This window comes from Podarcis vaucheri (assembly GCF_965113315.1).
Source record: "Podarcis vaucheri genome assembly, chromosome: 7".
Taxonomy (NCBI): domain Eukaryota; kingdom Metazoa; phylum Chordata; class Lepidosauria; order Squamata; family Lacertidae; genus Podarcis; species Podarcis vaucheri.
In genome coordinates this window covers 14,781,848-14,853,936 of record NC_138765.1, presented here as the reverse complement: position 1 = coordinate 14,853,936, position 72,089 = coordinate 14,781,848, and the positions used below count along the sequence as shown (strand labels likewise).

Here is a 72,089-nt window from a genome sequence, read left to right as displayed (position 1 = left end):
CAGTGGAAAACATATTCTAAAATGTTGAAGAACTAATCACTCAAAGCATTTCATCATTACAAATGTTAATGCAATGGGTCTGTAGCCATTTAGGCAGTTAATTGCTGTTTTCTTTGGGACTGGGACAATGGTGGCTGCTTTCAAACATGATGGTACACAAGCAGTCTGCAGGGAGATGTTGAAAGTCCTTGTCATGACCCCTGTTAGTTGATCAGAGCAATTTTTTACCACTTTCCCCAGCACCCCATCCAGATCAGCAACTTTGCTGGGATTCACCGCCCACAATGCAGCTTTCACTTGATGATCATATAGAATAAGCGGCTGAGAGTTTATAGGCTGGCGGGCATAAGCCATGATACTTGATTTTTCTACCTCATAGTGGGCAAAGTAGACGTTCAGGTCCTCCGCTAACACATCATCAGCCTTAACTGTGTTCCTCGTATTGCCCTTGTAGTTGGTTGGGTGCTGTACTCTCTGCCACACTTGTTTCGTGTTGTTACCAGCTAGGCAATTCTCCACTTTAAGCTTACAGTGGTACCTCGGGTTACATATGCTTCAGGTTACAGACTCTGCTAACCCAGAAATATTACCTCAGGTTAAGAACTTTGCTTCAGGATGAGAACAGAAATCGTGCAGTAGCGGCGCAGTGGCAGCAGGAGGCCCCATTAGCTAAAGTGGTGCTTCAGGTTAAGTACAGTTTCAGGTTAAGAACAGACCTCCAGAACAAATTAAGTTCTTAACCTGAGGTACCACTGTATATTGTTGTTTTGCTGCCTTAAGGCCTTTCCTGAGCTTTGTTCTTGCCTCTCTGTATATGTCAATGCTCCCTGCCCTGAAGGCATTATCCTGAGCTTTCAAAAGTATCCTTACTTCAGCAGTCATCCAGGGTTTGCTGTTCCCATAAACTCTAATGCACCTCTCCATTGTTACATTATCGGTGCACACTTTGATATAGGAAGGTACAGCGTCTGTGTATCTGTGCAGATCTTGTTGTTCAAACACTCTCAATCAGTGCTTTCAAAACAGTCCTGGAGCTGACTGAAAGCACCCTCTGGCCAGATTCTGACTGTTTTTATAGCTGGGTGAGTTCTTCTCCTTAAGGGGATGTACTTCAGACATAGAAAAATTGAGGAATGGTCTGATGAACCTAAGTGGGGAAGGGAAATTGCCCTGTATGCCTGCTTCAGATTGGAATTAATTGTGGGGCTCAGGGGTGGGTGGGTGGTGAATGTGACCAGTCACCTGGTCTGCAGAGATAACTGGGATGCCCTGCCTTCATCCATTAGCATCCACCAGTAGCAAATAGCCCGTATTCTTTGCAAATATTTAGTTTTGATTTATAGGGTTCACCAGGGGTGGAAACGTGGCAAGCCTATGATGAGGCTTTTCATAAGTGAGTGGCTATTGAGCCTACATTGCAATGAGGAATAGGGTTTCTGACTGATGGCTCCATTTTATGTCTCATGCACTTATCATATTTGGGGATAGAACTGACAACAGGCACTTACTGCCCAGACAAGCCTAAACTAGGCATGAGTGCTCCTTTTTCAGAGTTGCTCATCTATTCACAGCCTGTCTCAGGGTGAGACCAGCCAGATGTGGAGCTAGGAAAGCTCAAGGGAAAAAGCCACGCCTGGGGAAACCCTAGGTCAATTAGGATACCTGAAGGAGTTGTTGTGGGTTATATGCATAGGGAAGATTCTTCCTATACTGAAAAGGTTTTTGGGTTTCTACATGCAATTTCAGGGCCCATGGCTCCCTGATTTTGTCAAGAAAAGTCTGTGGTGGGCCCAAATGCTGAATGAAAGACTCTTGGTGTACCATTCTCTCCATTGCCTTGATGCTCTCCTCATGTAGCCAAAAGCTATTTGTTTTGCTGAGGGGAGCACAATTACCAGGACCAAAAATGTGTGCTGCATGTGAAAGTATGTAATGGGACTCCTGAAATCCCATTGTGCACCTCACTGCCCAACAAAGGGATGCCCCTGCTTTAGTGCATGCATGCGTAATAATAAATGAGAAGAAGGCTTTGTGTCTGTCCATTTTTGTGTCTGGGGATGTTCCTGTGTGACAGATGTGTGTCGGTGTACATGCAGCTTCCAATGCACCACTATACATAGATCCTGAGACCAATAAGATTATATCCAACTGGAAATATAGATTCCATTTCTCCAAGATGGAAAAACTCATGTATGTGACATTGAACATTTCTTCTTTACTCTCTGCAGAGGGAATTCTAATGTGTCTTGCAATGAAAAATGGTAGAGCTCCACATAGAACATGTCAGATCACAGGAGGCAGTTGCTTTATAAATATGACTCGAACCTATTTCAGTGAGTATGAAGTCTTTCTGTCTAATTAAACCTGAGTTTGTGGGTTTTCATTTGGTCTCTGGGGTATTTAGGGGTGACCACAGAATACTGATCTCACACAATGTCAAGGAACTCAACTTTTTTCCAGAATAAAATATTAGTAGAATTAAAACTATATTAAAAATCAGTTTAAAATGTACCAATAATTACAGTAAAATTATTGGTCTCAGATTGGTCTTTCATTAAAACACTCAGGAGTACAGGAGCAGTCACTGAGATGGCTCATTTCCTTGTCAGTAACTAATAGAGTGTGTTACTTCCGTCATTCATTTACACATAAATATTCCTACATATATTGTGACTTTATCTGCAAAGAAACCTACATTAAGTGGCGGGGGCAAACCATTCAAGTTGGTCCCACCTGCCTGCTGAGAGGAAGGGTTGCGGTGAAGTCCAGTTGCCCCAGGAAGTGATCTGACCATGGTACTTCTTTTGTTCCACTGAAACTTAGTGTCAGATCACCCATGACCACAGAGGTAAACACCAGATCTAAGGCATGTCCATGGCAATGAGTAGGTCCAGATTTATTCAGGGACAGCCCCATGGAGGCCATGGTTTCCATGAAGTCCAGAATGGTCCCTTGTATGGCTGTGGAAGCATGGATGTTAAAATCACCCAGGACTACCAAACTCAAAACCATCCCCCCACTCTCTCATTTCAGAATCTGTTTCCAATGAGCTGCTGCCAACAAAAATAGTTCTTATGGTGAGATAGCCAGAAAGACGTGAGATCAAAAGAATGGGAAAATTAGAGGAAAAGAGAACAGAGGACAAACTGCCTTATTCTCCTGTCTCTCAGAAATGTAGTACATAGTAAAAAGGAGCTTCTTTAGTCAGGCCACTGGTCAGCTACCTGGATATGGGTGATAGATCACCTTATGCCACTCCCTTGCCATTTTGTGCTTAAAGAAGAACAAATCCATGAGAATGGGAATCTTGTCCCATTAAAGCACAATTTTTCAACATCTTCTTTAGTTCTTCGTGCACTACTATCCAAAGTTTCTTAATTTCCTCACACCTCCACCACATATGTACTGTTGTTCCTATTTCTCCACCACATCTCCAACATAGGTTGGATTTCAATTTGTATATCTTTGCCAACTTAACTGGCATTAAGTACCACCTATAGAACACCTTTACAAAATTTTATTTAATTGTGTATGAGGCAGTAAATCATATATCCTCTCAGCAGAGTTTCTCCCATTGCTCTATTATTAAAACTTTCAAGATCCAGTATATTAGTTTTTTCCAATCTAATCCAATCTCTTACCCAAATTAAACATTCCATTTCATAATATAATTTTAAATTTGGAAATGCTAATCCTCCCCTTTCCTTTCTTTCTGTCTGTCAATAATTTATAATTTTATCTGCGATTTTTTTCCTTGCCATACAAATCTCATTATATCTTTCCTCCATTCTTCAAAGTAATTCTCTTTATTTATAATTGGTATCATTTGGAACAAATATAGCATTTTTGGCAGAATATTCATTTTAATTATGGAGACTCTTCCCCATAATGATAACTTTAATCTATTCCAGGTTTCAAAATCTTTCATTATTCCTTTCCAAACTTTCTCATACTTATTTTTGTACAGATTGATATTCTTCATAGTTAGATCTTTACCCAAATGTTTTGCTTTCTTAACAATCTGTAAGCCAACCTTTTCCTGAAGTTCTTTTTGCTAGTTCTTGCATATTTTTTACCATAAGTTTTATCTTTTCCATATTCATTTTAAAGCCAGACACCTTGCCAAAATCATATATTATTTTTATTGTTTTAGCGATACTTGCTTCTGGTTCTTCTGTTGTTAACAAAATATCATCCACAAAGGCCCTGATCTTATAAACCTCTTTCCCCAATGTTATTCCTATGATCTCTTTGTCTTTCATTATTTCCGACAACAATATTTCTAATGTCAATATAAAAAGTAAAGGTGAGAGAGGACATCCTTGTCTGATGCCCTTCTCTACTGGAAAGCATTCTGTCTTGACACTATTAATTATTAGACTAGCCTGCTGCTTCTCGTAAATCACATTTTGTTGTTGTTTAGTCGTTTAGTCGTGTCCGACTCTTCGTGACCCCATGGACCAGAGCACGCCAGGCACTTCTGTCCTCCACTGCCTCCCGCAGTTTGATCAAACTCATGCTGGTAGCTTCAAGAACACCATCCAACCATCTCATTCTCTGTCGTCCCCTTCTCCTTGTGCCCTCCATCTTTCCCAACATCAGGGTCTTTTCCAGGGAGTCTTCTCTTCTCATGAGGTGACCAAAGTATTGGAGCCTCAGTTTCACGATCTGTCCTTCCAGTGAGCGCTCAGGGCTGATTTCCTTAAGAATGGAGAGGTTTGATCTTCTTGCAGTCCATGGGACTCTCAAGAGTCTCCTCCAGCACCATAATTCAAAAGCATCAATTCTTCGGCGATCAGCCTTCTTTATGGTCCAGCTCTCACTTCCATACATCACTACTGGGAAAACCATGGCTTTTACTATACGGACCTTAGTTGGCAAGGTGATGTCTCTGCTTTTTAAGATGTTGTCTAGGTTTGCCATCGCCTTTCTCCCAAGGAGCAGGCGTCTTTTAATTTCGTGACTGCTGTCACCATCTGCACTGATCATGGAGCCCAAGAAAGTAAAATCTCTCACTGCCTCCATTTCTTCCCCTTCTATTTGCCAGGAGGTGATGGGCCCAGTGGCCATGATCTTCGTTTTTTTGATGTTGAGCTTCAAACCATATTTTGTGCTCTCCTCTTTCACCCTCATTAAAAGGTCCTTTAATTCCTCTTCACTTTCTGCCATCAAGGTTGTGTCATCTGCATATCTGAGGTTGTTGATATTTCTTCCGGCAATCTTAATTCCGGCTTGGGATTCATCCAGCCCAGCCTTTCGCATGATGAATTCTGCATATAAGTTAAATAAGCAGGGAGACAATATACAGCCTTGCCGTACTCCTTTCCCAATTTGGAACCAATCAGTTGTTCCATATCCAGTTCTAACTGTAGCTTCTTGTCCCACATAGAGATTTCTCAGGAGACAGATGAGATGATCAGGCACTCCCATTTCTTTAAGAACTTGCCATAGTTTGCTGTGGTCAACACAGTCAAAGGCTTTTGCATAGTCAATGAAGCAGAAGTAGATGTCTTTCTGGAACTCTCTAGCTTTCTCCATTATCCAGCGCATGTTTGCAATTTGGTCTCTGGTTCCTCTGCCTCTTCTAAATCCAGCTTGCACTTCTGGGAGTTCTCGGTCCACATACTGCTTGAGCCTTCCTTGTAGAATTTTAAGCATAACCTTGCTAGCGTGTGAAATGAGAGCAATTGTGCGGTAGTTGGAGCATTCTTTGGCACTCCCTTTCTTTGGGATTGGGATGTAGACTGATCTTCTCCAATCCTCTGGCCACTGCTGAGTTTTCCAAACTTGCTGGCGTATTGAGTGTAGCACCTTAACAGCATCATCTTTTAAAATTTTAAACAGTTCAGCTGGAATACCATCACTTCCACTGGCCTTGTTATTTGCAGTGCTTTCTAAGGCCCATTTGACTTCACTCTCCAGGATGTCTGGCTCAAGGTCAGCAACCTCACTACCTGGGGTGTATGAGACATCCATATCTTTCTGGTATAATTCCTCTGTGTATTCTTGCCACCTCTTCTTGATGTCTTCTGCTTCAGTTAGGTCTTTACCACTTTTGTCCTTTATTATGGTAATCTTTGTACGAAAGATCCCCTTCATGGATCACTGCCTTGCCGTGGCGAAGGGGCTTGAAGAACTCAGAGAAGCTATGAACTATGCCGAGCAGGGCACCCAAGATGAACAGGTCATAGTGGAGAGTTTTGACCAAACGTGATCCACCTGGAGTAGGAACCGGCAAGCCACTCCAGTATCCCTGCCAAGAAAGCTCCATGGACAAAGACAATCTGTTTGCTAGAATACTCACAAACAGCTTATAATCATTTTTTAAAAAAATATTTTTTGTTAAATTTCCATTTACCAAACCAATCATATCATATTAATTATTCCAAATTATACCAATACATATCACAGAGTCCAAATATTCAACCGAATTTTTTTTTTTGTGGGGGGTACCCATGCTTCGAGTTCGGTAGGGGTCCAATCATCTTATATTTCTGCTGCTTTGATATTCACAGTCCCATCTTCCCATCTCCTTGTTGTTATCCTTTTTCTTCTTAATAACCTTTGAGTTGTTTCCACAAGCGAGTTAAAAGGAACGTTGTTTATATTTCTGTGTGAACTTTGTAATGCTCTCCCATAATTTATCTCAAGTAGATCCAAAAGTCCAAAAATCCTGTTCAAGCGGCCGTCGCCATTTTAGTCATTTCCGGTGAAATACAGTCTAGGTGTCCACTCCCTAATTTTCCCAGACCAGTTGCACCATAAATCAGTCTTTCCAGGAGGGTTATTTCCCTTTCAAATTTACAATCCAAACCTAATACCAGAGCCGTGGCTCACCCCCCCCATGATTGTAAATCTTGCAACAAGGTCTGTCTCTTAATGGCGGATCACATTAATAACTAAGCCACAAGAAAGCCTTTCTTCTTTCCAGATCTTTCACAAAGTAAAACCTTTTGCTAGTATTTTTTGTTTCCACACAGTTTATTTTTCAGTCTCACTTGCTATCAGTCATTGCGACGGTTCTTCTGGGGGGGGGGGTTGTTAGGTAAATCATAATGAAAAAGAAAGCCCCCCCCTTTCCATTCCGTTCAACATACCGACATGGCTGTGATTCTTTGATGTAATCTTTTGTTCATTCCGTCCCATCACTCTTCTCTTCTCTTCTCAGTGGTAGATTTATTTAGCAGATAATACACCCCTGACTTCACTCGAAACATGTGCATTTACTTTCTCCAATTTTTTAATATTAAGCAATGCAACTAGTTTCGCTCTTGAAAGCTACGTCCGGGAGCTCCGGAGCTCGCGCGAGGGCTTTCCACCCAGTGCCCCCACCCCCTCCTTCTTTTGAAGGAGAAAATGAAAAAATGCCGCCTTTGTTATAGCTGCAACCAGCACCTCCATGGAAAGGGAGGTGTCGAAGATTACACCCAAACTCTGCATGCATAATCTTAAATATGTTTCCCATCTCTCTCTTTTGTCTTTCCTGTAAAAAAATGTCTCACATCTTGTAACCTTTCTTTGTGTGGGCGTTATTCCATCCCCTTCAGCATCATGATTCCCCTTTTCTGCAACTTTTCTAAATTTACAATACCCTTTTTGAGTTGAGGTGAATGTACACAATAATGCAAGTATGGTCCCAGCATATATTTCTACACTGGTCTCAATGATATTGACATTTTTATATTCAATTCCTTTCCTGATGAGCCTAGGTGTGTGTGATGGGATGATGAGCTGCTTGTGCGTAAAATCGTAGTCCCTCAGAGTTTGCTCAAATCCACAAACCTCTGTTTGTGACGGAGCGCCTCAAACATGGCTCCTTCAGTCACTGGCAGATTCCGACAGTGGCTGCTTTCGGAATCGCTTCCAACATAAAAGCTCCTTAACGGAAACACGTCTTCTGGACTCATGGCGTGACAGTTTCCGGCGAGGAGTGGGTGTCCCTATGGGAGGTCCAGAAACCTCCCCACTGTTCTAACTGGAAGTGTCCCTGAGCCATCCCTCCTGCTCACTTTCCCTCAGAGACCCACCTCTCCCCCTGCTGGTTCCTGCTTCAGCTGCTGAGTCTCTCCCAACCTCCGTGAGCCCTTCCACCACCTGTCCTTCCGATGGCAGTTCCCTGACATCCACCTCCCCTCCAGGGCCCCCTTCCCCCCTCCCGTTCCCTCTCCTCTGGGCGGTGAGGAGGTAAAACCCCGAAAAGAATCCCCTTCATCTTCAGACGTCTCGAACATTTCCCTCCATCGGTTGCAGTTCCGGGTCTCTGAATCCTCCTCCTCCTCGGAGTCTATTCCTCCTTCCAACTCCGATTCTGTGAACCCCTCCAACTCCTCTTCCTCGTCGGTGGTGCCAAAGTATTCCCTCCGGAACCTCGCTACAGGCTGAGATTTCCGTGCGAACCTTTGATGGAAAGTTTATATTAAGACCTCGTCATTGACATCCTCTGCCATGACCCAGGTGTTTTCTGACTCCGGTTCCCCTTCCCACATTACCAAATACTCCACTTGATCTCCCTTCCACCTGGAGTCGATGATCTCCGCCACATGGCTGCTGTGTTCCCTTTCCTCCATTGCTGGTCCCCGTGTGAACCTCCCTTCTCGGTCCCCTTTATACGGTGACAGTAACGACCTGTGGAAAACTGGGTGCAGTTTCATGTGGTTCGGTAACCGGAGTCTGAAAGCCACGGGGTTGACCTGTTGCATGACTTCAAATGGGCCCAATCTTTTGGGTCTTAACTTCTTACAACCCCCTTTGAATGGTAACCCTTGGGTTGACAGCCACACCTGATCCCCCACCCTAATGGTTTCACCTTCCCTTCGGTTTTTGTCTGCCTGCCTCTTATACTCCTCCTTGGCCCTTTCTAAGTTGAGTTGGAGCTGACCATGGATTGCTTCCATTTCCTCTACAAACTGTTCGGCCGCCGGGACACTCCATCTCTCCCCTCCCCCCCCGGGGAAAGCCCTGGGATGACACCCGTAATTAGCCAAAAAGGGGCTCATCCCTGTGGACACGTTCTCCGCATTGTTGTAGGCAAATTCCGCCAACGCCAGCTTCTCCACCCAATCATTCTCTCTGTCATTGACATAACACCTCAGGTATTGCTGGAGGATACCATTGGCTCTTTCCGCTTGCCCGTTGGTTTCAGGATGCCGGGCAGTCGAAAAATTGACCTCTACATGCAGTAAGCTCATGAGCTTCCTCCAGAACCAGGACGTAAATTGTTTCCCTCGGTCTGAAACCACCCTCAAGGGGGTGCCATGCAACCTAAAAACATGTTCTACAAACAATTTAGCTGTTTCTTCTGCCGTGACTGCATGTGAGCAGGCTATAAAGTGGCCCATTTTGGTTAACAGGTCTACCACAACCATGATGGCTGTTTTCCCTCTGGACTTAGGCAGATCAGTCATAAAATCTATTGACACTGCCTCCCATGGTCTTTCAGGTGTGGGTAGCGGTTCTAATAACCCCGCCGGCGCCCGCCTCTCCCCTTTGGCTCGCTGGCATTGGTCACACCCTCTCACATACTCCCGTACATCTTCCCTGACCTTGGGCCACCAAAATTCCCTGGTGACCAACCACATGGTTTTGTGTTGCCCAAAATGCCCCACTGTGGGGCTATCGTGCAACTGCTTGAGTACTCTCCCCCTCAATTCTCCTTCTGGTATGTACAGTGCCCCCTTGTAATACAATGTCCCGTTTCTCTCCTCAAAACCTCCGGGCTTGTCTCCCTCCCTCCTGAGACCCCTGAGTTTGTCCTGGGCGTATTCATCATTCTCCGTTCCCTCCACCAGTTCTCTTTGCCCCACCAATGCCGCCCCACACACCCAACGGTCCTCTGGAATGACATGTCTCTCTTCGGGTGCTCCCTCCCCCTCCAAATATTCAGGTTTGTGTGAGAGAGCGTCCGCCCTAATATTCTCTGGGCCTGGCACGTAACAAATCTCAAAGTTAAATTTGGAGAACTCCTGGGCCCATCTCACTTGCCGTTGGTTGAGCACTCGTGCCGTTCTCCAATACTCTAGATTCTTGTGGTCAGTGCACACTTGCACCTTATGTTGCGCGCCAATTAGCAGGTGCCTCCATCTCCGGAACACTTCATGAATAGCGAGTAGTTCTCGGTCATACACCGTGTAGTTCCTCTCGGATTTGTTCAGCTTTCGCGAAAAAAAGGCACACGGTCTCCACTCTGACTCCTCCTTCCCCGGCTGCAGAAGCACCGCCCCGATCGCTCTGTCTGATGCGTCCGTTTCCACTCTCATCGGTTTTTGTAAATCCACATGCAGGAGCTGTTCTTAAGAGGCGAAGGCCCTTTTTAGTTCCTCGAAAGCTCGCTCTGCCTCCTCAGTCCAAACAAATTTCTTCTTACTGCTGAGACAGTCCGTAATGGGAGCCGTCAGGTGGGCAAAGTTTCTGATGAACTTACGATAGAAGTTCCCAAACCCTAGGAACTTCTGCACATCCTTCTTTGTTTTGGGTGTTTTCCATTCCAGCACTGCCTGGACCTTGCCGGGATCCATGGCCAATCCCTTGTCTGACAGGCGGTACCCCAGGAATTCCACCTCCTTGGTATGAAACTGACACTTCTCCAGTTTCACCCACAGCCGGTTGGCTTGCAGCCTGCTCAACACTTCTCTGACGTCTCTCACATGCTGCTCCTCATTCTCAGAATACACCAACACGTCATCTAGGAAGGCCACACAATTCTTGTAAAGCCAAGGCCCCAGTACGTGGTTCATAAACGATTGGAAGCACGCCGAGCCTGCTTGTAGGCCGAAGGGCATAACTAAATATTCAAATGCCCCCAAAGGGGTGAACATGGTAGTTTTCCATTCATCCCCCTTCCTTATACGTATCAGGTTGTAGGTCCAGCTTTGTAAAAATCTTTCCCTTCCGCACCCTGGTCAAAATGTCGTCAATCCTGGGCATAGGGAAGGCCACTGGTTCTGACACTGTGTTTAAGGCCCTGAAGTCACACACAAGCCTCGGCTTGTCCGTGTTTTTTTTATCCACGAAAAACACTGGACTGCCTCCCACCGCTCTGGACTCTCTGATGAAACCTCTCTTCAGATTTTTGTCAATGAACCCCCTTAGTTCCAACATTTCCCTGTCTGACATGGCATACAGCTTGCCTACTGGGAGCTGTGCCCCAGGGAGTAAATTGATTTGACAGTCAAAGGGTCTATGCGGGGGTAGTTGGTCAGCTTCCCTTTCGCTGAAGACGTTGCGAAGATCTGCGTATTGTCGTGGCACCTTCCCTTTCTCCGTTACTTCGGTCCCTGCTAGCGTGGCTCGGGCCCCTGCCGAAGCTTTTCCCTCTTTGCAGTGTTCTAGGCAGTGTGCTGACCCAAAGGAAACCACTCTCTGATGCCAGCCCACTAGCGGATCATGTAACGCTAGCCAGCTCATCCCCAAAATGATGGGAGCTCCTCCCAAGGTGGTCACATTAAACGCTATCAGTTCGGTGTGTCTTGCCACCTTCATTATCATTGGGACGGTCTGCAGGCTGACTTCGCCTCCCAACAGCTCTCTACCATCGATCGTGGTCACCTGCAGGGGGTTGCTTAAAGGGATAGTCTGTATCTGGTGTTCAGCTGCAAACTCTTTGCTCATGAAATTGCAGGAGCTGCCTGAGTCCAACAGCGCCTTTATCTTTAGAGGGTGTCCATTTGGCAGCTCTAACGACACATCTATCACTAGGGCTGGTTTAGGAGGTTCCGGCGTGGGCACTTTCACTGCTCTTTGGCCTGGCTGCTGTGCCCCGACGGTGGCAGCCAGGCGTTGGCTTTTACTTGCTCTGGTACTTCTTCCTCTCTTCTCCCAACAGCTCCCGCCATCCCTTGCCATCCCTTTCTTTGGGGGCAGACTCTGGCAAAGTGACCTGGCTGTTGGCAGAGATAGCATTTCCTGGCGCCTTTCCCCTCCTTCTTTCCCCCCTCACTGGGCTATGAAACTGCACGTGCGCGCGCTGTTCCGATTTCCATCGGCTCTGCCGGCGGGAAAGTTGGCTCTGGAATCTCTGGAATGCGGAACTCCTTCCAACGTTCCCCCTTCCCGCCTCTCCAAGGCTCTTGCCTCCTGGTGCGCTCCTATGGTCAGTGCGGATTTGGTCAGCTGGTCCATAGACTCCGCCCTGGGGCCCCGGGAAAGTTCGTCTTTCACAGCCGAAGAAAGCCCTTTTTCAAACAGCATTTGAATGGGTTCCGCCGATAGGTCCCACCCCAATCTGTGGATCAACATGGTGAACTCAGTCCAGTACTCACGGACAGATCGGCTCCCCTGTTTGCAAGCCATTAACTGTCTGCGCACCACTCCCTGCTCAATATCGCTGGAAAACATCAGATCCATGGCACGAAAAAACTTCATCGTGTCCTTTAGGACATCATTATTTGCTGCCATCAGGGGTCTAACCCAGTCTTTCGCCCCCTTTTCGAGATGCCCAATCACGAAAGCTACTCGCGATTCCTCGTCAGGGAAGTCATCAAACTGCAGATTGAGGGCATATTGCATCTCTGTCCGAAAGGCATGATAGTCCTTGGGCTCCCCCCCAAACTTCTGCACCAATCCTGGTACCTTTCTGGTGAGCGGGGTGGCTTTCCCCTTCTTGTCTGCATCCTGAGCCCTCCTCTCCTCGAGCCTTGCCGTCTGCAGCGCTAGCTGGACCTCCAACACCCGGTACCTTTATTCCAGGCTTGGACCCGCTCCAGCTCCTGCTTCTCCGGTTCCGGCTGGGTTGCTCATAATACCTTCTGCTGCACAAGCTGCTTTCAAAGACTGTCGGAATGCTGTGATGGGATGATGAGCTGCTTGTGCGTAAAATCGTAGTCCCTCAGAGTTTGCTCAAATCCACAAACCTCTGTTTGTGACGGAGCGCCTCAAACATGGCTCCTTCAGTCACTGGCAGATTCCGACAGTGGCTGCTTTCGGAATCGCTTCCAACATAAAAGCTCCTTAACGGAAATATGTCTTCTGGACTCACGGCATGACAGTTTCCGGCGAGGAGTGGGTGTCCCTATGGGAGGTCCAGAAACCTCCCCACTGTTCTCACTGGAAGTGTCCCTGAGCCATCCCTCCTGCTCACTTTCCCTCAGAGACCCACCTCTCCCCCTGCTGGTTCCTGCTTCAGCTGCTGAGTCTCTCCCAACCTCCGTGAGCCCTTCCACCACCTGTCCTTCCGATGGCAGTTCCCTGACAGTGTGGAATTTGCCTTTTTCAAGACTGCTGTATGGAGAAATGTTGGAGGGTATGTATGTATGTATGTATGTTGTATTTTAATGTTTGTTTTTATAAAGTTGTATTTATTGTTTAATGTGTTTGTGTACAAACACACACACACTCATACACACACCTAGTGTCGGGATCTCCGCTACAACCAAGCTGATAAAGCTCATTTCCTCCGGCCGAGCCTCTGGAATCACCCTGCCGACTATAATTAACAACCTGAGCCTCTGATAAGGCTCCAAGGCATGTTCCCCCATTCAGCAGAGTTTCCAGCAGCATGCGGAAGGATGAGATAGTATGAGCCACATGGCTAAAGTGTTTTATTATCTTCTGCGCAGACAGCAAAGAAAAATACATCCTCTCTCAATGAAGGCAGAGAGCAACTGAAACAAAGGAACAAAGGAACAGGAAACCACTAACGTCACATCCATCTCCTGTCTCCCGTGTGACTTCCAACAGTATGGAATGTGTGGAATCGAAACAGAGCCTTGTGACTCTAAAGCACTGCTCAGTGGCAATCAGAAACTAACACTTAGTTGCATTTATTAATCTGGGGCTTTCTCCCCCCTCCCATGCTTCCCTAATTGCAATACATTTATTAAAAGATTTCTGCACTTGAAATACTGCAGTTTTGCACTAGACCAGGAGGAAATGCTCAAGCAGTGGGATAGCTCACTTGACAGAGCATGAGACTGGTTTGTGGGTGCGAACCCCATGTTGGGCTAAAGATTCCTGCATTGCAAAAAATAAGGGATTGCCAGAAATGGAAACATAGTGTGTAGATTTGGGATTTCTGGGAGTGCCTCTTGTTAATTGCTTGACATTTTCAGTGGGAGGGTTATGCCACACATGGTGACCAGCTTCCACCACTCTTTAAACTAGTTAGTGGCGATCCCAGGTGGAAGAGGACTATTGGGCTCATGTCTTCTTTTCTGTTGTTAGGCGCTCTGGGAGCAGAATGCGGAACTAGAGGAGCCTTTGATGCAATCCAGCAAAAATCCTCTTATGATCCTAACTCCTGAATCTCTCACTGGCTCTCCAGAGCTCTGCTAAACAGTAGTAGGCTGCACTGGGTGCAAATCTCCAAAAAAAGCAGCTACAAATACCCTCGGTGGACTGCATTTTAGAGCTTTCTTCAATCTTTCCTCTTGATGAGTTGGGTGGGAACCTTTTTACTGTATTTGTTTGATCTTTTGTGATGCCCTTATGATATTGTAAACCACTCAAATATTTCTTTGAAATATAGAGTGGTATAAACATTTCATAAATCAATAAGATAACTAATCATTACCCATTTGTTCCTTTTAAAAACACTCCTCTTTGCCACTGCAGCTAACAAATATTATTAATTTGATGAATACAGACACAAAACACAGTTTTTATTTGCCACACCAATTTATTTTGATTATGAACAAAGATAAATTTAACCCTATACCATATTATCATGAGATAGAGCCCTCAAGCCCCACATTCCTACTTATCTATTCCCTGCATCCCTGAATCCCTTTCACCCTCCATTAAAAGCCAAATAGAGGATTCAGGAGTCCTGTGCAGTAGCTCTTCCTCTCCCACCACCAGGCAAGCAACCTCTACCTCCACTGCTGCAAGAAACAGTGGGAACCAAAAGGAAGAAGACATTGTTCTCTCCTAACTACCCTTCAAAGTTCAGCTGCTCTAGGAGAGGCAAAGTATCACTGCATCGTGCTTTGGTTATAGTGCCTGAAAAGGCATAAAAATGCATTGAATTCTTGGCCATTGCACAAAAGGTTGGTGATGCACAGCCGTAGAAATCCTTTTCAGGAATTGTACTGTTATCTAGTAAAGAAAAAGAGACATTTTCACATGAGTTCCTGGGTAGTAACAGGTGAGTTTGTGTGCAGAAGAGAGAATAGGAGCATTTTAATTTTTGTGAAGTGTATTGAGCAAGTATAGAAGGCATCTCAGAATCATAGATGAGATCAATTTGACACAATGTTTAAAATTTAGAAAAAGAAATATCCATTTTTTATTATGTTACAGGGGCCCATCTTCATCAATATTGCTTTCCAGATTGGTGCTCCATGGCTGTCTTTACTTCTTCTAAAAGGTTAGTGAAAACTTTCTTTTAAAAGGCAGTTTTACACATGATTAAACAAACAGATTATTTTGCTTCCTTTCTCATACCCCTACCCCAGAAATATGGTGTCTCATCTATATATATGTAGAACAAAGATAATTTAACGCAGTTATATTTTCAGAAAAAGATAATTTCACCCTACCAACACATAGTGTATTTTCTGGCAGAAAGCCACCAACAGAGGAAGAGAGCAGCCCACCACCCTGTCTCCACCTCATTGGCTGGCTGTGCTACTTACCATGATCAAGAACAAACTCTATGCACTGGGTCTGATCATCATAACACTTGATGGTAACTGAGCCCTTACAGGCTTTTGAGAAAGAAGGAAAACAGGTCGGACACTCCTGCCCATTTAACTCAGGTTTTCGCACTGTGGAAAACAACCACTAAAATCAACACACAGTTTCGGTCCATTTCTCCACCCTCCCTACCTTCCTTTTGTTGCAGTGTAATAATTTCTTATTACCTTTTCAAAAAATTGATATCTATGCATCAATTTTTCAGATTCCCCACCCCATTTCCCATGGTATTTTTACTTCTTTCCCTCTGCTGCACAATACCTTCTATCGTATATACGAACACATCAATACTTTATTCTTTAATTTCTTATGCTGCTCATGTTTCAAATCCTGCTCATGAGTTCATCCTACAATAATTCCTTAAATAGTCTTAAACGGGCTTCCATTCTTCCACAAAGCAATCATTCTCAGATTCTCTTATTTTGCCTGTTAATTTGCCAATTCTGCATAATCCATCACCTTACTTATCCGTTCTTCTTTGGTGGTAACTTCTACTTCCTTCCATTTTTGTGCATAGAAAATCCTAACCCCTGGTGTTACATACAGAAACAAATTAATCTTATTTTTTGGAACTTCTTTCCCCATAATCTCCAGGAGATTTTGTTTTTGTATATAATTACTTCAGACATCTTTTTTATCTCATCATACGTCATTTTCCAAAAAAAACTTCACTGTCTTACAAGTCCACCACTTATAAACGAAAGTTCCATGTACCCATTTATACTTCCAACAATTATTTACAACTATTAGCCAATTTGATAAATACCATTTATACATTATTTCCATGTAATTTCCTTTGAGAGTATAATAGGCAGTACATTTCATATCAATTTTTTCCAACCTTTCCCATGCATCCATTTCTATATTATGTGCTAGATCTTTAGCCCATTGCATGATTGCAGATTTAACCAGCTCATCTTTTGTTGTCCATTCTAGTAACATTTCATACATTTTAAATCATTTTTTCTTTTCCTTAAAGCAGAACTTTTTCAACGTCAGAAATTCGATCCATAAGACCTTTTAATACATGTTTTCAAAAATACGCATTAATTTGAAAATATTGGAAAAGTCAGAAGAAATGTGAGCTTGGGTATCACCCATCTCCATTTTCTTCTAACTTTTCCAAACCTGCATTTCCTAAAAAACACAATATGTTTTCCTTTCATGTAAGTCTTGATATCAGGTCCACACATTATACAAACTTCTCCTTATACAATTATTTAAAAATTATCAATGTGCCTTTATCTTATCATACCACAGGTGAACATACCACCCATACCGATTTCCATATCCTTCCAAATCTAACAAATTTGTATTCTGTAAAGATATCCATTCCTTTAACCAAATCAGACAGGCTGCTTCATAATATAATTCTAAATCTGGCAATGAAAATCTATCTCTTTCCTTAACATCTGTTAGTATTTTAAATTTGATCCTTGGTCTTTCCCCCTGCCCGATGAATTTCGAGAATTCTTTTTTCCATTGCTTGAAGAAGTCCATGTTACTTCTTACCAGAATTGTGTGAAGTAGAAATGACATCTTAGGCAAAATATTCATTTTTATCACCAAGATCCTGTTAGGATATTTCCGTTCCACCTTAAAAGGGAGCAGGCTTTGTGAGTCAGAGTCTGCGTATTTCCTGTTTCACAGGATGTTTCTGTTGTGTCTTTCGTTTTCTCTCTGTGTGTCTGGAGACACTGAAGCAGGCAGCCATGTTTTTCTTTGCTCTGATCAACACTGAATAAAACTTGTAAATAATGCTCTCCTGCGTGCAACTTCTGCTGTGCATTATTTGCTGATAGAGAGCGTGCATCGGCTCTAGAATGTGGCAGGCTATTTCTGGAGCTCATGTCGCTAATTGCTGATACTGCGTGTCTACGGGAGATCGATGGACCGGGCATGGCTTGGGGGCCATGATGGACTTTGTCTCCCTGGCAGTATCCCAACAACAGGTTTTGGGCCCAGATTCACCGCACTTACAGGAGAGTAAAACTGCGATGGACTGCTGAGAGGTATGTGGAGGAAAAGCGAAAGTGAGGCTTTTCGTTGCCGTGGCAAAGTCTCTTTGATGTCCGGCTGGCCTAATTGGTCTGGGAGCTGCGCCAGAGTCTTCGTGATTTATGGGTGCCAAGATAAGGAGTCTCTAAAGTGAATAGGGCTCCTGGCTCAAGTGAATAGCTGAGATGTATCTTTTACACTCCTCAGAAGCTGCTGAGTGCCCAAAGTTAAATGGGCACAATTATGAGACCTGGGCTGTGTGGTGTGAGAGTTTGCTGCGTCAGTTTGGAGTGTGGCATACTGTGTCTGAAGCCCCTCCAGTTCCTCTGACAGATAGATGGAGGGCCGAAAATTCGAAGGCCATGGACGTAATAGTCTTGTCCGTCTCTCTGGAGGAAATTAAAACATTAGCTGGCAATGCAACTGCACGTAAGATGTGGAATGCTTTGAAAGTAGCCCATCTGCCAGTCATCCCAGCCCAGAGTTTGACTGCATCAGAGGTCCTGGCTGTTTCCCAGAATGTGAGTGAATGCAGGGATGCTGAGGGCACCAGTTGCAAGCTGCAGGGGGAGCTGACTGTGATGTCATCCCAGGCAGCATTCCAGCCTCCAGGGGGAGCCAAGGAGTCGGCAGCTGAGAACTCTGTTTTTCGTGAGAACCAAGGTTATCGCCTTTGCAGAGGCCGGAAGGCCAGAGGTAAACAGAGGCAGATGCCTGCAGATGGCCCGAAGCAGAAGGGGGGTGAAGAGCCCACGCCAGTGGAAAACAAGGCTTTGTTTGCTGGCACAGCTTCACCATACATTGTGAAAATATAATAAAATATCTTTTTTTAAAAAAATAGAAAACATTGTTGCATGATGCCAATCTCCCTGATAAGTATTGGGGGGAGGCTCTGTCGACTTTTGTTTACACTTTTAATCGCAGATTGTCATCACCTATTGGTTGTACCCCCTATGAGAAGATGTTTGGTAAGAAACCCAACATCAAGCACATGAGAATCTTTGGTTCTGACATGTGGGTACACACTCCACAGAGAAACAAGCTTGGGAAGCGTGGGGCACATGGTTTGTTCATGGGGTACGAAAAAGGTGCATACCCTGTATGCACGACTGACTCTAAGTCCATTAAGTTCATAAAGAGTGTTGAGTGGGGGGGGGGAATGTGGGAATTTTGCAGAGTTACCCAGAGGAGGATGAAGGTGATGTGAAGAAAGCAGATAATGTTGAGGAAGCTGAGGAAGCTGAGGATGATGATGATCAGAGTTCGGATTCCAGCTCAGTGGGCGGCGCTGCTGCTGGTGTCAGCGACAGTGATGACACAGCAGACTACAAGAGCGCAAAGGCCTCAGTCAGACCATCTGATACGTCTGACAATGAACTGGAAGAACCACTGTTCACCATTGGTCACTTTTCTCCTAAGAAGGAGGAGATGAGTCCAGAAGACTTGCGTCTAGTACGCAGATCTGAAAGGGCGACCAAAGGCAGACCTCCAAAGAGATTTGCTGATGAGTTTGCTAAGACAGCAACTGCTGTTCTTAGTAGCTCAGAGAAGGTGTGGGAACCTTCAAGCTTCAAAGAGGTTCAGGAGTTAACCTCTAAAGATGCTGAGCCTTGGCTAAATGCCATGAAGGCTGAAGTTGATTCCTTGAATAGGAACCAAACTTGGGAGTTGGTACCGGTAGTCCCAGGAATGAGACTGGTTGGCAGCAAATGGGTCTTCAAGGCCAAGACAGACCAGAATGGCAAGGTAGTTAGACACAAAGCCAGATTGGATGCCAGAGGTTTGGTGTACCAGATTGGTTGCCAGAGGTACCAGGACAGGATTACCACGAGACCTACTCTCCCACAGTCAAATATGAGAGCATTCAGCTTATGCTCAAGATTGCTGTGGAGGAGAAACTGCATGTTTCCCATCATGACATTAATACAGCTTTTTTTGTACGGAATTTTGTGGGAAGAGCTGTTTATGCTTCCACCTGTTGGAATGCAGATACAGAAGGGAATGGTCTGTAAACTGCAGAAATCCTTATATGGTCTCAAGCAGAGTGCCAGGTGTTGGAACACAAAACTCACTGAGACATTGCTTTCTCTACGTTTTCACCAGGGCAAAGCTGATCTGTGTGTGTTTGTCACGGCTTGGGGTCCATGATGGACTTCGTCTCCCTGGCAGTATCCCAACAGATTCTTCCCAAAAGAGAAAGTTTCATTCTACTCCCTCTTCCTATTTCTTGTTTAATCTTACTCCACACATTCAGGGAATAATTTTGAAACAGATTTGCATTCATATTTGTTATCCAGATATCCAAATATATCACCTTCTTTTCTATCTTAATATAGTTATTTCTTGCAGCTTCTCTTTACCTTGCTGGTTTATATTTTTTGTTAAGATTTTAGTCTTATTCTTAGTTATATAAAATTCCTGCTAAATTACCAAACTGCTTTATTACATTCAATACCTTAACCACACTTTCCATCAGGTTTTCCAGGAACAATACCACATCAACTGCAAATGCCCTCAGTTTGTAAGTTTGAAGGCCCACTTGGAGGCTTCATATATCATTATTTTCTCTAATACACACCACTTCTTACCCTATTGTCAGGGAACTGACATCAGAGCAGAGGGGGGAGGCGAGGCTTCCAGACTCTGCAGGGGAGGGAACGAGTAAGGGTAGAGAGAGAACGTCATCTGGGGAAGAATGTCCAGGTGACACCAGGAAGAAGGGAGAGGGAGAAAGCATCTCGGAGGAGAGGCTCTGAGACTCTGGCAGTGAAGTCAGTGAGGAGGGTGGAGGAGCACCACTAGGCACGCCCACTCTGCGCAGAAGGGTTACGTGCAGAGAGGCGAGGCGAAGGTTGTCCGTTAAGGAATTCTTATGCTGGAGGAAATTTAGGAGATGCCCACTCACGGATTCGTCGAGCGACTGAGCAGCAGCACCCAACCTGCTCAGTCAGGGAAAGACACAACTGCCCCTAAGCAGTTTGGAACAGCTAGAGGTTTACACACAAGCAACCCCAATTCCCATGACAGCAATCCGTGAGTCCCTTACGTTGCTTGTGTGCAAGAGGACTGGGGTACAGTCATGAGTCAAACCGGAGGAGCAGGCGCAGGAGAGGGAGCCAAAGGCGGACAGAGTCTGGAGGAGAGAAACCGAAACCTGGAGCAGCAACTGGCTCTACTAGCGGCGCGGCTGGATGAAAGGAGGACACATGACACACAGGGGAAGATTACCCCCATCGCAAGAAAGGTACCGGGACTTGTGCAGTCGTTTGGGGGCAACCCCAGGGACTATAACGCTTTTAAGACAGAAGTGCAGTATGCGCTGGATCTGCAGCATGATGACTTTACTGACGATGGGGGAAGAGTCGCTTTCGTGGTGGGGCACCTGCAGGGGAGGGCCAGAGATTGGGTTTGACCCCTAATGGCGGCAGAGAATGCTGCCTTGAAGGACCTGAGAAAGTTTTTTTTCCGCAATGGATCACATGTTCTCGAGTGATGTTGAACTGAGTGTGACGCGCAAAGAACTGATGGGGTGCAAACAAGGAAACCAGTCAGTGAGAGAGTACTGGTCAAGATTTGCTATGCTGATCCATAAACTTGGGTGGGATCTGAGTTCGGAACCAGTTCAAATGTTATTTGAGGAGGGCTTATCCCCTTGGGTGAGAGATGAACTTTCCCGCTCACCCCGCCCGCAATCGATGGACCAGCTGACCAAGTTGGCGCTCGCTGTGGGAGTCCGACAAGAGACGCGCGCTCTGGAAAGGCGGGAAGGGAGAGCAGAGCGTTGGCATGACAACCGCATTCCAGAGATGCCAGCGTCTACTGTGCCACCCGAAGAGCCAATGGAGATTGGAGGAGTGAGCGCGCACGGATTTTCAAACTCCAGCGAGGTGCGTAAGAAGGAGGGGAAAACCAGTAAGAGGTGTTTCCTATGCCAGCAGCCGGGACATTTTGCCAGAGCATGCCCTCAGAAGAAGGCGTGGCAAGGAATGGTGGGGGCTGTGGGGAGTGAGGAGGAAAAGAACGAGGCGCTGGGAAACAGCAATGCTTGGCTGCAGGAAGGCGGGCACAGCAGCCAGGCGAGCAATCAGTAAAAGTGCCCAAACCAGACCCTCCCCGGGCAGCCATCGCCATAGAGGTGGTGCTAGAACTCCCAAACGGACACCCCATCAAAGTGAAGGCGCTGCTGGATTCAGGCAGCTCTTGCAACTTCTTTAGCAAGGATTTTGCACTAGAACACCAGCTACAGGTGGTGCCTCTAGAACATCCCCTGCAAGTAACCACGATTGATGGGAGAGAACTTTTGGGAGGGGAAGTAACCCACCAGACCCCTCCCATGAAAATGACAGTTTCCAGACACACTGAGACTATTGCCTTTCACGTAGCCACCTTAGCAGGGCCACCTATCATACTGGGAATGAGTTGGCTGGCACTGCACGACCCAGTAGTAGGGTGTCACCAGCGGACAGTCACCTTTGGGTCAGCTCACTGCGCAGAGCACTGCCACAAGGGGGAAACCCCGAGGATGGCAGTAGCCAGGGTGGCAGGGATGGTGGTGGGAGAAAAGGGGAGAGTACCACCTCAGTATGCAGACCTGGAAGAAGTCTTCAGCGAGAGAGAGGTGGATAGACTACCCCCTCACCGGCCCTTTGACTGTCAGATCAACCTACTCCCAGGGGCTCAGTTACCAGTGGGTAAGATGTACGCCATGTCAGACAGGGAGATGCAGGAGTTGCAGAAGTTCATTGACAAAAATCTGACAGGGGTTTTATACGTGAATCAAGGGTGGTGGGGGGCAGTCCAGTGTTCTTTGTGGACAAAAGAGACTCCCAAGAACCCCGCTTGGTCGTAGATTACAGGTCCGTCAACCGGGTGTCGGAACCAGTGACCTTCCCAATGCCCAGAATTGATGACATTTTGGCCAGGGTAAGGAAAGGGAAGGTTTTTACCAAGTTGGACCTTTGAGGGGCGTACAATTTGATAAGGATGAGGGAGGGGGATGAATGGAAAACCACGATGTTCACCCCTCTGGGAGCCTTTGAGTATCTCGTTATGCCCTTCGGATTACAATCGGGATCCAGCACCTTTCAAGCTTTCATGCACCACGTGCTGGGGTCCCTGCTGTACAAGAATTGCGTGGCCTTCCTGGACGACGTACTCATCTACTCAGAGAACGAGGAGCAGCATGTGAAAGATGTCAGAGAAGTGCTGAAAAGGCTGCAGGAGCATCAGCTGTGGGTCAAACTGGAGAAATGCCAATTCCATGCCCGAGAGGTGGAGTTCCTGGGCTACAGGTTGTCAGACAAAGGTCTGGCAATGGACCCAGGCAAGGTGCAGGCCGTGCTAGAATGGAAGCCTCCCAAGAACAGGAAGGACGTGCTGAGGTTCTTGGGGTTTGCAAATTTCTACAGGAAGTTTATCAAGAACTTCGCCCATTTAACAGCACCCATAACGGATTGTCTCAGCAGCAAGAAGAAGTTCAAATGGACGGAGGAGGCCCAGCGTTCCTTTGAAAAGCTTAAGAAGGCGTTCGCGTCGGAAGAGCAGCTCCTACACGTGGATCTGCGGAAGCCGATGAGGCTAGAGACGGACGCATCAGACAGAGCTGTAGGGGGCATATTGCTCCAGCAAGCAAATGGGGAGTGGAAACCGTGTGCCTTCTTTTCCAGGAAGCTTAACAAGTCAGAGCAGAACTACACAGTGTACGATCGAGAACTGCTGGCTATTCACGAGGCTTTTTGACGGTGGAGACATTTTCTCATAGGCGCACAGCACAAGGTCCAGGTGTGTACTGACCACAAGAACCTGGAATATTGGAGAACGGCGAGAGTGCTGAACCAACAACAGGTGCGGTGGGCTCAGGAGTTTTCCAAGTTTAATTTTGAAATTAGGTACGTGCCGGGGAAGGAAAATGTTAGAGCAGACGCCCTCTCCCGCAAGCCCGAATACGAGGAAGGGGAGGGAGGGCCAGAAGCACATCATGTCATACCCGAGGACAAATGGGTGTGTGGGGGAGTGTTCGTAGGGAGGCAAGAGCTGGCCGGGTTGACGAGGGATGATCAGTATGCACAAACCAAAATCCGAGAAATTGGTATCACTGGGGAAGCTCGGGGGGGTGAAGTAAAGGACGGAGCACTGTATTATACGGGGGCATTGTACATACCTGAGGGGGATTTGAGAAGCAGAATACTCAAACAACTACATGACAACCCCACGGCAGGACATTTTGGCCAACATAAAACAATGCTACTGGTCACCAGGCAGTTTTGGTGGCCACGAGTGAGAGAAGATGTGAAGCAGTATGTATGCGGGTGCCAGTGCTGCCAGAGAGCGAAGTGGGAGAGGACAGCACCTGCGGGGTTACTGGAGCCCTTACCAACACCGGAGAGGCCCTGGGAGGTGGTATCAATTGACTTTGACTGCAGAAGAAACGGCCAAGTTGTTTGTAGAGCATGTTTTCAGGTTGCATGGCGCCCCCTTGAGGATTTTATCCGACAGAGGCCGGCAATTCACGTCCAGATTCTGGAGGAAGCTTATGAGTCTGCTGGACGTTGAGGTTGTTTTCTCAATGGCCCGGCATCCAGAGACCAACGGACAGGCAGAGAGAGCAAACAGCGTGCTGCAACAATATCTACGCTGCTACATTAACGAGAGGGAGAAGGATTGGGTGGACAAATTAGCGTTGGCTGAGTTTGCATACAATAATGCAGAACATGTGTCCACAGGGATGAGTCCGTTTATGGCCAATTACGGGTGTCACCCCAGGGCTTTCCCAGGGGAAGGGGAGGGAAGTTGGAGTGTTCCTGCAGCGGAAAGGTTTGTGGAAGAGATAGAGGCTTTACACCAACAGCTCAAGTTAAACCTGGAAAGAGCCAAAGAAGAGTACAAGAGGCAGGCAGACAGGCACCGGAGGGAGGGAGAAAACATAAGGGTGGGGGACCAGGTGTGGTGTGGTTGTCCAAAGTGACACCAGGAAGAAGGGAGAGGGAGAAAGCATCTCAGAGGAGAGGCTCTGAGACTCTGGCAGTGAAGTCAGTGAGGAGGGTGGAGGAGCACCACTAGGCACGCCCACTCTGCGCAGAAGGGTTACGCGCCCCTAAGCAGTTTGGAACAGCTAGGAGGTTTACACACAAGCAACCCCAATTCCCGTGACACCTATAATAAGCATTAACATTGAAAGCAACCTTGTTTTGTTCCCTTAACAATAATGCATTTTTCTGATAGATACTATTATGTTTGCAAATTGCTCCTTATATATGATTCCTTTATTCCTCTCACAAATCTATCCCCAAACCACATTATAACCAGTAATTCCCCCCTAAAACACCAAGAAATATTATCAAATGCTTTCTCTGCATCTAAAACCATAGCTAATTGCTAATCACTTTTTCTTTTTCAAATAGCATTCCATACAATTCTACCTTTATCTTTTAATTCTCTTTGATTCTGTCTGATCTTCATGTATTAAGTTTCTTAACACTTGCTTAAGTATGTGCACCCCTGCATCCCCTCAGAAAAAAACTGTGCCAACACCATATTAGAAGGGCCAGGATGCCACAATGTAGCTGGTGTTCCAGAAGTGGAGTTATTTCTAGGTAAACAGTTTTTTCATGCCTTCTGGCTTTGTCAGGGAGAATAGAAACAGATGCATCAAATCAGGCCATAGGGGCGCTGTTACTGCAGCAGGATAGGGAAGGAAACTGGAGACCATGCACCTTTCACTCTAGGAAGTTAAACCGCTTTGAACAGAATTGCATGATTTGGGACCGCAAACTGTTAGCGATAGTTGAAGCGTTCAGAAATTGGAAGCATTTTTGGCAGGTGTGCAATGGCAGTTAAAGGTTCACACAGACCATAAGAATCTGGAATACTGGAAAACAGCTCGGCAGTAAAACCAAAGGCAAATCAGGTGGGCAGAATTCTTTGCTGGGTTCAATTTTAAGCTAGAGTATGTGCCAGAAGAGCAAAATGCTTGGGCACATGTGCTGTTGAGAAAGCCGGAGTATTTGGAGGAGCAGTCGCCTCCAACAGTAAAGCACACGTTTGAATCAGAGCAGTGGCAGTGTGCAGCAATGGTAGTAAATGATAGGGAGCTACAGATGTTAACTGCTGATGATGGGTATGCAAGGAAGAAGTTAGCTGAACTGAGCCAATGGAGAAGTAGAGAAGGTGGTTTTGAAGAGAGAGGAGGCTTTCTCTATTACAAGGGGGCGCTGTATATACCAGGAGATGAGCTACGAGCCAAAGTTCTCAGGCAGCATCATGATAGCCCCACTGCAGGGCATTTTGGTCACAGCAAGACCATATACCTAGTCACTAGGGAATTCTGGTGGCCCAAGATTAAGGAGGATACTGCAGAATACACGAGGGGGTGCTAAGTCTGTCAGAGAGCCAAAGGGCAAAGGACAGCCCCAGCTGAGGCCCAAAAAACCTTAAAGGACTATTTTGAAATAAATTTAAAGGCTGATGTGGAAAAAAGAGTGATCTGGGACGCAAGCAAAGCTGTGATGCGAGGATTTCTGATTCAACAAAATTCAATAAAAAAGAGAAAGCAGAATGAGAAGAAGGAAAAGATCTTGGAAAAGATAAAAGAAGGAGAGAAAAAACTAAGATCAAAACCAAAGTCCCAGGAGATCTTGAGAGAGATTAAGTTGTATCAAACACAATATATGGAATTGATGAACCAAGAGATTGAGTGGAAGATAAAGCAAATGAGACAAAAGACATTTGAATCCGCAGACAAATGTGGTAAGCTTCTGGCTTGGCAATTGAAAAAAGGACAAAAATTAAATACAGTTACAAATCTAGAAGTGGATGGAAAGAATATAAATAAACCCAATGAGATTAGGAATTGTTTTTTGAGTTATTTTAAAAAATTATATCAACAAGGATCACAGAATGAAGAGGATATAGATGAATTCCTTAAAAAATATGGATTACAAAAAATCTCTCATCAAAGTAAAGTGGATCTAAACCAGAGAATAACAGAACAAGAGATAGAGGGTGCCATCCAGAATATGCAATTGGGCAAATCTCCAGGACCAGATGGATTGACTTCCAGATACTATAAAGCTTTAAAGGAGTGGCTGATATATCCGTTAAAAGAGGTCTGTAACGAGATCCTAGAGGGAAAGAAGGCACCAGAGTCGTGGAAAGAGGCATATATTACACTCATACCAAAGACAGAGACTGAAAAGGCTCAACTTAAGAACTACCGCCCAATATCATTACTTAATGTGGATTACAAAATTTTTGCAGACATTTTGGCAAAAAGGCTGAAAAGAGTTTTGATGGAAAAGATTCATAAGGACCAAGCAGGCTTTCTCCCAAAAAGACACCTATCAGATAATGTGAGGAACATAATTGACATTTTGGAGTTGTTGGAGGTGAACATTAACACTAAAGCAGTTTTGATTTTTGTGGATGCGGAGAAAGCCTTTGACAACATTTCTTGGAGTTTCATGAAAAAGAATCTTCATGGGATGGGGGTAGGCCAAGGGTTTGAGAATGGTATGGGTGCGATATATTCTGAGCAAAAAGCCAAACTAATCGTAAACAATGTGACAACTGAAGAATTTAAGATAGAAAAAGGGACAAGACAGGGGTGTCCAATTTCCCCATTGCTTTTTATTTCTGTACTGGAGGTGCTGCTAAATATGATTAGAGATGACCAGCAGGTTAAAGGTGTACAGGTCGGAGCTAAACATTACAAATTAAGGGCTTTCGCAGATGACTTGGTTTTGACTCTACAAGAGCCAGACACTAGTACAAAAAGGGTGTTGGAAATAATTCAAGAATTTGGCCAGGTGGCTGGATTCAAATTGAACAAACAAAAGACTAAAGTTTTGGGAAAAAAGTTAACAGTAATGGAGAGGGAGAAATTCCAGAACGAAACAGGTTTGACAGTGGTTAAGAAGGTGAAATACCTAGGGGTTTATTTGACATCTAAAAATTTAAATTTGTATAAAGATAATTATGAAAAATGTTGGTCAGAAATCAAAAAAGATCTAGAAATATGGTCAAATTTGAAATTGTCAATGTTAGGCCGAATTGCAGTTATTAAGATGAATGTATTGCCTAGAATGTTATTTTTGTTTCAAACTTTGCAGATTCTTGACAAGATGGACTGTTTCAAGAGGTGGCAGAAAGACATTGCGAAATTTGTCTGGCAGGGCAAAAAGCCCAGAATAAAATTTAAAGTACTTACAGATGCAAAAGAAAGAGGGGGATTTGCCCTGCCGGACTTAAAACTGTACTATGAAGCAGCAGCGTTTTGCTGGCTGAAAGAGTGGATGCTCCTCGAGAACACAGATATCTTGGATTTAGAAGGTTTCAATAATACATTTGGTTGGCATGCATATCTATGGTATGATAAAATCAAAGTGCATAGGGCCTTTAAAAATCATATTGTCAGAAAAGCGTTGTTTAATGTTTGGATAAGATATAAAGACTTGTTGGAAAATAAAACCCCTAGATGGTTGTCACCCTTGGAGGCAAAGGCATTGAAGAAACTCAATATGGAGGCCGAATGGCCAAAGTATTGGGAAATCTTGGAACAAGATGGAGATAAATTGAAATTACAGAGTCATGAGAAATTGAAACCTAAAGTACGAGATTGGCTCCATTATTATCAAATAATGGAGAACTACAAACAGGATAGGAAAATTGGCTTCCAGGTGGAGAAATCAAAATTAGAAACTGAAACTCAAAATTGTTAGAACCCAATACTAAGAATTTGTCAAGAAAGTACAATTTGCTGCTGAAATGGAATACACAGGATGAAACAGTTAAATCGGCTATGATCAAGTGGGCACAGGACATTGGCCATAACATTATGTTTGCTGACTGGGAATGGTTGTGGAACACCGGTATAAAATTTACGGCATGTAATGCCTTAAAGGAAAATATTATGAAAATGATTTACAGGTGGTACATGACCCCAGCCAAGCTTGCAAAAATTTACCATTTGCCTGACAATAAGTGCTGGAAGTGTAAAGAAACTGAGGGTACGTTTTATCACCTTTGGTGGATGTGCCCGACGATTAAGGCTTTCTGGGAGATGATATATAATGAAATGAAAAAGGTACTTAAATGTACTTTCTCTAAGAAACCAGAGGCCTTTCTCTTGGGCATTGTCGGCCAATTGGTGGTAAAGAAGGATAGAATTTTCTTTATGTATGCTACGACAGCAGCAAGAATACTCATCGCAAAGTATTGGAAGACACAAGATCTACCCACTTTGGAAGAATGGCAGATGAAAGTGATGGACTATATGACACTGGCGGAGATGACTGGCAGAATCCGTGATCAGCGGAAGGAGACGACGGAAGAAGACTGGAAGAAATTTAAAATTTACTTGAAGGACTATTATAAACTTGATGAAGGTTAAAATGTCAAGGCTTCTAGAATGAAAGGGTTACAGTGAGATAATATTAGATTGAAGGAAATGCTAGTAAGACATATCCTTGACAGAACTGTTAGAAGTTGCTGAAAAACTTTGGGCATTGGGATGCAGAAAGGGGAGGTATGGGGGAGTCTGAGAAATGAAGTTCATGAAAATTTGTCTATGAAACTATACATGTTTGTATGTCTTTTTATATGTTAGTATTGTCTTAAAAATTCTGAAAAACTAATAAATATATATATATATATATATATATATATATATATATATATATATATATATATATATATATATATATATATATATATTTAAAAAAGGACAGCCCCAGCTGGGCTGTTACAACTGTTACCCACCCCAAGTAAACTGTGGGAAGTGGTGTCCATGGATTTTATTACCGACCTGCCAGTGTCACAGAAAAAAATAGTTATTTGGGTGGTGGTAGATGTGCTGAAAAAGATGGCACATTTTGTACCTTGCTCTAAGATACCTTCCACACAGGAGACAGCAGGGTCGTTCGTGGATCATGTGTTTAAGTTGCACTGTATGCCATTAAGGCTAATCACGGATCGCGAAAGTCAGTTTACTTTGCATTTCTGGATGAAGTTAATGCAGTTGTTAGGGGTGGAGGTCAGAGAGGACCAATGCCACCTTGCAACAATACTTGAGGTGCTATACATGCTACCAGCAAGACGATTGGGTAGAGAAGTTGAACCTGGCCGAGTTTGCGGACAACAACGCATTGCACACATCCATGGACATGGCACCTTTTGTGGTGAACTAGGATGTGCATCCCAGGGCCTTTCTGGGTAGGGAAGAGGTGCTGTCAGTACCAGCAGCTGAGGAGTTTGTGGAGGAAATGGAGTACTTGCATAAGATAGTGAAAGAAAACCTGGAAACATCGAAGGCAGCTTACAAAAGGACCTCAAATGCACATAGGCAGAAGGGAGAGAAAATCCAGGTAGGAGACAAGGTGTGGTTGTCCTCAAAGGGGTTGCCATTCAAAGGGAGGTGCAAGAAGCTAGAGCCAAGAAGGCTGGGGCCGTTTGAGGTGGTGCAGGTGTCCTTTAGGCTCTGGTTGCCAGAGACAATGAGGATACACCCAGTATTCCACAGGGCTTTGCTGTCTCCATTTATTCCAGCACACAGGTACCAGGGGGAGAGGACAGAACATCCTCCCCCTCCTACACTGGTAGAAGGAGAGGAGTACGAAGTTCAGGAATTCTTAGATTTCAGATGGCACAGGAGGAAACTACAATACCTTGTAGCTTGGAAAGGCTTTTCATTAGCCGAGAACTCCTGGGAACTGTTGGAGCATGTCCATGTGCCATGATTGCAGAGGGAGTTTCATAGGAGACACCCCCCACAAGCCCAAACCTAGGAATTGGGCAGAGCCAGAGAGTAGTTTGGACAGTGACAAAGAGAAAGAGCTACCGGAAGATTTGGACCTCCCCCCTGCAGACAGAGAGGAGGAAGGGGATTGGGGAGGGCTTAGAGATGGAGGGTTATGTCAAGAAGGATTTGGAGGAGCAAAGGACAGAAGAGGCAGAGCAGGGGCTCGGGGATGCTGAAGAGCCCCGCAACCACCCAGAGACAGAGGTAGCAGAAGAGGGGGTGGAGAGTCGCCAGGGAGAGCAGGGGCTCAGGGATGCTGAAGCGCCCTGCAAGCACCCAGAGGCTTCGGGAGGAAGCTCAGACTCAGGAAGGGAGGGGGCTTTCAAATCGGCACAGACAAGGAGGGAAATGAAACAAGGATCAAAGATGTCTCACGCAATTCCCACACCTACTTTGTTGGCATGGGAATCATAGGAAGCCACTCCCCAAATCTGACTCAACGGGTTTGGAAGTTTTATTCTGAACAGTAGCTATTTCTTGTATATATGTAATAAAGACTGTCAATACGAAGCTGACTGTGCTGGAGTGTTACTGCGAAGGGGAAACACCACCTTTACAGGCTTCCATCAAAGTTTCTCATTGCACCAGAAGCAGTTTAGTCATGCTGGCCACCTGATCTGGAAAGCTGTTGAGGACAAATGTCAGCTCCCTCGGCCTAAAAAAGTGAGGTGAGTGCTGCACTACATAGTTAATTTCAACTGGACTTAACTGTCTAGGGGTACTTTACCTTTACATTTTTCCTTACTATGAGGTATCATGGGGACCACCTTTGGTGTCCGCTAACCAGCTACAGGGAAGCTGTGATCTGTCTTGGGCTTCATCAAAGATCTCCAATGCCATCTGTTTGATATTGTTTGTCTAACGGCAACCAAGGAAAACCCTTAAAGCCTCAATGCTATTTATGCTTGAGGATATATACAAACACGCATATACTTACGTTGAAAAATTTTCATGTAGCAGTCTATACCATGACAGCAGAACCTGATATCCCGCAAGAAATTATCTTTTCCTGAAGTGAAAATGTAGTTCCCTGAGGTGCAATCTGTAGTACATCCCGTTTCAGTTTCAAGCTTTGAAGAGCCATCTGTGAGAGATAATTTGAATACCTAGATCAGCTAAAATTCAAATCATTACTCTCCTGAATGATTTTTTTTTCGATGCTCCCTTATAAACATACGTTGTGCAAATGGGTGAATAAAGAAAAAGAATCTGGCAAGTACTGAATTAAGCAAGCTAATCATTAAAGTAGTTTCTTCCTGAATCGGTATAAATTACTCTGCCAAACCATGTGAATATTCCAGGATAGTTCTTAGAGAGTGGAGAATACAGTTTTCTCTTTCCTCTAATTTTCTCCTTCTCTTGATCTAACTTCTGACTGCATATCTCAAGGGAATAAATCTTTTCCCATGCATCTTTCTATGGGGAAATGTCTGAATAAGTTTTCCTTTTTCATGAAAAATATTTTTGTAGGTTCAGCTGCTGTCAGATTGTAACCAAAAGGGTCTGGAGTTTTGTGCTGCTTCTATATATTACAGGCCTATTTGACAAGCGGTGGGGTGGCCTGGATCGGGTAGATTCTTTCTGATTGGTTTGAGAATCTCCATTCCATCCCTCCTTTCCAGGAGTGCAGTTTGCAGCCCAGCATGACTGTGGATGGGTTTGGTTTGGTTGTCTGATGGGTTTCTTGCAGACATTCCTGTGCAAGGAGAAACTCAAAAGGACAAGGGAGCCAATCAGCCTGCCTTTTAGAGTACAGAACTAGCTACTTTTGGGTATGGTATGTAGCAAATGTGCTTTCCATAACAGTGAAAAGGACAACTTGTTAGAATCTATTGTGGCCATTGTATGCACAGAAAGAGAATTGGTTTCAACTATTAAGATTCCTTTTATCCTTTGATTGGTGAAATGAAATCACGTGTGTCAGGGGCTGCCTCAGGTCTCAGCTCACAAAAGACCAACGCCAAGCTCTTCTTATATACAAGGATGTTTATTGCAGTTCATTATTGGTTCCACAACCGAAGCGCGCAGCCCCGCGTCTCTTAGCCTAGACGTTTGAAGTCCCCTCTGAATCGGTCCCGCCTCTACACCAGTTTAAGAGGCTTGTGCTAGTCCACCTCTTCCTGTCCTTTCTTTTCCACAGGGTCTTTCTGCCCCCCTGAAGAAGAAGAAGAAGAAGAGTTTGGATTTGATATCCCGCCTTTCACTCCCTTTAAGGAGTCTCAAAGCGGCTAACATTCTCCTTTCCCTTCCTCCCCCACAACAAACACTCTGTGAGGTGAGTGGTGCTGAGAGACTTCACAGAAGTGTGACTGGCCCAAGGTCACCCAGCAGCTGCATGTGGAGGAGCGGAGACGCGAACCCGGTCCCCCAGATTGCGAGACTACCGCTCTTAACCACTACACCACACTGGCTCTCCCTGGGTTCCTTCAGTGTGGTGTAGTGGTTAAGAGCGGTAGTCTCGTAATCTGGGGAACCGGGTTCGCGTCTCCGCTCCTCCACATGCAGCTGCTGGGTGACCTTGGGCCAGTCACACTTCTCTGAAGTCTCTCAGCCCCACTCACCTCACAGAGTGTTTGTTGTGGGGGAGGAAGAGAAAGGAGAATGTTAGCCGCTTTGAGACTCCTTAAAGGGAGTGAAAGGCGGGATATCAAATCCAAACTCTTCTTCTTCTTCTTCTTCCTGCTCTCCCCTGACGCGGACCCCTCAGATGCCTGCTCCCCCCTCCTTCGTGCTTTGGGGCCAGGCTCCTCCTCCGGGCTCTCTGCATTTCCGTGCGCCTCCACATTTGAACTTGGCGCGCGTTCGCTACCCCTGACCTTCCTTTTGACAGCTACACTACTCCCTGTACTACTCTCCGCCCCTTCCGGCAGGACGTCCTGCCCCGATCTCCTTCCCCTATCTCCTTCCTGCTCTGCTCCGTGTGTCACACTGGGAACCCCACCCTTCTCACTCCGTTCCTCCTGGGAAGCCGACCCCGATCTCCCACTCCCACTCGGGGTTTCCCTGCTGCTTCCCTGCTCCTGGCAAGTCCCCCCTGTGACCCCCCCTTGGCTTGACCAGGGGCGCCCCCTTCTGGGAATCCTCCGATTCACTTGAGAGACTCATGGAAGACCTCAAGTCATTGTCATCCTCTTCCTCACTGTCCTGGGTTTCTTCCCCATCGCTCTCCGTCTCCCCCCTCACCTGTGCCTCTGTCCCTGAACCCCTGACATCCATCCCCCTCGAAGCCCCCCCCTTCCCCCCTCCCGCTGCTCGGGCGCAGGTTCTGGGAGCTCCATCATTGCGGAGGTCGCTGCCGGACACAGGTCGTTGACGTCGATCTCCTCTGCTTCCATTTCAGTGTATGTGTGCTCGAACCCATGGTCCTCTCCCAACATGTTCACGTCCCCCTCTCCCCCTGTTGCCTGGGTGGGGTCTGCTTGCCAAGGCCCCATCCGCCACCTCGTGACCCAGTCCTCTTCTGGTTGGTCGTCCCACCAGTAAGAAGGGTCGGTGTCCACCCCCGAACACGATCCCCTTGGAGGGCTCGACTCTGGCGTCGTCTCCTCTGCGGAGGAGAACCCTCGGAAGGTGCTGGCGGAAAGTGTGGGCGTAAAAAGCCAATCGTCGAAAAACTGTGCTGGCATGGGCCTGTGTGGGAAAAGGGCATGGAACTCGTCCTTGAGGAGGGGCTCGTCCAAAGCGTAGTCCGGCACCCAACTGTTGGCGCTGGCTGGGGCACCTTCTCTGGCGAGAAAATATTCTACTCCCTCTTCCCCCCATCTCGAGTCCAGAATCTCTGTGACCTCGTTGATTGGTTCGGCCCTAGGTGACCTCCCCCTCTTGGGCGACTCTCTGCTTGCTTCTGGTGCCGTCCCTGACTCCTGAAATCTGTGTGGGGCCTTGTAGGGGGTGAGCACCGACCTATGAAAGACCGGGTGCATTCTGGAACCTTTGGGGAGGGCCAGTCGAAACGCTACGGGATTGATCCTGGCCTCAACTTGGTACGGCCCTAGTTGCCTGTGTCCTTCGTTTTTTTTTAGCTAACGACTTGGCCGGCACCGCTTGGGCCGCTAACCATACCCAGTCTCCCACCTGGATGTCTTCCCCCTCCCTCCTGTGTTTGTCCGCCTGCACCTTATAGGCTTGTTTAGCTAGCTCTAAATGTCTCCGTAGCTCGTCGTGCACCTCTTGCAATTCTGCTGCGAAATGGTCGGCCCCGTGCGGTGCCCCCTCCCCCGTCGTTACGAGCCCCGGGAAGGTTCTGGGATGCCGTCCATTGTTAGTGAAGAACGGCGTCACCCCCGTCGACGCGTGCTTTGTGTTGTTGTAGGCAAACTCAGCCATTGGCAGGTAATCCACCCAAGCTGCGGGTCGCTGATTGGCGTAACATCTCAGGTACTGCTGCATGATCGCGTTGACCCTCTCTGCTTGGCCGTTGGTCTGCGGATGTCTCGCCGACGACAGGTTGAGTTTGACGTGCAGGATCCCTAGGAGCTTCCGCCAGAACCTAGAAACAAACTGGCGCCCCCTGTCGGACAGAATGGACTGTGGCAACCCATGCACCTTGAACACGTAGTCAATGAAGAGTTTGGCGGTCTGTTCCGCTGTCGCCACCCTCGCGCAAGGAATGAAATGCGCCATTTTGGTGAACAGGTCCACAACCACAAGCACCGCCGTCTTGCCTCGCGAACTGGGCAGATCAGTGACAAAGTCCAGCGCCACCCTCTCCCACGGTTGCAGTGGCGTCTCCAACGGTTCCAGCAGTCCCGCTGGCTTCTGGTGCACTGGCTTGGACCTTTGGCAAGTGTCACACCTGGCGACGTAATCCGCGACCTCCCCTCGCATCTGGGGCCACGAAAAGTCTCTGGCCACTAATTCCGTCGTCTTTTCCTTGCCGAAGTGGCCAGCGCTGGGTGCGCCGTGCAACTGCTGCAGAACTTTTGCACGGAGATCGTCTCCCGGAACGTAGCGAGCACCTTTACGGGTCAGCAGGCCTTCACGTATCTGGAACTCGTCGTCCTTCGCTGTGCCTTTCCGCACCTCTTCCTTCTTGGACAGTGCGAACGGATCCGTCTGCAACGCGCGACGCACCGCCTCCAGGTCCACGGCGGCTGAAGTGCACGTCCACGCCTGCGGTGCAAAAATGTGCTTGGCTGCCACCGGTGCCGCTTCCTCGAGATACTGCGGTTTCCTGGAGAGCGCATCTGCTATGACATTGTTGTCGCCTGGGATGTACTCTATCCTGAAATCGAAATCCGCAAAAAACTCTGCCCAGCGTATGTGCCTCTGGCTCTGTAGCTTCGCTGTGCGCCAGTACTCTAGGTTCTTGTGGTCTGTGCGGACCTGCACGGTGTGCTTGGCTCCGATGAGGAAGTGCCTCCACGCCCTGAAAGCTGCGTGGATGGCCAACAACTCCCTGTCCCAGATGGTGTAATTCTGTTCCGACTTGCTGAGCTTCCGGGAGTAGAAAGCGCAGGGCCTCCAGTTTCTTCCCCATCGCTCTCCGTCTCCCCCCTCACCTGTGCCTCTGTCCCTGAACCCCTGACAACGTGTAATCTAGAAGTGTATAAAAAACCCCAACATTGATTTGGATGTGGTTCTTTACAGTCTCCTCCTTATTTTTGAGGCTGTGCCTATGCAGATTTGCATTTCATTACAGGCCTATCTTTTCACTTGGCACCTACATCCTTTCCTTTTAGGTTTCTGGGAGGAAAGCCTCCATTCTAAGAAACTCGTTTGAAATGTCAGGCGTCTGATAGCTGTGATAGAGAGCTTTGTATTTCTTCTTCATTTCTTGTTCCTTCACTTCTTTATTTTATCCCTTTCTTATTCTTGCTTTTATGCTTCCTTTTTCTTTAGATTAGCTTGGCTTTTATTGTATTTTATGCTGAAAACTTTCAATAAAAATGATTTTAAAAATTACAAAAGGCAAAACTAATTAAAACTAATTAGGTTTTGGTTTCCGGCCTGACATCATGGTGGTTGAGCTCTTCTGCCCTCCAGGGCAGGGTAGCTGCCTGGGCAGGGGAAAGCCAGGATTTATGAGGTAAAATTCCTGGCAATGCTTCCCAGGGGTCTGGGGAGTGCACGGTATCCCACGGTGTCACTTAAACTCATATCTCCCAGCTTGAAAGGCAGTGTGGGTGCAGCCTGGGAAATGTGTCCCTGCCATGGACAAACCTCCATTTCTGGCATGATCTGTGATCAGTTCCTTAAGAATTCGGAATATTGCATTAATTATGGGGCACTCCTGTAATGGCATATGGTAAAGGGCTGCAACTAATCAGCTGCCAAAAGGACTGGACTTGAGCCCTGAAGTTATCTTAAAGATTTTCAACAAGCGCAAAAAGACTTACAATAGCCAGAATGGGAGGGGAGGCAAAGCAATGTTTACTCTGAAGGTTTCTAAATGGCTCCCCCCCCCCGTTGACCTTTCCTGCAACACAAAAGAATAATGTGCAGACATTTAGAGGTTATCTGTTATCTGGAGGAACAGAGAGGACCAATGATTTATGCCCAATTAAGGGTTTTACTATATATATATATATATATATATATGCAGGTTTTGGTGTCTTCGGGTGTCTTCCCGTGTAAGAGTCGGGGTGTCTGGGCGACGTTTCGACGAGGTCTCACTCGTCATCTTCAGGCTGGTGCTTTCGGCTTCTTGTTACTGGAACAAGTAACAAGAAGTTCCAGTAACAAGAAGCCGAAAGCACCAGCCTGAAGATGACGAGTGAGACCTCGTCGAAACGTCGCCCAGACACCCCGACTCTTACACGGGAAGACACCCGAAGACACCAAAACCTGCATTCCTGTACCCGTGAAAATCTACGAAAGCAAATATATATATATATATATATATATATATATATATATATATATATATATATATGTGCAGGTTTTGGTGTCTTCGGGTGTCTTCCCGTGTAAGAGTCGGGGTGTCTGTGCGACGTTTCGACGAGGTCTCACTCGTCATCTTCAGGCTGGTGCTTTCGGCTTCTTGTTACTGGAACAGAGCAGAGTCTGGTGTTTGAGTTCCTATAAATACTGTTGAGGGGTGTGGTGTATAGCCTCCAAAGTTCTGGGCAAAGAGGAAGTTCCTAGATTAGTGTGCCTTTTCTTCTTTTGTTCCTTAATTACTTGAGGGATATCTTGGGTGATTTCATGAGTGATATTCAGAATATCACTGGGTGGGTCATTAAGTGTAGATTAGTTGCTAAAGCTTTCGTGTCTTGACCTCTTGAGCTTGTGAAGAGTTTTTCTGAGAAGATGGCTGTGCTGCATTTAGTTGTGCTCTGGCTTGGCTTCGTGTATAGGGGCGAGCTATGGTTTTGTGCCTTGTGCCAGCCAGATCTGTGTAGGGATTGCAGGGGGGTGCAGCATCCGGAGGTGCCACTATAGTTTGGCTACTGGATGGAGTCTGTAATATGTCTGTGGAGAGGGTCTGGGTTTGGGTCTGGTGTGGTTGATTGGTGACGGCGTTCTGTGTGCCTCTGGTTCTGGTGTCGGTTTTTGTGGGGAGGGCTAATTTCCAGATGTCTGGCAGGCGGGACGTGTCGTCACGCTTGTTCATGTTGTGAGGGTGTTTCTCTATCTCGATGGCTTCCATGATTATTCTCTTGTGGTGATGTTCCATGTTAAAGAGCAATTTGGAATCTGCAAAATTAATTTCATGTCCTGTTTCTTTCATGTGTTGGAAAAGAGAGGAAGTTTTTTCTTCTTTTTTGACGGCATTCTTGTGTTCTGCGATACGTGCATTTATTCGTCTGTTTGTTTGTCCAATGTACGTGGCTGGGCAGACTTTGCAGGGTATTTCATAGACCCCTTGGTTTTCCAGCTGGATTTTGTCTTTTGGGTTTCTGAGGATATTGGCTATTTTTTGGTTGGTGCAGAAGGCTGTTTTGATATTGTGTTTATGGAGGATTTTGCTGATTTTGTCTGTGGTGCCCTTGATATAAGGAAGGAGGGCCATGCCATTGTTTTCTTCTGTGTCTTGGTTTTTGGGGGGTGTTTCTTTTTGGATTAGCTTCGTAACCCTGTTTTTCTGGTATCCATTGGCGATTAACACATTTGAGAGATTCTGTAACTCAGTTGTCAAGTGGTCTTTGTCAGCCAGGCGTTTGGTTCTGGAGATGAGAGTCTTGGCTACGGAGTTTATTTGTGCAGGGTGGTGGTGTGATTGTGCATGTAAGTAGCGGTTGGTGTGTGTTTTTTTCCGGTAGATAGTGTGTCCTAGGGAGCCATCAGGTTTTTTGTAGATTAGGACGTCAAGAAAGGGGAGTTGGTTGTTGTCTTCTATTTCCATAGTGAATTGTATTTTGGGGTGTAGGCTGTTGAGATGTGTGAGGAAGCTATCTAGTTTTTCTTTCCCGTGTGGCCAAATTACAAAGGTGTCGTCAACATATCTGAGCCAAAGTTTGGGTTTGTGTTCTGACTTGTCTAAAGCATTGGTTTCAAAGTGTTCCATGTACAAATTTGCGATGACCGGTGAGAGGGGTGATCCCATAGGTGCTCCTTCTATCTGTTTGTATCTTTGTCCATTGTGGATGAAGTACGTGTTGGTTAGGCAGTGGTTGGTCAGGTCCAGGATGTATTTGGGGGGGTTGTATTTGTTTTGAATGGCTGTCAAGGCTTCATTAATGGGCACTTGAGTGAAGAGAGATACAACATCGAAGCTCACAAGTAGGTCATCGGGATGTAGGTATTGTTTCTTTATTGTTTCTATGAACTGGAAGGAGTTAGTAACGTGTGAAGCGATGGATTCTGCATAGGGCTGAAGTTGCTTAGCGAGAAATTTAGCGAGATTTTGTAGAGGTGAGCCTATGGAGCTGACTATTGGTCTGAGTGGTGTTCCTTCTTTGTGTATCTTGGGGAGACCGTAGAGTTTGGGGCATCTGGATGATTTTTCTCTGGGGATGATTCTTAGCTGGATTTCTTCACTGATAGGAGAGGCTTTTATTTTGGATTTGGTGGTTTTTTCCAGATAGGTGGTGGGATCTGTTTTTATAGGTTGGTAGGTAGGGTCTTGGAGTAGATTTGATAGTTTTGCTTGGTAGTCCGATGTGTTCATCACAACAGTGGCGTTGCCTTTGTCTGCTGGGAGAATGATTATGTTGTTGTCTTTCCTCAGGTTGGTGAGTGCTTTCTGTTCTTCTTTGTGTAAATTGCTTCTGGGTGGTTTGCTGGAACAGAGGATGTTGGTGACTTCAAGTCTGATTTTATTGGCTTCATCTGGGTCGATTTTGGTCAGGCTAGCTTCGACTCCGCATATGATGTTTTCCGTGGGGATGCGTCTCGGGGCGACTGCAAAGTTGAAACCTTTGGAGAGTACTTTGGTTTCAGTTGGGGTGAGGATCCTGTTTGATATGTTATGTACTGTTTGTTTCATGGGTTGTTGTGGAGGGAGGCTGGGCTTCTGGCGTTTCTCTAGTTTGTAGAGTTTGTTGGTGTGTCTGTCTGTCTTATGTGAGGTCTCAGTTTCAGCTCTCCAGACGGCTAGTTGTTTGCATTTGTCCCAGAGTGCAGGGTGGATTTTGTTACATAGTTTGAGGTGAAGAGTGAGCAGATCTTTGTTGGTTTGGTTTAGTAGGTATCTTTTCTTATGTATTTCGTTTCTGATTAGGGATAGTTCAGTTCGTTTCAGGATCCTTTCGGTAGCTGGGGTTTTAGAGTGGAATTTAAGTTGGAAGCATGTGGGATTTAAGTTGTTGTCTCGGCAGTTGCGTAGGAACAGGAGATCACATAAGATGGTGGCTCTTCGGATTTCTAGTTTCTCGTAGGTTCTTGTCAGCTGGAAGGTTTCCTCCCCGTAGAGGTGAGCTTTAGACAAGTCAGAACACAAACCCAAACTTTGGCTCAGATATGTTGACGACACCTTTGTAATTTGGCCACACGGGAAAGAAAAACTAGATAGCTTCCTCACACATCTCAACAGCCTACACCCCAAAATACAATTCACTATGGAAATAGAAGACAACAACCAACTCCCCTTTCTTGACGTCCTAATCTACAAAAAACCTGATGGCTCCCTAGGACACACTATCTACCGGAAAAAAAACACACACCAACCGCTACTTACATGCACAATCACACCACCACCCTGCACAAATAAACTCCGTAGCCAAGACTCTCATCTCCAGAACCAAACGCCTGGCTGACAAAGACCACTTGACAACTGAGTTACAGAATCTCTCAAATGTGTTAATCGCCAATGGATACCAGAAAAACAGGGTTACGAAGCTAATCCAAAAAGAAACACCCCCCAAAAACCAAGACACAGAAGAAAACAATGGCATGGCCCTCCTTCCTTATATCAAGGGCACCACAGACAAAATCAGCAAAATCCTCCATAAACACAATATCAAAACAGCCTTCTGCACCAACCAAAAAATAGCCAATATCCTCAGAAACCCAAAAGACAAAATCCAGCTGGAAAACCAAGGGGTCTATGAAATACCCTGCAAAGTCTGCCCAGCCACGTACATTGGACAAACAAACAGACGAATAAATGCACGTATCGCAGAACACAAGAATGCCGTCAAAAAAGAAGAAAAAACTTCCTCTCTTTTCCAACACATGAAAGAAACAGGACATGAAATTAATTTTGCAGATTCCAAATTGCTCTTTAACATGGAACATCACCACAAGAGAATAATCATGGAAGCCATCGAGATAGAGAAACACCCTCACAACATGAACAAGCGTGACGACACGTCCCGCCTGCCAGACATCTGGAAATTAGCCCTCCCCACAAAAACCGACACCAGAACCAGAGGCACACAGAACGCCGTCACCAATCAACCACACCAGACCCAAACCCAGACCCTCTCCACAGACATATTACAGACTCCATCCAGTAGCCAAACTATAGTGGCACCTCCGGATGCTGCACCCCCCTGCAATCCCTACACAGATCTGGCTGGCACAAGGCACAAAACCATAGCTCGCCCCTATACACGAAGCCAAGCCAGAGCACAACTAAATGCAGCACAGCCATCTTCTCAGAAAAACTCTTCACAAGCTCAAGAGGTCAAGACACGAAAGCTTTAGCAACTAATCTACACTTAATGACCCACCCAGTGATATTCTGAATATCACTCATGAAATCACCCAAGATATCCCTCAAGTAATTAAGGAACAAAAGAAGAAAAGGCACACTAATCTAGGAACTTCCTCTTTGCCCAGAACTTTGGAGGCTATACACCACACCCCTCAACAGTATTTATAGGAACTCAAACACCAGACTCTGCTCTGTTCCAGTAACAAGAAGCCGAAAGCACCAGCCTGAAGATGACGAGTGAGACCTCGTCGAAACGTCGCACAGACACCCCAACTCTTACACGGGAAGACACCCGAAGACACCAAAACCTGCATTCCTGTACCCGTGAAAATCTACGAAAGCATATATATATATATATATATATATATATATATATATATATCTTCCCCTCTCGACTGAAGAGGAATGGATTTTATATACAGTTTCTTTGAACTGGATGAAGAAAGAGTGGATGAGAGAGTGGTTCCCTAAGGACTGCTACTGTATTTTTCGCTCTATAACACGCACCTGACCATAACATACACATCGTTTTTAGAGGAGGAAAACAAGGGGGGGATTCTGAATGAAACAGTGGGTGCATCATTTTTGTGCCTCATGCTGTGGCCACAGACATGTGATCTGATGGTGAATTTGGGGTGACCCAATGCAAAAATCCTGAGGATCCATGTGGATCCATGCTTTGTAACCATGTTTTTGCATCATTGCAGCCCCAGGCAACAGTGGGTGTGTGATTTTTTTTGGTGCAGGCTGTAGCCATGGACATGCTATGTGATCTGATGGTGAATTTAGGGTGACCCAATGCAAAGATCCTGAGGATCCATGTGGATCCGTGCTTTGTAACCACGTTTTAAGTGGAGAGGGAAGGAAAAACACAGAAGGAACAAGGAGCACGAGAGGGGTGTGCAGAGAAGCAGCTGGCTAAGAATGCAGGAGGGGGTTTAACAGGAGGGAGGAAAGGAAGGCAAAAGTTTTTTCCCACCCAACCACCCAAGCCATCCCTCTCTCTCCCACCTGCATGTTTTCCGGCTGCCTGCAAGTCCCTAAAAAGCTTCCCTGGACACAGCAGCACCGGAGCACGGAGAGGAATTAGAAGGAAGGACGTGATCCTTTCCGTTCCCCTCTGCTTGCCTGGAGGGGAGGGGATTTCCCTGCTCTTTGTTCCGTTTGAGCAAACAGCAACCAAAACAGAAGAGGGTGGGCAGTAAGACCCTGAGGAAGAATGCAGGAAAGCAACAGCTTCCTCTCTTCAGGCGTCCCTCCTCCCTGACACGCGCGCAATCAGATTTTTGCCTAATTTTTGCCCCTGCACTCGGGCCAGTTGGCTCCAGGGAACACACATTCGCTCAATAAAACGCACAGACATTTCCCCTTACTTTTTAAGAGAAAACATATGCGTGTTATAGAGAGAAAAGTATGGTAATTAGACTTCCCAGGAGTTTATAAATTTGATTTTGATTTTTAACTGTGAGCTGTGGAGAACAATCCCCAGGATTTTAATGACAGAGAAGGCATCTTTTCGGGAGTTATTTATAACCCGGAACGTCCTTGAAAAACAGAAGGGATGTTTTCAAAGGAATGGAATGGACTGAGAAAGTTGGCAATTAATCTCTCTCCACACTAAGTCTGTGAACAGACTTCTGAAAAGGCTGCACATGTGAGATGGTTATTTTATATGTTTGGAAAATAACAATGATGCTGTCTGTAAAAAAAACCAAGAATGTTAGCTAGGAAAATGGATTATGACCAATAGAAGGAGGTGATTAAAAGAGAAGAATGAATGTGGCAATCTCAGGAAGCAATGGACATATGTTTGTGAAAGGAGCAGGAAACCTTTTTTGTAAAAAAAAAAAAATGTATTAAATTTAAATGATCTGGATTGATTTGTTAAAATTCTGAAAACTAATAAAAATTAATTTAATTTTTTGTTAGCTTTTACTACTGTAACCACTGTTTGCTGGATCAGCTTATTCTTACAACTCCCCCCCCGCCATGAAATTTAGTTCATTTTCCTTTTCTTGTTTTTACCCTGAACCTGATTTGATTTATAGATTGATAGCTCCTGTAAAAGTAGCATACAAGGTTCCGATTCAGTGTCACACCTCATCCAGATCTTAATGATGTTCCTTTCTTCAACTTGATTCTTTATATTGATGACTTTTGTAAAACAAATGACCATATTAAATTCATGTCTGGTTATGTTGTGGTATCTGACTATGAAATTCTTCAAGTTTATTTCCTTTCAGATATTAAAAGGTGCCCAAATTCCTGAGTCATCACTTCTATTCATGCCTACACCAAGCCTGGAGAATTGTTTATCTCCTGTGATACTGTACCATTCTGTGTGCCAAAATGTGGGGGGGAGATGAATTTTCTTATTTCTGTGGATTTTTCTATACATACTTTGGTTCCTCATTTACCGTATTTTTCGCCCCATAAGACGCACTTTTCCCCCTCCAAAAATGAAGGGGAAATCGGGGTGCGTCTTATGGGGCGAATGCCTGCAAGCCTCGCGCGCCCGGCAGGAGGTCCCACCGGGTGCGCGAGGCTTGGGGCGGCAGCCTGTTGCCCGAAGCACGGGGAGCCCTCGGGAGGGCTCCCCCTGCTTCGGGCGAGTGTCTGCAAGCCTCGCGCACCTGGCAGGAGGTCCCACCGGGTGCGCGAGGCTTGGGGTGGCAGCCTGTTGCCCGAAGCACGGGGAGCCCTCGGGAGGGCTCCCCCTGCTTCGGGCGAGTGTCTGCAAGCCTCGCGCACCCGGCAGGAGGTCCCACCGGGTGCGCGAGGCTTGGGGCGGCAGCCTGTCGCCCGAAGCACGGGGAGCCCTCGGGAGGGCTCCCCCTGCTTCGGGCGAGTGTCTGCAAGCCTCGCGCACCCGGCAGGAGGTCCCACCGGGTGCGCGAGGCTTGGGGCAGCAGCGGACTGCTTGCGCGCACCTAGAAGCTTGGGGCGCGCTGAGCTCAGCACGCCCCAAGCTTCTGGATTAGCGCAGGGGTCCGCTAGCCCTGGGAGAGGCGCCCGGCTCTCCCACGCTAGCGGAGACCTTGCCGGCACGCAGAAGCTTGGGGCGCGCTGAGCTCCGCACGCCCCAAGCTCCTGGTGTAGCGCAGCGCACCTGGGGGGGGAAATAATTTTTTTTTCCTTTATTTCCCCCCCAAAAATCTAGGTGCGTCTTATGGGCCGGTGCGTCTTATGGGGCGAAAAATACGGTATTCCCTTTTTCTATATCTTAAAATGAAAATATTTTGCTTTTAGGAAACAGGAGAGCCAAACATGCAGCTCCTCTGGCTCTGCTCCTGGCTGTTTCATGATTTTTTTAATACTTTATAACTAAAAAGGTTTCTATGTTTATGTCAACCTAAATGTTATTCCTGCTCTTGGTTCATAAGCATGCTCAAGTGTCTCATAGGCCACAAGAGTGGGAAAAGGGAGAAAATGATAAATATTGAATATTGTTGTGTGTTATGCTGGGTTTGTCAATAGATGCCACATAACACAAGGTAATTTCTTGGTTTTGCTAATTACATTAGTCAAGGAAGGGTAAATTGTGTGCAGTGTGCAAGTTATGCCCCTGGGTTTATCCCAAATAAAATCTTAAATTGTGAGTTTAATAAAGTCACTGCAAACACCACCCATAAATCAAACATAGGTCCCATAAAATACTTTTGAGGGTGGCATAAGTAGCACAGTCATTCCATGTTGTCCAACCATCATATGGTTGCTGCAAGCTGGAAAATATTGAGATGTCACTACTGGGTATGTGGGGAGTGAGTCTGAGTATTTCCCCCATATTGATTGGCATTTGTTATGTAATGTAGGTACTTCCACCTGTGTGAGTATAAAATATTCTGCCTTAAAATGAATATGGAATCATTCCTTTCCAAAAAAAATAAAAAAATGGGGGAACGATAGAGAAAATATTAATTTCATGGAACTGTATCATTTGGATTATTCCATATTCTTTTGAGCCTAGGACCTACGGTTTTCTGGGAGACATACCTCCAGCCTATGAACCCTTTAAATTTTCCCAACAATGGGATTGGAAGCCCCTTTTCCCCAAAACATCATGCCATCTGGAAAGACTGCAATCTTTGTCCCTACACCCAGCTCAGGGGCTTAGGGGAAAGATCAGCCCTTAGCAGTAGCTTCTTGGGGCTTGCTAGATGTTGCCATAGGTGAACTCTAACGTTGGTCATTCCCAACTGTCTTTCAACCAACAGGAGGACTGGTTGATCATTGGTTGAACACATGTATTCTTGTATTCATCACTGGCTACACACTTGACCACTGCATCACTTGTGTTTGAACCCACAAAGAGTAGACTCTGATTATGTTGGGTACTAATGAGTGGAGAGTGACCTGCCAGTGAGGTATTGTTACTTAGGATTTGGCCATTGGGAAAACCAGTTGGTGATGGAGCTGTAAGGCAAAAGCCAGAGAAAGATGAGGCCTAAATATTCATGCATAATGTATTAACAGTAATCAGGTGGCAAAGCTCAGAAGAAGGTTGCCAGTGGTTCTCCAAGGCTATGGAAAGGTGTGGGAGCGGCTGCACATTTTATTAGTTATTGACATGGAAAAGAGCCATCTCACTGCCTGCTTCCCAACACTGGAAATCCCTCCCAGGAGAAGCTAGATTGCCTCCCTTCTTGTCCTTCTCCTGGCAGGTGAAGACCTTGTCCCAACAGGCTTTTGAGGAATTACTGTATTTACTGAAAAGGTTGATACCACTTTTATTGTAATCATTGATACAGTTTACACATATTTTATATAGTTTTAATTCTACTAATATTTAATTAATTGTTGGGGAAAAAGAATTTCTCAACACTGGGTGAGATCCGCATTCTGTCCCCCTCCCCCCGGATATGTCAGTGTCCAAATGATGGACCCACACACTCAGGTTTAATCTGACAGAAAGGATTTATACTCACTAAATGTTCTGTCAATAACACGAAGAAAGCAACTGCCACCTTTGGAAGTTTCACAGGTGCCTTTTGAAGCACTGTCATTTAGTTTCTTTACTTTACATTTCTCAGCTATCACTGCAGAGACAAAAGAAATATTCAGCACCAAATACATCAGTTCCTCAGGCATTGAGAAATGGAATCTACATTCCCACCTGGATACAATCTTCCAAGCCAGACATGAGCAACCTTATTGGTCTCAGGATCCACATGTAGTGGTGGGTTGATGTAGGTATGCACACTGACACATATCTTCCCCCTATCGCACACACAGGAACATCTCCAGACAGAAAGATGGAGAGACACACAGTCTTCATCCATTTTACTATTATGAATGCATACATTAAAGCAGGGATGTCCTCCCCCACAACACACAATGAGGTGCACAATGGGATTTTAGCAGTCCCATTGCATACTTTCACAGGCAGCACTCATGTTGTATGTGAAGAAAGCCAACCTCATGAAACAGAATTACACTCCACAAAGCTGTCTTCCAAAATTTGGAGTGCATATTCTCAGTATTCCAATATCTTTAGCTTCCTTTATCCTTCCTAGAGCCAATATCAGTTTGCCTTCTCTAGCCCACTGCATATCCCCCCCTCCATTTGAAAAAGCAATTCAAGATTGCGGCTTCCTACTCACCTTCAGAAAGGATGGCCAAGAAGAGACAAATACTCAGGAAGATCTTCATAGTGCTGGAGAGATCAAAAGCTGAGGAGAACTCAGTTCAAAGAAGCAGGCAACTGATGGAGGAAGAGGCTGCCTTGGGGGATTTATAGGCTAAGAAGAGGAGCCCTAGGCAGAACTGGTCCAGTGAGGGGGTGGGAAATGATGGCAGTAGAGATTGCATGCTTTCCCAAACATCTTGTAATTTTATATTGGAACACAAAGCATGGAGTAGAAATTGCTTTAAGTCATTTTTGGGAACTGTATGAAATTCTGACAGCTGCCTCTTCTTTTGCATTCTCAGGGATAAGAAACATATATTTTAAATCCTTAAGTCACCTTTGGAAAGCCCATGAAAATTCACCAAATAACTTTCCAGTCTATCCCACCCCAGTTTCACCACAATGGGAGCCACTCTTACGGAACCACTCTTCTTCAGAAAGTACACTGAATGAACACCACTTTGAGACAATTGGAGTTTGACTGCTATTAGAATATTTCCTTCTAGGTTCAAGTGGCTAGAACACACATCATCTTGGAAATACTGAGCAAAGATTTCAAAGGTGTTAGTTACATAGTATAGCCACTTATGTTGTTTATGCACAGCAAAATAATTTCCCTATCTTCATTAATCTCATCATGACTCCACTAATACAAGGCTATATTTTTAATGAGGAATGCTGAGTCATACCAGGAATTTAGTTATCTCAAACATATTATTATTATTATTACTATTATTATTACTATTATTATTACTATTATTATCATCATCATCATCATCATCATAATTAATTTATTTATACCTTGCCCATCTGGCTGGGTTTCCCTGGCCACTCTGGGCGGCTTCCAACAAAATATTAAAATACAATTGTCTATTAAACTTTAAAAGCTTCCCTAAACAGGGCTGCCTTCAGATGTCTTCTAAAAGTCTGGTACAGTGGTACCTCAGGTTACATATGCTTCAGGTTACATACGCTTCAGGTTACAGACTCCACTAACCCAGAAATAGTACCTCGGGTTAAGAACATTGCTTCAGGATGAGAACAGAAATCGTGCTCTGGCGGCGCAGCAGTGACAGCAGGCCCCATTAGCTAAAGTGGTGCTTCAGGTTAAAAACAGTTTCAGGTTAAGTATGAACCTCTGGAATGAATTAAGTACTTAACCCGAGGTACCACTGTAGTTGTTTTTCTCTTTTACATCCAGTGGGAGGGCATTCTGCAGTGCAGGTGCCACTACTGAGAAGGCCCTCTGTCTGATTCCCTGTAGCTTGCCTTCTCGCAGCGAGGGAACCGCCAGAAAGCCCTCGGCACTGTACCTCAGTGTCCGGGCAGAATGATATGGGTCGAGACGATCCTTCAGGTATACTGGATCGAGGCCGTTTAGGGCTTTAAAGGTCAGAACCAACACTTTGAATTGTGCTTAGAAATGTAATGGGAGCCAGTGTAGGTCTTTCAAGACCAGTGTTATGTCGTCTCGGAGGCCGCTCTCAGTCACCAGTCTAGCTGTCGCATTCTGCATTAGTTGTACTTTCTGGGTCACCTTCAAAGGTAGCCACAGGTAGAGCGCGTTGCGGTAGTCCAAGCGGGAGATGCACCACTCTGGCGAGACAGTCCGCGGGCAGGTAGCGTCTTAGCCTGCGTACCAGGTGGAGCTGATAGACAGCTGCCCTGGACACAGAGTTAACCTGGACCTCCATGGACAGCTGTGAGTTCAAAATGACTCCCAGGCTGCGCACCTGGTCCTTCAGGGGCACTGTAACCCCATTCAGGACCAGGGAGTCCTCAATACCTGCCCGCCCCCTGTCCCCCCAAAACAGTATTTCTGTCTTGTAAGGATTCAACCTCAATCTGTTAGCTGCCATCCATCCTCCAACCACCTCCAGATACTCACACAGGGTATCATTCGCATACTGTTGAAAACCTAGCCCAAACTCCCTGATGATCTCTCCCAATGGTTGCATGTAGATGTTGAAAAGCATGGCGGAGAGGACAGAACCCTGAGGCACCCCAGAAGTGAGAGCACCCCCACACCACTTTCTGAGCATGGCCCAGGAGGAAGGAGCGGAACCATTGTATAACAGAGCCCCCAGCTCCCAGCCTCTCTAGATGGTCCAGAAGGATATTATGGTCAATGGTGTCAAAAGCCACTGAGAGACCCAGCAGAACTAGCAAACAGCTCTCACCTTTGTCCCTAGCCCACCGGAGATCATCGACCAGTGCAACCAAGGCAGTTTCAGTCCCATGATGAGGCCTGAATCCCGACTGGAAGGGATCCAAACAGTCCGCTTCTTCCAGGCGTACACAGTTACCCCATTCAGGTCTAGGGAGTTCCCCCCCCACACCCCATCCCCCAAGAACAGTCCTTCTGTCTTGTCAGGATTCAACCTCAATCTGTCAGCTGCCATCCATCCACCAACCACCCCCACACACTCACCCTGGATGATTTAAAACATACACACCAGAAAATGCATCTATGTACATAACTGAATTGAACCTGGGCCACAGTCCAGCCCCACAAACTCAGGGCCCATCTATCCTGCATCCTTTCCAAAATTAGTTCAGAGGCATGACTAATGTTTCAGACCCTCCAAGTGTCCCTATTTTCCAGGGGCTGTCCCAGATTTTCAGAAGTTTCTGATTTGATCCCAGAATATCCTAATTATATATATTTGACCAGGAAGGAGGGGAGATTTTGTGTTTTTGTCCCCCTCTCAAATTATGAGCAAATGGATCCAATTTTGATGAGTTCTTTCACAAAATTGTAGAAGAAAAGCTAAAGGATACCTATTCAGATCCTCGTGTGATTCAAGGCTTATAAAAAGCAGAAATAGCAGAATCGCTATGTATGCTGTATAGCATTTGGGTATTTAGCCAATGATGAAGCACCACAGAGGCAGATTTAGAGGATCATGGACTGCAAGAAGATGAAACCTATCCATTCTAAAGGAAATCAGCCCTGAGTGCTCACTGGAAGGACAGGTCCTGAAGCTGAGGCTCCAATACTTTGGCCACCTCATGAGAAGAGAAGACTCCCTGGAAAAGACTCTGACATTGGGAAAGATTGAGGGCACCTGGAGAAGGGGACAACAGTGGATGGGATGGTTTGACAGTGTTCTCGAAGCAACTAACATGAGTTTGACCAAACTGCGGGAGGCAGTGGAAGACAGGAGTGCCTGGCATGCTCTGGTCCATGGGGTCATGAAGAGTCAGACACAACTAAATAACTAAACAACATAGAATGCAAGGAGAGAGATGGGGGGAGGCGACAAATTTTGGTGTCTCACAGGTTCCCACTGAAATTTGACCCCAAAGTCTGCCAGTGGCCACCAGATTATACAGAGAGCAAGTGAAGGGGAGATATCTGAGGTGAGGTCAGAACTTCCAAAGCATTAGTTATATATAGTCATGTTTTTATTCCTCCAAAATAATGAAAGGGAGGGGGGAGGAATGATGCCTTCTTTTTCTGAAGCAGATTTAACTTTAGACCCCCCAAGAAGAATTGTTTCACAACAAAGAGGCCTGTTTTCTTGAACGTAAATGAGCAACAAACCCTTGACAGGGAGTGCCTGTCTGCTGAAGGAAATTCATCTCCTTCATTCTTCATTTTCTGGAGGATTTTGAAAATTCCTATTTTCCCAGGCATTTAAAAGCTGAAAAGCACTGCTCCTAGTAGCCTTGAATTTACTGTATTATCTGGAACCAGTTATTGCTAATTTTCAATGTTCTTAATGTTTCTCAACCTTTTCAGATTTTTTTTAAAAAACAGTTTCTTAATATACGTTTTACTTTTATATTTACTAGTGTCTTTTTTCTGTTGTCACCTGTCCTGGTTCCTTCGGAGGAATGGTGGGGTTGCAATACATGTTAATAAATGAATATGGCTGAAAACAAAATACTGATCCTTTAAGGATTGTACATCTAACACCTAATTCTGCTTCCTGCAGATTTTTAACAGATCTGGCTTCTTATCCAATGACAGCTAGGCACCCTCAGGAGTCTTGCACTATGAAAAACCAGTTGAATATTCAGCCTGAGATCCTTTGCGAGGAATGATGGGATGGAACTTTAATAAATAAAATCAAATAAAAAATGAAGTGTCAACAGTCCTGCTCCATGTCGATTATAAAGGGGGTGCATAGTCTGTCAAAGTCTCCTCTCTTATGGTTTATTGAGACCCCAGATAGAGAGATATGGAGCTGCTTTTGGTTCCCAGGACAGGGGATCCCAACCCTAGGTACATATTATAAAAGGGCCCCATAGTTTTTCAAACTGCTGTCTCTTTTGGCTTCCCTCACTCAGGCACATGTGCAATTGTATCCAATTAGAGAAAATTATGAAAGCACAGTTTTTTGGCAGGTACATTATGGCACACTTGAAGCCAATAAGGAGTTTGGCTGCTGTAAGAAGATTTGCTGTAAATTTCAGCTGACCAGAACTTGCATCAGCTTGCTAAATCTCCCCACAACTGGTTTCCAGAAGGAGACATTAAGTGCCAAATTGCCCCAAATGTCAGACATAGAACTTAACCATCAAGTTTAGTAGCCATCAATCCACAAATTCATGGAGGATGAGGGTAATCCACAATTTAGCACATAAATAAAAAGATTAGAAGAAAAGACAAAAATAAAATAAAATAAAATAAAAAGAAATACAAAATACAGAAAAAAGATAAAAAACATTTAAAAAGAAAACACATCAATCTTTCCATGTCATATATTCATATCCTTGCTTCCCTGACCTCCTCACACCTCCCTTTTTTCTTTCCAGTTCAGTTAGTTAATTCAGCAATTTCTTTCCCTCTTTGTTTTTATCTTAATCCTTTAACTTAATATAATATAACTTTGAGTTCTCACCTGTTAATAATCCATTTTTCATACACCTTTAAAACATTGCTGCTTAAACCACTTCATTCTGACATCATTCTAACATTCAGTAATTTTGCAATATTTCTGTAAATAGTCTTTAAATTTCTTCCGATCTTCTTCCACCGACTCTTCTCCCTGGTCTCGGATTCTGCCAGTCATTTCCGCCAGTTCCATGTAGTCCATCACCTTCATCTGTCATTCTTCCAGGGTGGGTAGATGTTGTGTCTTCCAATACTTTGCAATAAGTATTCTTGCTGCTGTTGTGGCATACATAAAGAAAGTTCTGTCCTTCTTTGGCACCATTTGGCCGACCATGCCCAGGAGAAAGGCCTCTGGTTTCTTCATGGCCACCATTACTTCTTCTGATACCCAATTCCAAAGATTAATTGCTTGCTGTGTGAGGCAGTTATTGCCTCTATTTGTCCTGAATTTACCCTCCTTCCATTTCATTGCTTGTCCACAGGTTCTATTGTTATGAGAGAAGGCTTGTAGACACAATGGCTGCATTTCCTCTGATATGAAAGCCAAGAAGCCTCTGGGAGTCTGCTCTACTCCTGCTTTTTTTTCCAGGTTGTCCCAACGGCATCTGCTTCAATTCTCTGAGAACAGGATGCTGAACTAGATGAGCTTTTTGGGGATGTTCCAGAAGGGATCCTCTTATGTCCCTGACTCCTCAATGCATCTCCAGTGACCTATCAAAGAGTACTGATCTGCCCTGGTTGCCAAGAATTGTTATGGGTCATTGGACCACTAAAGATTATTATTATTATTATTATTATTATTATTCATTATCAACCTCTTGATATGCAGATAGGGTGGGTAGATTTTTGGACTTGTTTGTGACATTTCCATGATGTTATTCAGGCTTTCCGTAGCTCCCTCTGCTCATCAGATATGCTAGACCTCCCTATTCCCACCCCATGCAGCTACTCCTAGCCATGCGTTTAACCTGTCAAGGACCCATGTCTGAAACCACTTCTCTCTTCTATTCTGCAGGCCTGCTTTGCACCCATTTTCCCTTTTACACCCTATGCGTCCTCCCCTTCTTTTTGTGCAACCCACTTGGAAGGGAAGCCAGCGTGTGGTTGCCTCCTGTATCTTCCTCCTGGCACAGATTACAACTAATCTGCCCCTTCTCACCTTCCACACAATTTGGAAGCCACCCCCTCCTATTCTGCAGACTCTTTCATGCCCCTGCTTTTGTCTTCACTGTGTCCCCAGGCCACCTCTGCACCAGCTCTGCCTCCCCACCATCATGCTTGGTTGTGCCCAACCCGCCTTCCTGCTCTGCTCATGGGTGCAATTAGAGCCACGGTGACACTGGCAAGCGAGCGCAAGGCTGGGCGAGTGTTGGGTTTTGATGTGCCTGGGCCTCCTGCCAGTTTGTTGTTCCTACTCGGGAGCAGGGCTGTAGCTTGGGGGTGGTGTGGAAGGCCCCCGCCAAATTAAATATGGACACTAAATGGGTTACGTATAGAGAATTGTTACTTGAATCAAAACCAATTAAAATTGAAAGAATTTAATGAAATTAGAAAGAACATAACAGACTGGTTACAATACTTTCAGCTAAATGAAATATTTAAAAATGATAAAAAGTTAAGATTTTCGTATGAAATTTCACCTTTTCAGAGAGAAATAATAGAAAATGACACCAAATTGATCCTGAAATTGTACAATCTGCTGCTAGAATGGGAAACGAAAGATGAAGAGGTTCAGTCTGTTATGATTAAATGGGCACAAGATGTGGGTCATAATATCCATATGGTGGAATGGGAAAAACTATGGAAGAATGACATAAAGTTTACGATCAAATAAAATTATATAAAAATGATGTATAGCTCACCTTGCCAGTAAATACACTGCACCAAGGCAAGGACACCTATTTGCCGCTTTCATGGACCTGGAGGCCGCCTTTGATTCCATTTCTAGGCAGAGATTATGGTCCAAACTTGCCCATCTGGGAATTGATCCACACCTCCTCTCCCTAATTATTTCCCTGTATTCAAACACCACAGCCCGCGTCCGAAGTGGGCCCAACGGCTCCCTCACTACTCCATTTTCAACGGCCAAGGGCGTCCGACAAGGTTGTCTCTTAGCCCCTCTACTGTTTAATCTCTATCTTCATGATGCAATTTCCACTTTGAAGCTAGCATCTAAGTTCCCTCCTCACTTAGCAGGCCACCCCGTTGCTTCCCTTTTCTATGCTGATGATGCCGTCATCTTGTCCAGAACAGCTGCGGACCTAGCAAATGCAGTTAATGCATTTATCGCCTATTGTAAGGCGGAAGCTCTTAATATTAATTATAAAAAATCGAAAGCCCTCCACTTCACTCGTTCCCGCAAACTCAAGCTGGAGCCGCTTAAGATCACAGGTGGCTACTTAGAAAAGGTAAAAGCCTTTAAATACCTAGGCTTAATATTCACTAATAATCTCTCCTGGACCACCCATCTACAATCTGCCTTTCTCGCTGCAACCACGACCTCTAACGCCATTGCCCGATTTTACCACCAGAAGGGCGGCAAACACCTTCCAGCAGCAATTCAAATATTTAATGCCAAAGTTGTCCCTAAATTATTATATGGATGTGAAGTATGGACTACAGCAATATCAGCTAACTTGGATCGCCCTCTTCATATGTTTCTGAGATCTCTTTCCGGCGTCCCGAGATGTGTCTCAGGTGCAGCCCTACTACTCGAGTTCGCCCAGCCCTCAATTGTAAAACGAGCATGGAGTCGAGCCATTTCCTATAGCTCCCACCTATTAGCATCGGATGCTCGAATTAGAGGTGGGTTTTCCAATCTGATCCTAAGAGATATTCATAACTCCCCTTGGAAAACTACAATTAACCTCAAACTCCGCTCTCTTCTCAATTTGAATTGTAAAACTGTTCTTAACTCAGAGTATATCAGCCCGGCGGCCCTACCTCCAATTAAAAATAAACTACAGCAACTTGACTTCTCTAATACAGCTTCCTATGCAAGAGGGCCGTGTTCAGGCCTAGCCCTAGCTATTCCACCCCCTGAAGGGATCCCTCTATATTGCTTCACAATTTCTTCGGAGGCTAAGCGAAGGGCCTTTACCTGTGCCCGTCTCAACTGTTTTCCTACAGCAGTTCTGTCGGGTCGTTATTCCAGAGTTCCCATCGCAAATAGAACATGCACCTGTAATGACACGGCCCTGGAGACTATGGAACATGTAATGCTCTTCTGTCCTAATTGGACAGATGAAAGATCTCGGTTTTTAACCCCTCTCGTGAACAAGCTTCATCTCCCAATCCAGCCTTGGATAGTGTCCCTTTTTTTGCAGGATTCTGATTGTTGGATTACCGAGATGACAGCTAACTTCCTGCTTAGTGTGATGAAGAGGAAAGCGGCACTAACTTCTTCCTTAACACCACAGCTGCAGTCGATACGCCGCACAATCGAACGAAGTTCCAAGTAGCCTTATTGTACAAGGACAATGGAGTTAGGACAAATCTGAGGAGCTGAAGGACCCTTTAACGGTCCTCCTCCAGCCTCAGCAGTTTTTTTTTTTTTGTGTGTGTGTGTGTGTGTTTTTCTCTTTAAGTATTTGCCCAGGACGATATCTACCTTTACATCCCCACCCCCATTTTATGTTGTTATTTTAATGTATATCATGCTATGGCCACACGGCTAATGCAATAAAATTTATGATGTATAGATGATATCTAACTCCTGTTAAATTAGCAAAAATTTATAAGTCTAAGGAAAGCAAGTGTTGGAGATGTAAAATTACAGAAGGGAGATTTTTCCATATGTGGTGGGATTGTAAAATCATAAAGAAATATTGGGAAATGATTTATAATGAAATAAAGAAGATGTTTAAAATAACCTTTGTTTAAGAAAAGCCCAGAAACCTTCCTATTAGGTATTATAGGAGCGGACCTACCAAAATCACAAAAGAATTTGTTTATGTATGCAACTACATGTCCTAGTTAAAGAAGATTGGCAAGTTAAATTAATGGAATATGCTGAAATGGCAAAACTGACAATGAAATTAAGAGGAAGAGATGACAACAAATTTAAGGAAGAATGGAAAATGTTTATTGCATATATACAGAAGCATTGTAGATGCTGCTGTTGGTGCTCCTGTGAGTGTTTGGGATGACTACTCCCTCCTTCAGCCAATTCCCTTGGACCCAAGGGGCAGGGTCTACACTCACACATACTCTGAACAGCTCTCTGCAGCAAGTGGGAAAAATGGTTTTAAATGTTTTTTAAGTGTTCTTAATCCACTGCACCTCGAATGGTGGTATATATAATTTTATTATTTTCTTTCTGTTTGGGGTGGGACAAATGTTTAGTTGGGGCTTAGTTTAATTTTAGCTTAATTGTTTCTTGCTTTGTTTTTATTTTCATTATTTTGTTAAGTTATTGTTTGTATAGTTGTATAGTTTGCATATTGCTTTTTAAAAAGAAAGGGTCAGGGCTGCCTGGGAGTAGGCCTCAGCTAACAGAATGGCTGGGGCAGGTTCCACAGGAGGTATGTATTGGGACAACCGATCTGTGATCACGGGCAGGAGAAGGAGTTAACCTAAGACCAGACCATGTCATTACCAAGGAGGCAGGCTTAGTTGTTGTTTGAGGACTATCCCTGCCTCCAGGTTTGGTCCTGACCAGAAGGATACTGGAGTCAGCAAGAGAAACCCACATGACCTGAAAGTGTTGCTGTGCAATGCCAGGTCAATTATGAATTGTGGAGGGAGGATTTGACCTGGCATGTGTGACAGAGACTTGGTTGGATGAAGCAGATGGGCTTGTCCTTGCTGCTGCTTGTCCACCAGGTTTCTCTTATGCACAACAACCCTGGTCATGTGGGTGGGGAGGAGGGGTTGCAGTGATTTTTAGGAAGACATTAGTTTACACCAGGAGTCCTATTGGGAAGACCCTATTGCCCTATTGCTCAACTTCCAGAACATGCAGAGCATGTTCTGGAAGTTGATCAATAGGGCAATAGGAGTAGTACAGGATTCCTTTTGGTGTACCGACCTCCCCGCTGCACCCCCCGGTGATAAAGTCACTCAAATTATGAAGGAGGTAGACTCCACTGTGGGAGCAGGGCCGGGAGAGTACTAGAGTCCTGTCTAGTCATGTTACATGGGATCAATTCCAATCTGTTACCTCCACCATGGGACTGAAACTGCCTTGGTTGCATTGGTTGATGATCTCCGGTGGGCTAGGCACAAAGGTGAGAGCTGTTTCCTAGTTCTGCTGGATCTCTCAGCAGCCTTTGACACCATCGACCATAACGTCCTTCTAGACTGTCTAGAGGGGCTGGGAGCTGGGGACACTGTTATACAGTGGTTATACACTCTTATACACTGTTATACAGTGGCAGTTTAGCTCTTAATGTCTGCTTCTGGGAACCAGCTGTGGGGAGAGTGGTGTTGTTCTCAGGTCCTGCTTGCTGGCTATGACAGGCATCTGGTTGGCCACTGTGAAAATGGTTTTCTTGAACAGATGGCCTGATTTAATAATAATAATAATAATAATAATAATAATAATAATAATAATAATAATAATTTATTATTTATACCCCGCCCATCTGGCTGGGTTTCCCCAGCCACTCTGGGCGGCTTCCAAAAGAATATTAAAATACTATGATACATCAAACATTAAAAGCTTCCCTAAACAGGGCTGCCTTCAGATGTCTTCTAAAAGTCTGGTAGTTGTTGTTCTCTCTGACATCTGGTGGGAGGGCAATCCACAGGGAGGGCGATGCACCACTCTGGCGAAACAGTCCACGGGCAGGTAGCGTCTTAGCCTGCGTACCAGGAGGAGCTGATAGACAGCTGCCCTGGACACAGAGTTAACCTGCACCTCAATGGACAGCTGTGAGTCCAAAATGACTCCCAGGCTGCGCACCTGGTCCTTCAGGGGCACTGTAACCCCATTCAGGACCAGGGAATCCCCCACACCTGCCCGTCTCCTGTCCCCCGGAAACAGTATTTCTGTCGTGTCAGGATTCAATCTCAATCTGTTTGCCGCCATCCATCCTCCAACCGCCTCCAGACACTCACACAGGACTGTCACCGCCCTCACTGGTTCCGATTTAAAAGAAAGGTAGAGCTGGGTATCATCTGCATACTGATGAACACCCAGACCAAACCTCCTGATGATCTCTCCCAGCGGCTGCATGTAGATGTTGAAAAGCATGGGGGAGAGGACAGAACCCTGAGGCACCCCACAAGTGAGAGCCCAGGGGTCTGAACACTCATCCCCCACCACCACTTTCTGAACACGGCCCATGAGGAAGGAGCGGAACCACTGTATGACAGTGCCCCCAGCTCCCAGCCCCTCAAGACGGTCCAGAAGGATGTTATGGTCGATGGTATCAAACGCCGCTGAGAGATCCAGCAGAACTAGGAAACAGCTCTCACCTTTGTCCCTAGCCCGCCGGAGATCATCAACCAGTGCGACCAAGGCAGTTTCAGTCCCGTGATGAGGCCTGAATCCCGATTGGAAGGGATCCAAATGGTCCGCTTCTTCCAGGCATGCCTGGAGTTGTTCAGCAACCACTCACTCAATCACCTTGCCCAAGAATGGAAGATTTGAGACTGGGCGATAGTTGGCCATCGTGGCCGCATCTGAAGATGGTTTTTTAAGAAGCGGTTTAATAACCGCCTCTTTTAGCGGGTCTGGGAAGGCTCCCTCACGGAGGGAAGCATTAACCACCCCACGAAGCCCATCGCCCAATCCTTCCCGGCTAGCTTTTATAAGCCAGGATGGGCAAGGATCAAGGAGACAAGTGGTTGGTTTCACTCGTCCAAGCAGCCTGTCCACATCCTCGGAGGTAACAGATTGGAATTGATCCCACGCAATTTGACTAGACAGGACTCTAGCACTCTCCCACCCCGGCCCTGCTTCCACGGTGGCATCTACCTCTTCCCGAATCTGAGAGACTTTATCTGCAAAAAACTTTGCAAAATCATTGCAGGAGATCATGTGGCCCGTACTGGGCCCCGATGTAGCAGGTGGTTCCGCTAAATTGCGGACCACCTGAAAAAGTCTCCTGCTGCTGTTTCTGCAGATGCAATAGAGGCGGCGAAGAAAGCCTTCTTCGCCGTCGCTACCGCCACTTGGTAGGCTCGACACTGAGCTCTAACCTGTGTCCGGTCAGCTTCAGAATGGGTCATCCGCCACCGGCGCCCTAGCCGTCTCAACGATTGTTTCATTGCCCTCAGATCCGTGGAAAACCACGGGGCTATCCGGGCTCCATGCAATCGGAGAGGGCGCTTCGGAGCCAAACAGTCAATAGCCCTGGTTAACTCCACATTTCAGCGGGCCACCAGGGAATCAGCTGAAAGGCCATCAACATGGGATAAAGCATCCCCTACCGCTCTCTGGAAACCATTTGGATCCATTAAGTGGCGGGGGCGGACCATCCGAATCGGTCCCACCTCCCTGCAGAGGGGAAGGGTCGCAGAGAAGTCAAGTTGCACCAGGAAGTGGTCTGACCATGGCACTTCTTTTGTTTCACTTTTTCTTAGTGTCAGAACACCAACATCCATGGAGGTAAACACCAGGTCCAAGGCATGTCCGCGGCTATGGGTTGGGCCAAACTTATTCAGGGACAGCCTCATGGAGGCCATGCTTTCCACGAAGTCCCGAGCGGCCCCTTGTAAGGTCGTGTCGGCATGGATATTAAAATCCCCTAGGACAACCAAACTAGGTGTCTCCAGGAGAACATCCGCCACAACCTGAAGCAGCTCAGGCAGGGAATCCTTGGTGCAGCGGGGAGGTTGGTACACCAAAAGGAATCCTGTACTGCCCCTATTGCCCAACTTCCAGAACATGCACTCAGAAAACTGGGTCTTCCCAATAGGATGCCTGGTGCAAACTAATGACTTCCTAAAAATCACTGCAACCCCCCGTCCCTGCCCACAAGGCCTGGGTTGATGTGCGTAAGAGAAACCTGGTGGACAAGCAGCGGCAAGAACAGGCCCATCTGCTTCACCCAACCAAGTCTCTGTTACACAAGCCAGGTCAAATCCTCCATCCATGATCAAGTCATGGATGGCAGTGGTCTTATGAATCATTGACCTGGCATTGCACAGCAGCACCTTCAAGCTATGTGGGTATCCCTTGCTGATTCTAGTATCCGTCCGGACAGGACCAGACCCAGAGGCAGGGATAGTCCTCAGACAACGACTAAACCTGCCTCCTCTGTAATGACATGGTCTGGTCTTAGCGTAACTCCTCCTCCTACCCGTGATCAATGAGATCGGTTGTCCCAGCGCACCCCCCCCCCCCCGTGGAACATACCCCAGCCATTTTGTTGGCTGGGACCCACTCGCCGGCAGCCCTGACCCTTCCCCTTAAGAACAAAATAAGACCTTAAAACAATAAAAACCCCTAGAAAACAAAAAACAATACAAATGAAAAACTATAAAAATTACAAATCCATTAAAATCAAACAAATTCCCAACTAAACATCCATCCCACCCCCATCCCCGTCCCCGCCTACACAGAAAATAAAATGAAAAGAAAAAGGAACATTTTAAAACATTTTAAAAATAACTCTGCGCCCCTCCGGATCCCCCTGGGCCGCAGCAGCAGTGATAGCAACCGTCCCTGTGAGGCCTGTCAGACACCCACACAGGAGAGTCCTCCTGGGCAGCAGAGTGCAGCAGTCCCTGTGAGTCCTTCAGGCCCCGCCCTGGGCCAGATGGTGAGTGGCAGGAAGGAGCAGGGCCCTCAGACACGCACACAGGAGAGTCCTCCTAGGCAGCAGAGCGCAGCAGTCCCTGTGAGTCCTTCAGGCCCCGCCCTGGGCCAGGTGGTGAGTGGCAGGAAGGAGCAGGGCCCTCAGACACCCACACAGCAGGCTGATGTAAGTTCTGGCCATCTGAAATTTCCTGCATATCTTCTTACAGCAGCCAAACTCCTAATTGGCTTCAAGTGGGGCTCACCCAGTGTACCTGCTGAAGAAGAGTCTTTCTATAATGTTCCTGCCAAAAAACTGTGCTTTCATAATTTTCTCTAATTGGATACAATTGCCCATGTGCCTGAGGGAAGCCAAAAGAGACAGCAGTTTGAGAAACTATGGGGCCCTTTTATAATATGTACCTAGGGTTGGGATCCCCTGTCCTGGGAACCAAAAGCAGCTCCATATCTCTCTATCTGGGGTCTCAATAAACCATAAGAGAGGAGACTTTGACAGACTATGCACCCCCTTTATAATCGACATGGAGCAGGACTGTTGACACTTCATTTTTTATTTGAATTCATTTATTAAATTTCCATCCCATCATTCCTCGCAAAGGAACTAAGGCTGAATATTCAACTGGTTTTTCATAGTGCAAGACTCCTGAGGGTGCCTAGCTGTCATTGGATAAGAAGCCAGATCTGTTAAAAATCTGCAGGAAGCAGAATTAGGTGTTAGACGTACAAACCTTAAAGGATCAGTATTTTGTTTTCAGCCATATTCATTTATTAACATGTATTGCAACCCCACCATTCCTCCGAAGGAACCAGGACAGGTGACAACAGAAAAAGACACTAGTAAATATAAAAGTAAAATGTATATTAAGAAACTGTTTTTTAAAAAAAATCTTAAAAGGTTGAGAAACATTAAGAACATTGAAAATTAGCAATAACTGGTTCCAGATAATACAGTAAATTCAAGGATACTAGGAGCAGTGCCTTTCAGCCTTTAAATGCCTGGGAGAATAGGAATTTTCAAAATCCTCCAGAAAATGAAGAATGAAGGAGATGGATATACTTCAGCAGAAAGGCACTCCCTGTCAAGGGTTTAGTGCTCATTTACCTTCTTTGTTGTGCAACAGTTCTTCTTGGGGGGGTCTAAAGTTAAATCTGCTTCAGAAAAAGAAGGCATCATTCCTCCCCCCTCCCTTTCATTATTTTGGAGGAATAGAAACATGGCTATATATAACTAATGCTTTGGAAGTTCTGACCTCACCTCAGATATCTCCCCTTCACTTGCTCTCTGTATATTCTGGTGGCCACTGGCAGACTTTGGGGTCAAATTTCAGTGGCACCCTATGAGACACCAAAATTTGTCGCCTCCCCCCATCTCTCACCTTGCATTCTATGTTGTTTAGTTATTTAGTTGTGTCTGACTCTTCATGACCCCATGGACCAGAGCATGCCAGGCACTCCTGTTTTCCACTGCCTCCCACACTTTGGTCAGACTCATGTTTGTAGCTTCAAGAACACTGTCCAATCATCTCATCCTCTGTCGTCCCCTTCTCCATGTGCCCTCAATCTTTCCCAACGTCAGAGTCTTTTCCAGGGAGTCTTCTCTTCTCATGAGGTGGCCAAAGTATTGGAGCCTCAGCTTCAGGACCTGTCCTTCCAGTGAGCACTCAGGGCTGATTTCCTTTAGAATGGATAGGTTACATCTTCTTGCAGTCCATGATCCTCTAAATCTGCCTCTGTGATGCTTCATCATTGGCTAAATACCGAAATGCTATACAGCATACAAGGATGCACAGCGATTCTGCTATTTCTGCTTTTTATAAGCCTTGAATCACACGAGGATCTGAATAATAATAATAATAATAATAATAATAATAATAATAATAATAATTTATTATTTATACCCCGCCCATCTGGCTGGGTTTCCCCAGCCACTCTGGGCGGCTTCCAACTGAATATTAAAAACAGTACAGCTTCAAACATTAAAAACTTCCCTAAAGAGGGCTGCCTTCAGATTACTTTTAAAAGTAAAATAGTTGTTTATTGCTTTGACATCTGCTGGAAGGGCGCTCCACAGGGCAGGTGCCACTACCGAGAAGGCCCTCTGCCTGGTTCCCCGTAACCTTACTTCTCGCAATGAGGGAACCACCAGAAGGCCCTCGGTGCTGGATCTCAGTGTCCGGGCTGAACGATGGGGATGGAGACACTCCTTCAGGTATACTGGACGGAAGCCATTTAGGGCTTTTAAGGTCAGCACCAACACTTTGAATTGTGCTCGGAAACGTACTGGAATCCAATGCAGATCTCTCAGAACCGGTGTTATGTGGTCCCGGCGGCCACTCCCAGTCACCAGTCTAGCTGCCGCATTCTGGAATAATTGCTGTTTCCGGGTCACCTTCAAAGGTAGCCCCACGTAGAGCGCGTTGCAGTAGTCCAAGCAGGAGATAACTAGAGCATGCACCACTATGGCAAGACAGTCCGCGGGCAGGTAGGGTCTTAGCCTGCATACCAGGTGGAGATGGTAGACAGCTGCCCTGGACACAGAATTAACCTGTGCCTCCATGGACAGCTGTGAGTCCAAAATGACTCCCAGGCTGCGCACCTGTTCCTTCAGGGGCACAATTACCCCATTCAGGACCAGGGAATCCCCCACACCCGCCCGCCCCCTGTCCCCCCAAAACAGTACTTCTGTCTTGTCAGGATTCAACCTCAATCTGTTAGCTGCCATCCATCCTCCAACAGCCTCCAGGCACTCACACAGGACCTTCACCGCCTTCACTGGTTCTGATTTAAAGCTGGGTGTCATCTGCATACTGATGAACACCCAGCCCAAACCCCCTGATGATCTCTCCCAGCAGCTTCATATAGATATTAAAAAGCATGGGGGAGAGGACAGAACCCTGAGGCACCCCACAACTGATAGCCCAGGGGTCTGAACACTCATCCCCCACCACCACTTTCTGGACACGGCCCAGGAGAAAGGAGCGGAACCACCGTATAACCGTGTCCCCAGCTCCCAGCCCCTCTAGACGGTCCAGAAGGATGTTATGGTCGATGGTGTCAAAGGCCGCTGAGAGATCCAGCAGAACTAGGAAACAGCTCTCACCTTTGTCCCTAGCTCGTCGGAGATCATCAACCAGCGCGACCAAGGCAGTTTCAGTCCCATGGTGAGGCCTGAATCCCGATTGGAAGGGATCCAAATGGTCCGCATCCTCCAGGCGTGCTTGGAGTTGTCCAAAATAGGTATCCTTTAGCTTTTCTTCTACAATTTTGTGAAAGAACTCAGCAAAATTGGATCCATTTGCTCATAATTTGACAGGGGGACAAAAACACAAAATCTCCCCTCCTTCCTGGTCAAATATATATAATTAGGATATTCTGGGATCAAATCAGAAAGTTCTGAAAATCTGGGATAGCCCCTGGAAAATAGGGACACTTGGAGGGTCTGAAACATTAGTCATGCCTCTGAACTAATTTTGGAAAGGATGCAGGATAGATGGGCCCTGAGTTTGTGGGGCTGGACTGTGGCCCAAGGTCAGTTCAGTTGTGTACATAGATGCATTTTCTGGTGTGTATGTATTAAATCATCCAGGGTGAGTGTCTGGAGATGGTTGCTGGATGGATGGCAGCTGACAGATTGAGGTTGAGTCCTGACAGGACAGAAGTACTGTTCTTGGGGGATGGGGTGTGTGCGGGGGAACTCCCTAGACCAGAATGGGGTAACTGTGCACGCCTGGAAGAAGCGGACTGTTTGGATCCCTTCCAGTCGGGATTCAGGCATCATCATGGGACTGAAACTGCCTTCGTTGCACTGGTCAATGATCTCTGGCAGGCTAGGGACAAAGGTGAGAGCTGTTTCCTACTTCTGCTGGATCTCTCAGCAGCCTTTGACACCATCGACCATAACATCTTTCTAGATTGTCTAGAGGGGCTGGGAGCTGGGGACACTGTTATACAGTGGTTCCGCTCCTTTCTCCTGGGCCGTATCCAGAAAGTGGTGTTGGGGGATGAGTGTTCAGACCCCTGGGCTATCACTTGTGGGGTGCCTCAGGGTTCCGTCCTCTCCCCCATGCTTTTTGACATCTATATGAAGCTCCTGGATTATGGAGAAAGCTAGAGAGTTCCAGAAAGACATCTACTTCTGCTTCATTGACTATGCAAAAGCCTTTGACTGTGTTGACCACAGCAAACTATGGCAAGTTCTTAAAGAAATGGGAGTGCCTGATCACCTCATCTGTCTCCTGCGAAATCTCTATGTGGGACAAGAAGCTACAGTTAGAACTGGATATGGAACAACTGATTGGTTCCAAATTGGGAAAGGAGTACGGCAAGGCTGTATATTGTCTCCCTGCTTATTTAACTTATATGCAGAATTCATCATGCGAAAGGCTGGGCTGGATGAATCCCAAGCCGGAATTAAGATTGCCGGAATATGAACAACCTCAGATATGCAGATGACACAACCTTGATGGCAGAAAGTGAAGAGGAATTAAAGAACCTTTTAATGAGGGTGAAAGAGGAGAGCGCAAAATATGGTCTGAAGCTCAACATCAAAAAAACGAAGATCATGGCCACTGGGCCCATCACCTCCTGGCAAATAGATGGGGAAGAAATGGAGGCAGTGAGAGATTTTACTTTCTTGGGCTCCATGATCAGTGCAGATGGTGACAGCAGTCACGAAATTAAAAGACGCCTGCTCCTTGGGAGAAAGGCGATGGCAAACCTAGACAACATCTTAAAAAGCAGAGACATCACCTTGCCAACAAAGGTCCGTATAGTAAAAGCCATGGTTTTCCCAGTAGTGATGTATGGAAGTGAGAGCTGGACCATAAAGAAGGCTGATCGCCGAAGAATTGATGCTTTTGAATTATGGTGCTGGAGGAGACTCTTGAGAGTCCCATGGACTGCAAGAAGATCAAACCTCTCCATTCTGAAGGAAATCAGCCCTGAGTGCTCACTGGAAGGACAGATCGTGAAGCTGAGGCTCCAATACTTTGGCCACCTCATGAGAAGAGAAGACTCCCTGGAAAAGACCCTGATGTTGGGAAAGATGGAGGGCACAAGGAGAAGGGGACGACAGAGAATGAGATGGTTGGATGGTGTTCTTGAAGCTACTAGCATGAGTTTGATCAAACTGCGGGAGGCAGTGGAGGACAGAAGTGCCTGGCGTGCTCTGGTCCATGGGGTCACGAAGAGTCGGACACGACTAAACGACTAAACAACAACAAATGAAGCTGCTGGGAGAGATCTCCAGGGGGTTTGGGCTGGGTGTTCATCAGTATGCAGGTAACATCCAGCTCTACCTCTCTTTTAAATCACAACCAGTGAAAGCGGTGAAGGTCCTGTCTGATAGACAGAAGTACTGTTTTGAGGGGACAGGGGATGGGCGGGTGTAGGGGACTCCCTGGTCCTGAATGGGGTAAGGGTGCCCCAGAAGGACCAGGGGCGCAGCCTGGCAGTCATTCTGGACTTCTGGTGGTTCCCTCATTGTGAGAAGTGAGGTTACAGAGGGCTTTCTCAGTAGTGGTGCCCGCCCTGTGGAATGCCCTCCCATCTGAAGGCAGCCCTGTTTAGGGAAGTTTTTAATATTTAATGCTGTATTGTTTTTAACACTCGATTGGGAGCCGCCCAGAGTGGCTGAGGAAACTCAGCCAGTTGGGCGGGGTATAAATAATGAATTATTATTATTATTATTATTATTATACACAAGTTAATACATTAGCAGGGTTTTAAAAATTATTTAATAAGTAATTTAAATAAGGTTCAAACTGAACAGTAGAAATGCAGTATATTGAAAAGGAAGGGACTACAGGGAAGTCAATTTGTTTTGTTTTGTTTTTGTTTTGTTTTCGTATTGTTGTTGTTATTGTTTATTTTTTTGTTATTTTTGAAGATTAAAAGAAAGAAAGAAAGAAAGAAAGAAAGAAAGAAAGAAAGAAAGAAAGAAAGAAAGAGGAAGGCCCCCCACCAGGGTTGCAGGCGAGGGGGCATGCAGAATCGTGGGAACAGTAGCCCCCCAACAACATTATCCCCCTTAATAACCCCAGATCTGAGGGAACGGGATGAGCCTTCGCCTTCTGCACTCCAAAGTGCAGACTCCTTGGGGGGGAGCGGGGGAGGGAGTTGCAGCCCCCACAGAGTTATTGTGCAGCGACCGGGCGCTCCCTTATCTTCCCCAAGGAAGAAGGCACAGAGGTGGGATCTGCACGGCTGCCCCCCTCTCCAGGAGGATGCCCCCTACCCACCAGCCCCGTCTGCCACCAGCCACCCCCAAGGGTTTTGCCCGTCATTGCCCCATGGGAAGTGGAGGGCTGGCAAAAGTGCAACAGGCTTGGGAAGGCGCAAATGAAGCCCACCTCTTTCCAGGCTCCAGATTCCCACACCCTCACATTTAATGCGAACTTAAAAGAAACAAGCAAGCGGCAGCATTGTCGTTTCCCACTTGATTTCGTACGTACTCTTCTGCCTTATAAGAGGGCTATGAAAGGGGGGCGCATAATGTTACCTGCGTGGATTAATGCCACCATGAAGTGCTTTCAGGGCAAACCCTGGAACCTCTCTCTCCAGGGACAGGAGCGAAATGCCACCCATTGCTTTGGATCACAGAAAAGATGGTGGAAGGGGGGTCTTTCCCCCAGGGTAGCACTTTGAGGTTAGAAGGCCAGGTCAGCACCACTTGGGAATAAACAAGAGGGTCACCACACACCGTATTTTGGCTGTATAGGACGCACCCGACCATAGGACGCACCTTGTTTTAGAGGGGGATAACAAGAAAAAAAAATCTGCCCCTCTCTGCTCAGCGCCCCTTCAGCAAAGTGGCAGGAGAAACGGAGCCCCTTCCATTTCTCCTCCCGTTCGCTGAAGGGGCGCTGCGCAGCTCTCCCTCTCTGCTGAAGCCAGGAGAGTCTTGGTCTCCTGGCTTCAGCAAAAGGAACCCGAAGCCTCCGGAGTGCAGCAGGACCTCCCGCTGTGCTCCGGAGGCTTCAGGTGGCTATCCCTGAAGCCTGGAGAGTGAGAGGGCTTCAGCTCTCCAGGCTTCAGCAAAAGCAATGTGAAGCCAAGGAGTACGGAGGGGGCGCTCCCTCTGCGCTTCGAAGGCTTCGCGTTGCTATCGCTGAAGCCAGGGAGCCTGCATTCGCTCCATAGGACGCACACACATTTCCCCTTAATTTTTAGAGAGGGAAAAGTGCATCCTATAGAGTGAAAAATATGGTATCTTAGAGAGTTGCTTAAATGTATCAATTTTACAAATAACAAAATTCCCTTTATGGTTTTTGTTTGTTTTTTTTAAAAAAAGTGTTATCCAACAATTAATTAGAACTGAAGTTTCCTTAGAGAATTATCAAAGGGGAGAGAAAATGTTGGTGCAATTTTTGGGATATAGGGTTGCCACCTATCCTGTTTAATACAGGGTTGTCCCTCATTTCAAAGTAAAATGTTGTGTCCTATACTGATTCAATACAGAACAGTTTGCCCTTTATTTCTCCTATTTCTGCTTCTCTGTTTCTCTTGGGTGCCAACTTAAGGATCCTCTCCAATAGCTTGCCTCTGCTCATGCAGTGAAGGTTTTGCCTGCTTGGCCAGAGAAACTTATCCTCCTTTCCTTTCTTCTCCTTTCCTTTCGTTTCTGCTCCCTCTCTGCATTCCAGCCCCAAGGAGGACCAAACAAGGGCAAAGCTTTCTTGCTGTCCCTTCCAGTTCCCTGAAGCTTTGGCTGGGTAAAGGTGGCCATCTGCAGAGTTGCAGCCTGGGAGCACTGGACCCCGTCCTGCCATTTTACATCATGTTTTCTTCTTTGGCGACTCCTTGTAGCCGAGTAAGGTTGTTTGACATAAACACGGTTTTAACAGTGGGTCCGTAAGTGACTATGGAGGCCAATTCTGGATCCACATGCCCTTCCAAAGTGAGGACATAGGTTTGCAGGGAGGAGTTGATCATGGTGAAGGTTTGCCAAGTGTGGCTTCCTCTTAGCACATTTCTCCCTTTTGTCCTTAGTTCGAGCGTCTTCAAAGTCCATGACACCTTTGGTAAAGGCTGTTCTGCAACTTGAGAGCTCACAGGCCTGTGTTTCCCAATTGTTGGTGTTTATTTTTTTTCCTTCATAAAATATTTTATTATATTTTCCAGATACAAAGTTAAGAATATACACAGAAGAAAGAAATATAAAAAAGAAATAAAAAAGAAGAAAAAAGAGAAAATCCAACCGTTCAAGACATTTTTATATACCTAACTGAACTTCCTCGCATCTCCCCTACCCTGCCTTCTTTATAATAAAAATATCAGCAAATTATTACCTTGTTTCGTACCTTATTTTATACTTTTCAAATGTTGTATTTCTAGATTTAAAGTACTTTTTATCAATTACTTATACCTTAAATTAAACATAGTATTACTTTAAATTTCGACCTTTTCGTATTTAAAACTTAGTTTCCTGTTCCACAAAGTCTAATTGCAGTAGCTATAGTTTCCGAATCGTGCAAGTTCTTAACATTCATACAACTTGTAATGTTTTTGTAAATAGTCCTTAAATTTTTTCCAGTCCTCTTCCATTGTTTCTTCTCCCAAATCTCGGATTCTGCCAGTCATTTCAGCCAGTTCCATATAGTCCATCAATTGCGTCTGCCACTCTTCCAGTGTGGGCAAATCTTGTGTCTTCCAATATTTTGCGATGAGTATTCTTGCTGCTGTAGTCGCATACATAAAGAAAGTTCTGTCCTTCTTTAGCACTTTCTGGCCAACAATGCCCAAGAGGAAGGCCTCTGGTTTCTTGGTAAATGTATATTTAAATACCTTTTTTAACTCATTATAGATCGTTTCCCAGAAGGCCTTCACTCTTGGACAAGTCCACCAGAGGTGAAAGAATGTCCCTTCAGCCTCCTTACATTTCCAACATTTGTTATCAGACAGGTGATATATTTTTGCAAGTTTGACTGGGGTCATGTACCACCTATATATCATTTTCATAATATTTTCCTTCAAGGCATTACATGCCGTGAATTTCATTCCGGTGGTCCATAACCTTTCCCAGTCCTCAAACATGATGTTATACCCAATATCCTGTGCCCATTTTATCATGGCTGATTTGACTGTCTCATCCTGAGTGTTCCATTTAAGCAGCAAGTTATACATTCTCGAAAGTACCTTAGTTTTTGGTTCAAGCAATTCTGTCTCTAGTTTCGATTTTTCCACCTGGAATCCTATTTTTTTATCCAGTTTAAAAACCTCTTGAATTTGAGCGTAATGTGACCAATCTCGCACCTTGTGCTTTAATTTTTCTAATCTCTGCAACCTCCAATTGTCTCCAATTTTTTCTATTATCTCCCAATATTTCGGCCAGCCGGCCTCCATATTGAATCTTTTTCGGGCCTTAGCCTCCATTGGTGATAACCATCTCGGGGTCTTGTTTTCTAATAAGTCCTTGTATTTTGTCCACCAATTGTTGGTGTTTATACTACCTTTTTTTTTTGAAAGATTTGCCTTGAGAGATTCTTTAAACCTATTTTGTTGATGACTGGCATTACGCTTTCTATTTGTAAGTTTGGAATAGAGTTGCTTTGGAAGATGATAATCAGTCATCCTGACAACATGACCAGTCCAACAAAGTTGGTGTAGAAGAATCATAATTTCGACATTGATGAACTTTGCTTCTTCCAGTACAGTGGCATTACTTCGCCTGTTTCACAAGCATACAGTAAGGTTGGTAGGCAGCTACAAATGCCCCCAGTGGACTGTGTTTTAGAATTTTATTCAATATCCCCCTCTTAATAAGTAGGGTGGTAAGTTTTCATGGTGTACAGTATTGTTTTAACTTTTTGTGATGTCCTTATGATATTGTAAGCCACTTGGAGATTTCTTTGAAATATGAAACATAAAGTAGTATATAGGTATGCAGGGGCTGCACTTGACTCCTAGGCCAGGGGTTCTCAACCCCAGGTATAGATTATAAAAGGGCTCCATGGTGTCTCAACCTGTTTTCTTTTTGGCTTCCCGCATTCAGCCACATGAGCAGTTGGCTGAAATGAGATGAAATTATGAAACAAACTTCTTCAGCAGGTACATTATGGAAACACTCTTCTTCAGCCGTTGCACTGTGTGGGCAGCACTTAGAGCTAATTAGGAGTTTGGCTGTTGAAAGCAGATTTTCCAGAATCTTCAGCTGGCCAGAACTTACATCAGTCTCTTGAATCAGGCCATCTGCTCAACTAAACTATTTTCACAGTGGCCAACCAGATGCCTGTGCGTAGCCTGAAAAGCAGGAGCTAAGGGCCACACCACTCTCTCCACTACTGGTTCCCAGCAACAGACATTCAGAGCCATGCTGCCCCAACAACAGATGTAGAACATATCTATCAGGTTTACTAGCCATCCATGGGCAAATTCATGGAAGATAAGGGTAATCCTTTTTCATGTTCACACCCATGTCCAAGTCCTATCACTCCCTCCTTTTGTACAAACCCACCCACCCCCCAGAGATAAACCAGCCTGTGGTAACTTCCTCCCTCACACTGCAACTACAAAGGCTTCTTCCCACCTTTCTCCAATATATGAAGCCACCAACCCCTCCTCTTCTGCAGCCTCTTTCACGCTCCTTCTTTTGATTCACTATGTCCCCAGGCCTGCTATGCCTCCCATTTTCACAACCCCCCTTACACACCTGTTTTCAGCTGCACTCCTTTTCCTCTCCTCCTCTTACTCCTCGACTCTCCCTTGCACACAGATCTCCCATTTCCACCCCTTCTCCCCTGTCTTATTCTGCAGCCTCCTTTGAACACACATCATTATCTGTTTCACTCTCTTTTTTTCTTCCTGCCTGGCTTTGAAAATTCTCCCTTTGTTACACAAAAAGGGGGACTGCTGCTGCAGCTAGTCCCCCTTACCAAGAGACATAGAATTTCACTAGGTTCCGCTATGTTCCCTCAGTCAGAGCAGGGAAATAAAGTAGTATATAAAAAGCAAAGCAGGCTAAGTAAGCATTTGGTCCTATAAAATGTTTGGGGGTTCCACAGCATTTGTCTCTCACACACATGAGGCAACTGAGGAATGGAAGTGAAACATTTTGGTACAGTAGGAAGATTGGGACATTGAAAGTAATGGAAGTGTTTGTTTTTAACAATGGCAGATATTTGAGTAAAACAAGGATGGAGGACACTTAAAAGAAAATGAAGGTAGAAGAGTGGTGGAGAGACACTAAGGATTTTGATAATAAACATAAGGTTGATGATGAAATGATGACGATGAGATGATGATGATGTGGTTGTAACAAGAACCATATAACAATGGTCCCCAAAGACCTACATTGGCTCCCAGTATGTTTCTGAGTACAATTCAAAGTGTTGGTGCTGACCTTTAAAGCCAGCACTGAGGGCCTTCTGGTGGTTCCCTCACTCAGAGAAGTGAAGCTTCAGGGAACCAGGCAGAGGGCCTTCTCGGTGATGGAGCCCACCCTGTGTAACACCC

The 72,089-nt window shown here is 45.7% G+C and overlaps 1 protein-coding gene across 1 annotated transcript; it reads right to left on the bottom strand.

The window, feature by feature from the left end:
* Positions 1 to 14,606: 14,606 nt before the first annotated feature.
* On the bottom strand, positions 14,607 to 47,140 carry LOC309537973 (phospholipase A2 inhibitor gamma subunit B-like). Its single transcript, XM_082233149.1, has 5 exons — positions 47,063 to 47,140; positions 46,388 to 46,498; positions 31,359 to 31,505; positions 15,570 to 15,701; positions 14,607 to 15,030 (listed from the first exon to the last, which is right to left on the bottom strand). The coding sequence occupies exons 1-5, from the start codon at positions 47,109 to 47,111 to the stop codon at positions 14,867 to 14,869; spliced, it is 603 nt and encodes a 200-aa protein (XP_082089275.1). The 5' UTR covers positions 47,112 to 47,140; the 3' UTR covers positions 14,607 to 14,866.
* Positions 47,141 to 72,089: the final 24,949 nt, after the last annotated feature.

What these genes read in the sequence shown, in the direction of transcription:
- LOC309537973 (XM_082233149.1), bottom strand. Translation starts at nt 47,111, where the DNA reads ATGAAGATCTTCCTGAGTATTTGTCTCTTCTTGGCCATCCTTTCTGAA. An exon ending in CTTGGCCATCCTTTCTGAAG is followed by an intron (nt 46,499 to 47,062) that starts GTGAGTAGGAAG and finishes TTGTCTCTGCAG; the next exon opens with TGATAGCTGAGAAATGTAAA. An exon ending in CTACATGAAAATTTTTCAAC is followed by an intron (nt 15,702 to 31,358) that starts GTAAGTATATGC and finishes TGTTTTCCACAG; the next exon opens with TGCGAAAACCTGAGTTAAAT.